This window comes from Staurois parvus, unplaced genomic scaffold (assembly GCF_062004578.1).
Source record: "Staurois parvus isolate SC_StPar_1 unplaced genomic scaffold, SC_StPar_1.0 ptg000223l, whole genome shotgun sequence".
NCBI lineage: Eukaryota > Metazoa > Chordata > Amphibia > Anura > Ranidae > Staurois > Staurois parvus.
In genome coordinates this window covers 388,938-461,026 of record NW_028318019.1, presented here as the reverse complement: position 1 = coordinate 461,026, position 72,089 = coordinate 388,938, and the positions used below count along the sequence as shown (strand labels likewise).

Below are 72,089 nucleotides of genomic sequence, written 5' to 3'. Positions count from 1 at the left end.
AGGACATGTGATCACTGACAATCCCCAGAACAAGCCATCTGCCTGGTTTACACCTAATAATTCAATCCATGGTGACCACAAATCAGCCCAACGCAGACACATGAAAACCAAGTTCTGCTCGGCATGCCATGGAGAGTAATGGGCACGGTCAGATGGGAGGGGCTTAGAAGAGGATGATGTCTCAGACCCGCCCCCTGATCACCTACCTCTAAATGAAGAAAGCAGCTGATTGGGTGAGTACACATTGCTGTGACCTCCATGCTTAGCTTCACAGTGCGGCAATTTTACCTTCACATGCCGAGTCTCACAGGTGGCACCGCCTGTCATCCATTGTGCTGAAATGTCATTGCAGCAACTCAGAATGGTCCTCAGTAGTCTGTATGGCCCCCATGTGCTTGTATTCATGCCTGACAACGTCGGGGGAGGGTCCTAATAATATATCACCAGCAAGACTCCCATCATCCATCCACTACACATCTGCATCAGAGGCTGGTCAGGAGCTCTGAGGAAAGGGATTCATCCTCGAAACGCGTCAGCCATTTGACCGCACTGATACTTGGAACACCTTGCTTGTCGTTGTGGCCATCGTCATTATGCAAATGATTTTTAGATACATGCTTCACCTGTGAGTATGTTTTTATTTTTCACTCCTTTCAATAAACCTTGGATAATGCACAAGGTGTGTGCGCACCTGTTTATTCTCTATCTAGTGGCTGATCTCCCCGTCTGAGGAGGGCTGCACCCCTGAAGCATTTCCTTTGGTTGTCGCTGTCCTGGTTCCCTTGGCTTCCCTTTTGGCTGTGCATATCCTGAGGCGCTGGAAACTACATACGATATCTGGTTTGGTTGCAACCTGGTGGCGTCGGATGGACCAAAACATGATATCCTAGAGGTGTTCTGTTGGATTTAGGTCAGGTAAGTGAAAGGATGATTTTCTTATCCCCTCAGAGACCCCCGGTCTGTGGAGAGATTCCTGGTTTATCAGCAGAATTCTGGGAACACCCCTTGAACACGGAAATAACGGCAGCTTATGTTCAGAGATGTTCAAAGTTTATTAGACATTACTAAGATTATATAGGATACAGAAATAATAAGGGAGGGGGGAGCGAGTTCTAAAACTGTAACTTGTAAGTTTCCATCATGAGCTGACTACATGAAACATGACATATACATTTCTTGGTATAAACTGATTTTGCTAGCTTTCTGAGAAATAGCCGGGCAAAGAAAACTTCAGGGTCATGTTATCTTTTGTTGATACATCCTTCAGCAAACTAAAACAGTTCCATTAAACTTCTAATATATCTGCAAAAACCTAACTTAATACTTAAAATGGCGTACATCAACACAATGGAGGTTCTCTAGATCCTTTCAATCCCCTCTTAGATCATGAACATGATCTCAATTCTTTACCTCATTCATCTTTTTGTACATAGCCAGATAACCTTCATTTGTATTTTGCGGCTTGGTAGCTCTAGCAATGCAATATAATAAGCATTTAAAACATAGATATAAAAATAAAACAAAAAACAATATCATGACTATTCTTACAGTGATACCTTTCATCCATGAAAAGACGGAACCAAATCCTGATCCTAGCCAATCAAAAGGAGTCCATCCATCTTTTCCTATAGCTCTAGCTTCTTCCATTAAACCATCTACCTGTTCCCTGTGTTGCTTTATTATTTCATAATAATCTGGAACAGTCATTGTGGTATTATATATCCAAGTACAACATTCAGAATCCTCTGTCATCTCACACAGACCTGTCAGAGCAGCACTCATGCTTTCAATAGCTAATTCTTGCATCTCCAGCTGTTCTCTAATAGCTCTGGTCTCAGTATTTAGCAACCCCATGTCCTTAGAGTTCCTCTCCAGTATATCATCAATAATGTTTGTGTAATTATTTATTTTGTTCATGAGTGTTATTCCCCATCCCGTGTAGGTAGGGAACCATGACCAAACCTTATCACCTGTAGAGAATAGATCTACCTTTTCTTGTTTGGTTTCCCTTCTCTGTCTCAGAGTTAGTTGGTGTTTTGGGTATGTACTGGCTTTTACCTGATGTTCCTTCTGGTCTATGGCTGCCATGATTGGCACTAATTGGGCTACATAGCACCAGCCCTGGACATTACTCGGTATCCAAGGGTAACAGATCTTACCACAACAGATATAGGTATTGTTTCCCAAGGAGATCGGCAATTTTTGTATTGCAGAGCAAAATTCAGGGGTGACAACAAGTGTGAAATAAAAAAGAAGTTTTCCAAACATAGTTTTCCCAACATTATCTTGTATCTCTTCTAAACTTTCATTCAGGGCTCTACCATTTACTTGCCAGAGTTTCACAGAAGAAGTTCCATCCCTCCTTCCAGGATCAGATATATTTAATATGGACTGAGAGCACATTCCCTTTCCCTTGTGGGAAGTATTCCCCAGTCTAAAACACCAATCGGGGAGTTGAGTGACTCCCAGAGTTGGAAAAGATATGGCGGCATTAGAAGTAATATTGGTCAAACCAATACTTACATTCCCTGTTATTAAAAAAATATTTTGCCTGGAGCGGCCAGAAGAGGAATTTCCTATGTGCTCGGATGTAACTTACTACAGATCCAACATTTATCAGAACCTGACTTTTGAGCATAAGCAGATTTAAACTGCATCATCAACATTTTCCTGAAAAAGGATTGTTCTCTTCAAAACTTCTTTTTTATTTTCTTTCACTTTTGGTTATCTGGGTCTCATTTAAATCTAGTCCTTGACCACAGATACCTTTTATTAGGCCCAAGTCCTCAGGGTGATAAATACAGTTAGTTAGGATCCATACTGGCAGGAAAAAGAGCAGTCAGTGTGCCCAATAGGACCCAGATCTTCAAAGCACCATGAGGGGCAGTAAGGAATGTCATCTTCAGGGTCTTTTTCACTTACTTCACCCGCTCTTTGAGGATTTTCCTCTCATACTTCACCTCCTTTTTCCGTCTTGTGTTTCTCAAGTGTTTGGTTCACCTTCTTCACTCGACTAGCATGGATCCAGGACTGGGAATTCTCCACCAGAACAGCCGTTCTGGTAACCGCTATCACCGTAGTAGGTGGTCCAAAGGGGTAGCCTTGCTTCTTGTCTTTAGCGAGTTGGCGGACCACTACGACATCTCCCACTTGGAAAAGGTGTGTTGGTTCCTGAAAAGATAAAGGAGAGGTGCGAGCAACATTTCTTTCAATCTGATCTAAAGTCTGAATCAGTTTTCTCACATATTCTTGTTGTACCAGGTCAAGGTCCCCTCTTTCTAACATAAGTGGCTGTCTAGCCCAAGGAGTGGGGAACGGTCTTCCCATTAATATTTCAAAAGGAGATAACCCTGTAGTCTTATTAGGTGTCATTCTTACCTCTGCTAGAATTGCAGGTAACATCTTCTTCCAGTGGGTATAGGTTCCTCCAGTGGCCTTCCTCAACTTATCCCTAATTGTCCTGTTCATCCTTTCTACTATACCCCAACTTTGAGGATGATAGGGAATATGACATTTCCAATCTAAGTACTTTTACCAGGTCTTGGCGTACCTTGGCCACAATGGCTGGTCCGTTATCAGAATTTATCTGCAGCGGACATCCCCATCTGGGTATTATCTCCTGTGTAAGAATTCTGACTACAGTCTGTGCATCTTCTTTATTAGTGACAAATGCTTCCACCCATCTGCTGAACATATCCACCATTACCAACAAAAACTCTTGCCTCTGTCCTGTTTTTGGCATGTGGGTAAAATCTATTTGTAAATGGGTGAAAGGTGTAGTTGGGTACACTAGATGCTGGTGTTGTGGTTTCTTTGGGTTCTGTGGATTGTTCCTTATACATGTAATGCACCTGGAAACATATTCTTTCACCAACCTAGATAAGCCTGTAATGTAAAAATCCTGCAATAATGTTTCACACGTCGTTTTCCATCCTCTATGTCCTAGACCGTGGTACTGTGCAATGAACAATGGGGCACTTGACATGGGAATGCATGGTTTCCCCTCTAAGCACACTAGACCAGAAGCTGGATCTAGTTGTGCTCCAGAACCATTCCAGTCTGCTAGATCGACTTTTATAGCAAATGTTTGTAAATCTGCTATACATCTGGTCATGTGGGGTGGTTGTGATGCCTGAAGTGGGCATAGACATCTGTTCACTGGCCACCTGTTGTAATGCAGCTTCCTTTGCTACCTTATCTGCTAATGCATTTCCTTTGGCAATATGATCTCTGTGATTTGTATGTGTCCTGCAATGTAGAATGGCTGATGTTTTTGGTAACTGTATGGCTTTGAGTAGATCAGATATCAAGGAAGAGTGAGATATGGTTTTGCCATCAGCAGCAATGAATCCTCTTCTCTCCCAAATGACCCCAAAATCATGTACAGCACCATGGGTGTACTTGGAGTCTGTGTAAATGTTGACATCCTGTCCTGCAAATAATTGACATGCTCTTGTAAGGGCAATCAGTTGGGCTGCTTGGGCTGACTGATATGGGATTGGCTTTGCCTCGAGTATTTTGTCAGGAAGTTGCACAATGCCGTATCCTGCATGGTAAGTATTATCATTTGGCCTAGAGCATGAGCCATCTACAAACACATCTGGGGCCCCATCAAGAGCCACAGCTGACATGTCGGGCCTAGGGGAAGTGTCTTGCTGTATGTGGGTTATACAATTGTGTTCTGGTGCCACTTCATCCTGTTCTCCCTTTAGCCCCAATAGGGCATTCAAAATTGGAGCAGGACCTGAATTTGCTGAAGAATATTTAATAATCAAGTTGGGATCAGATAGAAGAATCACTTCATATCCGCTCAACCTTTGTGCTGACATGTGTTGAGTGTGTATGTTTTTCAGTAGTAAGGACACTTGATGTGTGGTGTGTAGGGTAGTTTCATGTCCCAATGTGAAAGAAATAGCCATCTCCACCACCATAGCGCAGGATGCAACAGCTCTCAGACAAGCAGGCATGTCCTGAACCTGAGTTGGCACTACTTTGGAAAAAAAAAGCTACAGGGCGGAGCTTGCCTCCATGTTCCTGAGCCAGGACCCCCGCCATGGTTGTACAATTTTCCCCCGCATACAGATGAAACATTTTCTATAGTCAGGTAGTCCAAGACCAGGGGCCGTTACCATAGCATTCTTCAGGTACACAAAGGCATCAACCATTTCATTTGACCATGTGAGAATGTCAGGTGATTCTGAAAGTGTGACAGACCTCAGAGTGTGATCATAGAATGAACAATCAGGTATCCATTGGCGGCAGTAACCAATCATACCAAGAAAAGGTAGCATGTCCTTTTTTGTTTGTGGGCGGGGCAGACCCACGAGAGCCGCAGCTCTTTTGTGACTGACATTCCTCTCACCATGACTTAGAGTAACACCAAGGGATTCAACCTGTTTTTGGCACCATTGCAGTTTCTTTTTAGATGCTTTGTGACCATTCCCTGACAACCATTCTAACAGAGACCAACTATCCTCCTGACTGGCCGCCTGACTTGGACTACAAATCAATAGGTCCCACATATTGTAGGAGGACCGAACCATTGGGAGGGGTCCAGGACCTCAGTGTGGTCTGGAGGGCAAGTGAGTAGACTGCAGGCAAATCTACAAAACCCTAGGACATTCTACACCAGGTGATCTGGCAATTTCAGAATATAAATACAAATAGCGCCCTCGTCTGGTGGTCCATAGGAACCGAAAAAAATGCATTTGTTAAATCAATCACTGTAAAATACTCTGCATCGGATGGAATAGAGGTGAGGAGTGATGGGACATCAGGCACTATTGGGGCTATTGGAACCACCAAATTATTTATGGTCCTCAAATCTTGTACAAACCTGCAGGAGCCATCTGGCTTCTTAACAGGATTGATAGGTGTGTTGTAAGGAGAAACCGTTTCTTCTAAAATACCTGTCTCTAAAAATCTTTCCACTAGAGGAGCAATCCCTTCCTCCTTCTCTGGCGACAATTTGTATTGTCTCTGTTTGTAGGGCAATGCCCCTTCCTTGAGTGTGACTGTGTACGGTGTACATGAAATGAATCCTACATCCATAGAATTTGTGGCCCAAACTGGATGTGTATCAGGAGGGGGTGTAATGTGTGAGGGATGACTCTCATCATTGAAATAGGCAGGTATAATGGGTACTTTGGAGGATCTGGCAACAATACCTCCTTCTGATGTTACACTCAGAGAAATCCCTAAAATTCCCATAAGATCTCTTCCCAACAAATTTACAGGGCAATTTGGAATGATTCTGAACCTGTGACAAGTGATGGCCTCATCCCATGTGAGGGCTGAAACGGGCAAGGGGGGAGTCTTGAGGGTTTTTGTTAGTATCCCATTTATTCCCATAGAAGGTTCGGCATTTTTAGTTTCCCCATGATACATTCCTCACTCAGGCTGCTGCATGTAGCACCTGAATCAATCAAAAATGGAACTTCAGCCCCCCCTACTTGTAAAGAAATGAGGGGCTGCTGCCTGTATGATGAAGAAACCAAGGGAAATGCCGGGACACCACCTTCCAGGCATCCCTATTGTCTCTGGTTCTGCTGTGGCCCCCACTGAATTGGATATTTAATATCTTGGGGTTGTGCCTGTGGTGTTTGGGGGGTGGTGGTGGCATTAGGTGGTTGGTATCTCTGTTTGCGCTGTTGTGGCTGTCCCTGGGAGGAGGAAGGTTCATATGGACAGTTATATCTCCAGTGATCCTGTCCTCCACAGTTGAAACATCCAGTTCTTCTGGGGATTTGGTGAGGTTCAGAGTTACTTCTTCCCCTGCCAATCCTCCTTTTCCTCTACCTCTATACCATCCTCTTCCTCTTTGTCCTTGCCCTTGATTTCCCTGTTGGGGGTCACTTTGGAAATGACTACTATTAACCTTCTCTTTTCTTACAATATCTAAACATCCCGCTGCCTCCTTCTTGTGAAGGGAGGTCTGAAACTCAACAACAGTTTTAGTTGCCCAGTCAGACCTGCTGCTTCACGGCTAATCCTGCTTCTGGCTTAAGACCTGTTATGTCTGAATCATCAATGAACTTAACTCTCCAGTTAGAGCCAGTCCTGCTTCTTGTGTCCAGACATCCTTCAACCTTTTCCAGAATTCTAATACAGTTTCTCCTGCCTTCTGTTTACATGCTGTAGCAATAGGGAGGGAAGCCTTATTCTTGAAAACCCTTTTTAGTTCTGTGTCAAGCTCCCCCCACATAGTTTCTCTCCCTTCTGTGGTGTTCAGTTTATAGGCAGTAGCCTGTGTATTACTTGGTTCTATGTGACTAATGCTTTTTACATTTATCCAATCCCAAGCTGGATTATTTCCCAGAATACCATCAATGATCAATCTCATATCTTCCTGTGTGTAATTTCTTCCCAAACATGCCTTTTTTACATAAGCAAGTGTACCTCCAGGAGATACTGTAGGCTTGGGACAATGTTTAACAATCTTACTAATATCTTCTAATTCTATGGGGTTTTTTAGAATTAGTTCTCCTGCTGTGAGAAATGGTAGTGTCAATATAGCCACCTCCTTTCCTCCTACGGCCCCCTCATCTTCTCTTTTTCCCTCTTGTTTCTTATCCATGGATCTAAGCTGCATTCTAAATTCCTCCACCTCTCTGCCCTTTCTATGACTGGTGTCACTTCTTCTCCATTGACCATCCTTTTTCTGTAATTTTATTATATTTACCTGTCCCTGTTCTTCGTATTCCAACTCTCCTTCGTTGTCATTATTTTCCGTAAGGATGCCTTGAACTTGGCTACCCTCTTTGTCTGGTGATTTTATACTAATGATCTGTTTGGGTCAAGTGGAGGGGCCTGGCTGTATTAAGTTGTTTTAAAAATTGGTTGTAGATCCGGGACGGGAAATGGCGCAGGGACAGGGGCAGGGACTGGAGGGGCAGGGGCAGGAGCAGGGGCTGGAGCTGCAGAGACAGGAGCAGGGGCTGGAGGGGCATTAGGCTGGGGAGTAATAATCCCCAAACTAATCAAAAAATCATCATCAGCAGCATTTTTAAAACAACTTAATGAAGGATATATATTATACGGAGGGGGTGGGATTGGTGTCTGAACTGTTTTCAGTCCAATCTTGGGTCTGCATGTCTTTTCAGATTGATGCTTTTCCTGTCATATTTTTAATGTATCCAATTTCAACTTCCTCTTTTGTTTTAAAGAGAAAATCAAATTTAACTTTCCTTTGCTATTATCAACCCAATACGGTGACCATTTCAACCAGTTTTCTCCCCCTTTCTTCATATAAACTTGGTCCCATTGTGGGTCCCCCTCATACCAAGGAAAGGCTTGTTTGTCCCCCAAACATAATCCCTTAACCATGTCTGTATGAAAAGGATCATTTGCCCCCTTTCTTGGGAATGGGTCTGTACTCCCCATAGCTTCTGTCCAGCCTGCCATACAATCCACCCAGGGATTTATTAAATAATAGTCCGTTCCACAAACTCTAGCAACATAATCCCTACAATTTTCTCCCTTTTCTGGGGGACCTGGTGGGTAACTACCTCCTTGACCCATATTTAGACAGTGGATAAGACAATTTTACCTTCAAATCTTATTTTGTTCCACACAACAAATTATCTTATACTTCTACGCGACAGAAAGAAAAAGCAAAAGACAGACAAACCAGAATCTGCTCCACAGACTTATTAACCTTTTGATAACTTCCCAAAAGTTATCTCTTCACTGTTTTACCAAAGGACAGTGTGTTCTACCAAAGAACAATTTCTTTTATGTTCTACCAGAGAACAATCTGTGTTTTACCAAAAAGACTCTTTTTTTTTATAGTGCACTATATTGTAACTTTACCAAAGAGTTACGTCTGCTTTACCAAAAGCAGCTACAGGTTATCACGGGTCTATATAGACAATACAGAATGATTCAAGACCTTCCCTCAACACAGGGCAAGAAAGAGCTTTTAGTCATAAAAAGACAAATGGTTTACTTACCAAGTGAGGTGGGTGGTCATCCCGGACGAGCCCCCAGCTGAAAGGATGATTTTCTTTATCCCCTCAGAGACCCCCGGTCTGTGGAGAGATTCCTGGTTTATCAGCAGAATTCTGGGAACACCCCTTGAACACGGAAATAACAGCTTATGTTCAGAGATGTTGAAAGTTTATTAGACATTAATAAGATTATATAGACTACAGATAATAATAAGGGGGGGGAGCGAGTTCTAAAACTGTAATTGTAAATATCCATCATGAGCTGACTACATGAAACATGACATATACATTTCTTGGTATAAGTTATTTTGGCTAACTTTCTGAAAAACAACCAGATAAAGACATTGTCAGGGTCATGTTAGCTTCTGTTGATACAACCTTCAACAACTAAAACAGTTTCATTAAACTTCTAATATATCTGGAAAAAGCTAACTTAATACTTAAAATGGCGTACATCAACACAATGGAAGTTATCTAGATCCTTTCACATAATGCTGCCCCAAACTACCTCACCGATCTGATACCCAAATACCACCCAACCCATAATCTTCGCTCCTCACAAGACCTCCTACTTTCTAGCTCCCTGGTCTCCACCTACCACGCCCATTTGCAGGACTTCTCCAGGACTTCCCCCATCCTCTGGAACTCACTACCCCAATCCATAAGACTGTCACCTACCCTCCTCACCTTTAGTTGCACCCTGAAAACCCATCTCTTCAGGGAAGCCTACCCCACCCTCACCTAACAACCAATCTCCTCCACTCCTCCTACCTCTCCATCCCCCACAGCCACTTCCTCCTGTACCACTATCCCCTCCCTCCTAGATTGTAAGCTCCCAGGATCAGGGCCCTCACACCCCTCATGTATTGTATTGTTACTGTATTGTCTCATGTTCTGTCCCCACTATAATGTACAGCGCGGAGCAAACCTTCTGCCGCTATATAAATACTGTATAATAATAAGAATGGATGGCGAGGGGTTAATGGCTCTAACGAGCTGTTAATGACTCCCTGGTGTCGTAGTGTGCCACGATCGTACTGGCAGGTGGACGGAGCTCTCTTCCCTGAGCGTCCATCGCCGGAGCCACTGCGCATGCGCCCCTACATCACTGGACTTTGAATGGTAATACCAGGATGATGCCTACAGCATTGGAGACCAGAGTGGTGCCAATCATCTCTATAGTCTAAGAATTCGGAAGCTACAAGCATTTCATCACTTCAGTTTTGCAGGATAGAAACAGCGCCATTTGTAAATTGGGAAAGCATCTGATCACCGATGTTGGTTTGATTAGATAATGTAAGGGCAGAGGAGATATCCAGAGTCTGATAGACCCCAGATTTCTCAAAAAAGAATATATGACAATGTCCATTGAAGTTATAGGGGATATTTGTATTCCCTGTGATTGTATTAAAAGTGATAAAAAAAATGAAAGGGACAGTGTAAAAATAATAAAAAAAATCAAAATATTTAAAAAAAAAAACCAGGGCTGGCCAGCGGGTGCTCCCAGCAATCAGAGACTCAATCTTGCAGCCAGCCAAACACCTGAAACTGCTTATACTGGTGTATTTAAGGGATGGCCAGACCTGCAGACTCGGCCTTGGTGTGTGTTTTTCCTGGGCCCTGTATCCTGCTTCCTGCTTCCTGTTTCTGTTCCTATTCCTGTTCCTGTCTTGTTGCTGACCCGGCCTGATCTGTACCTCTGCTGACTTCTCCTGCTCTGACCCCGGCTCGTTCCTGACCATCCCTCTGCCTGACCCTCTGTACCACGCTGCCCGCTACCTGCTGACCCTGGCTTGTGACCCCAACCATTCTCCGCTTGCTCCCCCTGTACCTACCTGCCCGATTGATATTGACCCGGCCTGCCTGACGACGCTTGCATTGTATGTACTGTTATCTGTGGGTGGTTGGTTTGGTTTGTTTGCACTGTATTATGTTAGCATTGCACTGCGTTTATGTTTGTATTGTTAGTGTTAATAAATTATATTGTTTATAACATATCTGAAGCCTGCGTTTCCCTGCGTCAGTCACACACCTCTGGTCATACCCGGGAGCCCTGACATTACACCAAGGCCAATCCTGACCAGAAGTGGCTGCACAGGGAAGCCATCTTGGCTTGTTGATGGGAAGGATGGATCTGGATGAGGTTGAGTATTTATATCTGCTAGTGTTTGATGACAGGGAGTATGCTTATCAAACTCTGAAGGAGTATCCCCGGGATGAACTGCTAGAATGTATACGGATCGCTCATGTTCTAGTAGATCAGGGCACAGAGTTCTCTGAGGTGCAGCCATTGATTAAGGTTTGTGCTGAGTTGGTTTCATCTGGTACCCCCGAATGCAGGGATGAATTTTTGCCCCCATTTAGTGCAGACCAGGTAGAGTCCCTGGTGTGGTTATTAGAGGATGATGTGGGTTACTTTCTGGAGCGTTATTCCACATGTTCACCACAGATACTAAGAGATTGTATAAACGCAGTGCAGTCTTTGGTCAGACAGGCTTTGTGTAAGCTCAGCTTTGTTCAACCCATACTGCAGACATGGTCAGACTTGTTACACCCAGCCTCAGTCAGCTTACAAAGACCCAGTCCTGCTTCTAATCCATTTCCTCAAAGCTCTATTCCTGCATTCCCAACAGCACCTTCAGTTACAGCCCAGTATACCCTGCTACCTACCGCATGTCAGTACCCTGTTCCCACTCGCTGCACCTATCCTGCCTTTAACCCTGTAAAGAAGTCCTCTGTAGCAACTGTTCCCTCCCCTGTTCCATCCTCCAGCTCTTCTCTGTCTCCAGCTGCTCCATTCATTTGCAGACCTGCGTTTACTTGCAGTGCTCCAGTAGTTAAAACCAGAAAAAAAGCGAAAATTCTTTCCAACCAGTACCATCCTGCCAGTATCCAAACCGGTGAGCCTGCCGTCTGAGAAGCTGCCTTCCGTTGTTCAGCCTGGTGCCTCGGCACCCGCACTTCAGCCTGATGCCTGTACCCAGCCTGATGCCTGTACCCAGCCTGATGCCTCTACCCAGCCTGATGCCTCTACGCAGCCTGATGCCTCTACACAGCCTGATGCCTCTACTCAGCCTGATGCCTCTACTCAGCCTGATGAACTGATCCAGCCTGATGATCCTATTAGGCCAGTTGACCCGATGCCCGCTGTCTAGCCAAACGATCCAATGCCTGGTGACCCGGTGCCCACTGCCTTGCCAGATGACGCGGTGCCCGCTGGCAAGCCAAATGACCTGATGCCTGGTGACCCAGTGCCCACTGTCATACCTGGTGACCCGATGCCCGCTGTCGAGCCAGACGATCCAATGCCTGGTGACCCGGTGCCCACTGCCTTGCCAGATGACGCGGTGCCCGCTGGCAAGCCAAATGACCTGATGCCTGGTGACCCAGTGCCCGCTGTCATACTTGGTGACCCGATGCCCGCTGTCTAGCCAGACAATCCGGTACCTAATGACCCGGTGCCCGCTGTCATGCCAATTGACTCAGAGCCCACTGTCATGCCTGGTGACTTGGTACCCACTGCCTTGCCAGATGACGCGGTGCCCGCTGTTGAGCCAAGTGACCTGATGCCTGGTGACCCGATGCCCGCTGTCCAGCCAGACGATCCAATGTCTGACCCAGTGCCCGCGTGTCAAGGTCCTACATTTTCCCTGCGGTTATGTTACTCCATGTGCTGGCGTCCATCTTGGATTCTGCTGTGCATGATGGGAATCCTTTTATGCCTTCAGGTCTCTGTGGTCCATCCCCCAGAGGGGTGTGGCTGATGACATATAAGCCTGTGGCCCGCACATGCTCTTTGCACTTGTGTCTTGTGTCTTTGTGTTGCTATTACTCTGTTCTGACTCTCGTGACTCTCCTGGTATCTGATTCGGCTTGTGACTTGACTATTCTTTGTATTCTCCTTTGATCTGACCCTCTGTTGCTGAACCCGGCTCGTGACCTGTGATTCTCGTCTGCTGTCCTGTACTGTTTTGTCCTGTTGTTATTGACCCGGCTTGTCTGACTACTCTTTTGTCTCTTCCACCAGCTACACGCCATTGGCGGCGGCCATTACCGCAGCTGAGGTGTCTCGGGGGCCGCGACCTGGTTCCTGGCTGCGTCAAGTCCATCCCCACTATCAGGGGCCCTGGTGAAGGGCAGCCTGGGACTTAGACTCCGCGCCCTGAGGGACTTCGGTCTGTGGGTGGTGGTTGTCGTCAGCCAGTGCGTTACATTGTTAGGCCTGCCTGTCCGTTCCTCGGCCCCTGCCCTGACACCGCGGTCATGCCAGTTGACTCGGAGCCCACTGCCTTGCCAGATGACGCGGTGCCCGCTGTCGAGCCAAGTGACCTGATGCCTGGTGACCCGATGCCCGCTGTCCAGCCAGACGATCCAATGTCTGACCCAGTGCCAGCGGTCATGCCAGTTGACTCGGAGCCCACTGTCGTGCCTGGTGACTTGGTACCTGTCGCTCCACCTGGGGGTCCGGCACCCGCCGCTCTGCCTGAGGGCCCGAGACCTGTCGCTCCGCCTGGGGGTCCGGCGCCCGCCGATCCGCCTGAGGGCCCGAGACCTGTCGCTCCGCCTGGGGGTCCGGCGCCCGCCGCTCCGCCTGAGGGCCCGAGACCTGTCGCTCCGTCTGGGGGTCCGGCGCCCGCCGCTCCGCCTGAGGGCCCGAGACCTGTCGCTCCGCCTGGGGGTCCGGCGCCCGCCGCTCCGCCTGAGGGCCCGAGACCTGTCGCTCCGCCTGGGGGTCCGGCGCCCGCCGCTCCGCCTGGGGGCCCGATGCCTGTCGCCCCGCCTGGGGGCCCGATGCCTGTCGCCCCTCCTGGGGGCCCGGCACCCGCCGCTCTGCCTGGGGGCCCGATGCCTGTCGCCCCGCCTGGGGGCCCGATGCCTGTCGCCCCGCCTGGGGGCCCGATGCCTGTCGCCCCGCCTGGGGGCACGATGCCTGCCGCTCTGCCTGGGGGCCCGATGCCTGTCGCCCCGCCTGGGGGCCCGATGCCTGACGCCCTACCGCCTGCTGCTCCCCCCGGGGGCCCGGTGCCTGCTGCTCCGCCCGGGGGCCCGGTGCCTGCTGCTCCGCCTGGTGGCCCGCTGCCTGCTGCTCCGCCTGGTGGCCTGCTGCTCCGCCTGGTGGCTCGCTGCCTGCTGCTTCACCTGGTGATCCGATGTGCCTCTGCCCGGAGTCCAGCCCGATGTGCCTCTGCCCGGAGTCCAGCCCGATGTGCCTCTGCCCGGAGTCCAGCCCGATGTGCCTCTGCCCGGAGTCCAGCCCGATGTGCCTCTGCCCGGAGTCCAGCCCGATGTGCCTCTGCCCGGAGTCCAGCCCGATGTGCCTCTGCCCGGAGTCCAGCCCGATGTGCCTCTGCCCGGAGTCCAGCCCGATGTGCCTCTGCCCGGAGTCCAGCTCGATGTGCCTCTGCCCGGAGTCCAGCTCGATGTGCCTCTGCCCGGAGTCCAGCTCGATGTTCCTCTGCCCGGAGTCCAGCCCGATGTGCCTCTGCCCGGAGTTCAGCCCGATGTGCCTCTGCCCGGAGTCCAGCCCGATGTGCCTCTGCCCGGAGTCCAGCTCGATGTGCCTCTGCCCGGAGTCCAGCCCGATGTGCCTCTGCCCGGTGTGCCTCTGCCCGGAGTCCTGCCCAGAGTCCTGCCCGGTGTGCCAGTCTTTGATATCCCGCCAGTTACCAGACCCGGGCGGTGGAACATTTTGCCCAACTAGGACTGTTTGGAGCGTCCTGAGGCCGCTCCTTGAGGGGGGGGTACTGTCAGGAATGGACTGGCCAGCAATGGTGGGACTCACCTGCCTTATGGACTGCAGTACCAGGGCTGGCCAGCGGGTGCTCCCAGCAATCAGAGACTCAATCTTGCAGCCAGCCAAACACCTGAAACTGCTTATACTGGTGTATTTAAGGGATGGCCAGACCTGCAGGCTCTGCCTTGGTGTGTGTTTTTCCTGGGCCCTGTATCCTGTTCCTGCTTCCTGTTTCTGTTCCTATTCTTGTCTTGTTGCTGACCCGGCCTGATCTGTACCTCTGCTGACTTCTCCTGCTCTGACCCCGGCTCGTTCCTGACCATCCCTCTGCCTGACCCTCTGTACCACGCTGCCCGCTACCTGCTGACCCTGGCTTGTGATCCCGACCATTCTCCGCTTGCTCCCCCTGTACCTACCTGCCCGATTGATATTGACCCGGCCTGCCTGACGACACTTGCTTGTATGTACTGTTATCTGTGGGTGGTTGGTTTGGTTTGTTTGCACTGTGTTATGTTTTAGTATTGCACTGCGTTTATGTTTGTATTGTTAGTGTTAATGTTAGTGTTAATAAATTATATTGTTTATAACATACCTGAAGTCTGCGATTCCCTGCGTCAGTCACACACCTCTGGTCATACCCGGGAGCCCTGACACAGCGGTTGCACCATACATGTGAGGTATCACCACAAATATCAGATGAAGGGCAGTAATTCTAGTATTCTCTTAGTAACACTAGACCTCCTCTGTAAATCTAAAATGGTAGCTTGTAATGGTTTTTAAAGTGCTGCCTATGGATATTAAAAACGTATGCAGTTTGTCGCCATTGCACGGGGCATGCACAGTTTTAAAGCATGTCAGGTTTGGTATCTATTTACTCGGCATATCATCTTTTATATTTTACCAAATAATTGGACAATATATTGTGTTTTTGTGCATTAAAAGTAAAAAAGTGTATTTTTTTTTTTTTAAATTGCGTTTGAAAAATCTCTGCTCAAGTACTATGTGACATAAAAATTGCAGCACCCGCCATTTTATTCACTAGGGTGATTGACAAACAAATTTTTTTTTTACACAAAATTGTCACTACCTATCACAGATGCGGGGGCCCTGAAATGCCAGGATAGCACCAACCCCCCCCCCCTTTTTGGAAAGTAGACACCATGGAATTTAATAAGAAGCACGGTAAGTATTTTACAGATCTCGTCTGTTGCCACAAGTTTTTGGAAAATGAAGAAAGTAAACAAAAACTTTTTTTTCTTTTTATATATTTTAAAACCTTATAAGAAAAAAATGAGATGTGCAAGATACTCACCATGCCTTTTTTTAAATTCCTTGGAGTGTCTACTTTCCAGAAAGGGGTCATTTGGGGGGGTTTGGTGCTATCCTGGCATTTCAGGGCCTCCGAAACTGTGATAGGTAGTGAGGAAGTGTAATGAGGAAGTTACGCACCTTCAGGCTTTCAAAGTGGTCATTGGATTTCATGCTCCTGTATGTGGCTAGGCTCCCAAAAAGTCTCACACACGTGGTACCCCCATACTCAGTAGAAGTATCAGAATGTATTTTGGGGTGTAATTCCACATATACCCATGACTTGTGCAAGAAATTTATCATTTAAATGACAACTTTGTGTAAAAAAAAAAAAGGTTTTTGTAATTTTCCAGAAACTTGTGGAAAAAAAATAAATCTTCCATGGACTCAATATGCCTCTCAGCAGATAGCTTAGGGTGTCTACTTTCCGAAAAGGAGTCATTTGGGGGTGCTTGTACTATTTTTGTAATTTAGCACCTCAAGAAATGTGGTGAGCAGTCAGAAAGTAAAAGCTATGAATTCCATTATCTCTCCCATAGATTGTAGATGCTATAACTTTCACACAAAGCAATCAATATACACTTATTGGGATTTTTTTTTACCAAAAACATGGAGCAGAATACCTTTTGGCCTAAATTCATGAAGAAATTTTAGTTTTTTTGGATATTTTTTATGACAGAAATGAGAAAAAATCGTTTTTTGCAAAAAAAATATTTTTTTTCTCAAAACTTTCTTTTTATAGCGCCAAAAATAAAAAGCGCACAGGTGATCAAATACCACCAAAAGAAAGCTCTATTTGTGTGAAAAAAGGACATAAATTTAATTTATGTACCGTATTGCATGACCGCACAATTGTCAGTTAAACTAGTGCAGCGCTGTATAGCAAAGAAATGGCGTAAATTCCATGATCTCTCCCATAGTTTGTAGACGCTATAACTTTCACACAAAGCAATCAATATACACTTATTGGGATTTTTTTACCAAAAACATGGAACAGAATACATTTTGCCCTAAATTTATAACTAACTTTGAGTTTACTATATATTTTTTAGAGTCAAAAGTAAAAAATATTGTTTTTCTTCAAAATCTTTGGTCTTTTTTTGTTTATAGTGCGAAAAATAAAAAGTGCAAAGGTGATGAAATACCACCGAAAGAAAGTTCTATTTGTGTGAAAAAAAGGACGTAAATTTAATTTGGGTGCAGCGTTGCATGACCGCGCAATTATTAGTTAAATTAGTGCAGCGCCGAGTAGCAAAAAGAGGCGTGGTCATTAAGGGGGTAAATCCTCTGGAGGGGGAGGGGTTAATCAGTCCATGAAAAGGATCATCTTATCTATTGTTTGTAGAATGTAATGCTTTCAGGACCCGTGTACAGGCAAATACATAGGAATCTTTAACTGCTGCAAAGCTCGAACCTTTCATAACAGAGGAATCCTCAAACCCTTAGAAAGAAGAAGAATCTGAGCAGCAGAGAGGATCACTTTGGAAAGGTTAATGATGTAAAAGTCACTTTCATGTATTGTTTGTCCATCCTGTGTGTATCTTCTTCTATCCCCGGTCTCTTGGGGCCTCCCCACCCACTCTGTGCTGTGTGGTTACACCTCAAATGAATACCCCCATTTGTGGAGAACCTCCCTCCCCCTCCCATCCCTTCCTATTCCCCCTCCTTGACTAAGATCCCTTCCTTTACCCCCCTCCCCTCCTCAATACTCCAGATCCTACAACACCAACTTGGCCCTTATGTGCAAAAAATAGATGGAACTGGAATGAAGCTCCTTTAACCATTTGCTGACAAGCGGTGTACAGGTAGATCACTTGACTTCAAGTGGTTGTACTGGGATGGAGCCACAAGGGATTCCTTGCCACGTGAGGCGGAAAGGAGCTGTTCTTTAGAATTGTAATAGTGCTGTTTGGCAATTATGTCCCAAGGGGGGACCATTGATGAGGAGCCGGGTCCCTGTGGACCCTGTCCATTTCCAGATGCTCGGTTGGGATGGAGGGTGCCAGATCTTGAAAAGGAGCAGCTACCTTGGACTGTACATCTGTGATGGTCTCTAGCATCCTGTGGATGAGGAGGTTATAGCATCGGGACTTATTCTTGAAGTCCTCCAAGCAACACTGTAGGATGATATTTTCCTCTCTGAGGGCCTCAAGCTCATCTGTATGGTTGTGAACAAAGGGTGCCCAGATCCATGATGGTCTCTACATCCTGTGGATGAGAAGGTTAGAGCACCAGGCCCTATTCTCTAAGTCCTCCAAGCAACACTGTAAGATGAGATTTTCCTCTCTGAGGGCCTCAAGCTCATCTGTATGGCTGTGAACAAGGGTGTCCAGATCATCAACCCATATCTGGAGTTCAGCTGTGCCCTGTCCTAGCTCTCTGATTTCCAAGGATAGCCAGTCTGTAATGTGGTCTGAGGTTGCCTTCAGAGCCTTTGTGACCATCTGCACAAGTTTCTTAAGCAAGTCAGGGTGAGTGGGATCTGATTGAAAAGCCAGGGGAGAGGTTCCCAGATCAGTATCAGACTCTTGGCATAGATCTTTGTGAGAACCTCCCAGATGGATTTCAGCTTGGGTTTCTGTGTGAAGGTGGCGTACACCATCCTGGATTGTCTGACACCAGCTCTGGGGTGTGAGGAGGCAGCTGGTGAGCTGTGCCAAGACAAGCAGTAGATGTGAGTGGCTGAGTGATCACTGAGCGGTGCGGAGCCTCATGTAGACATGTCTGGTCCAGAGGGCCTTGCGCATGCGCCTCCGGATATTTAGATACTTTTATGCTTTAGGATTCATTTGGGATTTTCTTCACCAAAAAGATAAATTTAAGGGGTTATCGGTTTTATTAGGTATACCTTTGTTTGTAACATGTGTCCTATGTCTTCAAGACTTTTCTATATGTAATACATCATTTATATTAAATAGTTGGTTACATAAAAGCTACATTTATTTTTTCTAACTTTTTTTAAATTTCTTCAATCTTTCGTAGTAGCCAAAGGAATGGTTATTATAATACATTTCTCGGGCGGAAATGTGTCTAGACGCCGTCTATGTACATTAGTAAATCAGGGCCAGGGTCTCTAGGGTGATGACAGAGAGGTCAGGCATTCTCCATCTCCTGAACCCTATGGATAGCACGGCCTCCTAGGAACAAAGAGTCATAGAATCGGCTCCTGACTGTCTACAGGGATGTGTGGAGTGACTGCCTGACAGCCTGCTGGCACAGCGAACAGTGATGTCTGTGTGGTGGCTGGACAGTAACAGCCCCGCTGCAGACAAAGACTGATACAATCCCGGGGTGGTAGTCGGAGTCACAGCTATGCAGAACAGCTACCCAGAGTCCCACGTCCACAGACCCACAATCCTTTTCTTCCTGAGAAGGGCAGTCTCTGTGTGTCCAGCTCTGACTCCCGTACCAAGAAAGCCAGCCTGGAACTTGCAGTAGAATAGATCTGCTCTCCCAGAATCCTTCTGGTTTGCCTGCTCTCTGGTAGTTGTAGTTCAGTCAGCACTCAGGAATACAATATGTATTGTCTATAGGACTACAGGTCCCAAGATCCTCTGCTGTAGGAGAATTGGATCCACTCTACTAACAGGAAGTGAGGTAGCCCTCCCACCACTGGGCACTAGGGGGCAAAGGTGTCATCATAATCCCATCTGTAAGTGTCCCGGTATTGCTTAATGACATATCCGGCAGCTGGCTACACTGCTCATTGGGTATGGCTACACTATAACACACACACAGAGCATCCAGAAAGTATTCCCAGCCCCCCCATATACATAAGTATTCCCAGACCCCCATGTACATAAGTATTCCCAGCCCCTCCATGTACATAAGTATTCCCAGCCCCCCATGTACATAAGTATTCTCAGCCCCCCCATGTACATAAGTATTCCCAGCCCCCCTATCTACATAAGTATTCCCAGCCCCCTCATGTACATAAGTATTCCTAGCCCCCCCATGTACATAAGTATTCCCAGCCCCCGCCCAATCCTTTGTTGAAGCCCCTTTAGCCCCCATTCTGGCCTCGAGTAGTTTGGAGTATGATGCTACAAGCCTGGACCTGGACACCCATTTTGGGGCGATTTCTCCCATTCTTCTTTGCAGGACCTCTCCAGCTCCATCAGATTGGATGGGGGGTGTCGGTGCACAGCCATTTTCAGATCTCTCCAGAGATGTTCAATCGGGTTCAAGTCTGGGCTCTGGCTGGGCCACTCCAGGACATTCCCATCATTGGCCCGCAGCCACTCCTTTGTTATGTGGGCCGTGTGCTGAGGGTCGTTGTCCTGTTTTTGATGAACCGTCTCCCCAGTCTGAGGTCCAGAGCGCTCTGGAACAGGTTTTCATCAAGGATGTGTCTGTATATTTCTGCATTCATCTTTCCTTCCATCCTGACTAGTCTCCCTGTTCCATCTCCACAGCATGATGCTGCCACCACCATGCTTCACTGTAGGGATGGTGTGACGAACAGCAGAAATATTCTTTTTTTGTGTGTTGTCTGAAGTTCCTGGGCCTCAGAGGGGGAGGGGAAATGGGATGTATCTCCATATAGAACAAAGGCAGCATGGCTCTGTGTGGCTGGGGAAGTCCAGGCCACTTCTTAGCCGGAAGTTGGGGGTGGGGACAATTGCAGGACCATGTGGACTCGTTGTTGGGAGAGCTGGAGTCATGATGGACAGGGCTACTCCTGCCTGAGCCTTAACTAGGAGATGCTTGGAACTGTACTTTGCTATGTACACTGCTGGCTGGTGAGTCCCTGGATGGCTACCCTGTGACCTGCCCTCTGCTGAGTGCACGGACCTCCTTCCTGCCAGAGCTACCTTCTGCTGTGGGCCCTGCTTACCTTGCCTGCCTGAATTGCCCTCTGCTGTGCCTGGACCTCCTTCCTGCCAGAGCTATCTTCTGCTGTGGGCCCTTCTTACCTTGCCTGCCTAAATTGCCCTCTGCTGTGCCCGGACCTCCTTCCTGCCAGAGCTACCTTCTGCTGAGTGCCCTCTCCTGCCTGCCTGAATTGCCCTCTGCTGTGCCCGGACCTCCTTCCTGCCAGAGCTACCTTCTGCTGATTGCCCTCTCCTGCCTGCCTGAATTGCCCTCTCCTGTGCCTGGACCTCCTTCCTGCCAGAGCTACCTTCTGCTGAGTGCCCTGATTACCTTGCCTGCCTGAATTGCCCTCTGCTGTGCCCGGACCTCCTTCCTGCCAGAGCTACCTTCTGCTTAGTGCCCTCTCCTGCCTGCCTGAATTGCCCTCTGCTGTGCCCAGACCTCCTTCCTGCCAGAGCTACCTTCTGCTGTGGGCCCTGATTACCTTGCCTGCCTGAATTGCCCTCTGCTGTGCCTGGACCTCCCTCCTGCCAGAGCTACCTTCTGCTGTGGGCCCTGCTTACCTTGCCTGCCTGAATTGCCCTCTGCTGTGCCCAGACCTCCTTCCTGCCAGAGCTACCTTCTGCTGTGGGCCCTGATTACCTTGCCTGCCTGAATTGCCCTCTGCTGTGCCCGGGCTCTCTTTGCCTCAACTGCCCCTCGGCTGTGTGCTAGAACTACCCGCTGTTGCTGTGTGCTGAGCAGGGTCGCCGCTGCTGCCGTCCGCTGTGAACCAGGACATCCCTGTCAGACCCGTGAGTTTATGCTCTCCTGTTTTCCCTGAACTGTTCTTGTACTCCCACTCCACCTCCCTGTTGGATTACAACTACTACAGAGACTCACACCACCCCCCTGTTGGATTACAACTACTACAGAGACTCACACCGCCCCCCTGTTGGATTAAAAAATGCTGTAGAGACTTTAACTTTCCCTTGGGGCTGGACTACAAGTATTGTGGACTCTCTCCCTGCACTACTCCCCATTGAGTGACTGTTGTCTGTTTTAATAAAGCTTTAAGTGATTGCCGTCTGCCTTGTGTGTTCTGTCCTGCTTACCCTCACAGATGGTATTGGCCAGGTGATGAGCGGTGCCTGCTTTCCTCCAGACATGACGGTTGGCAGATAAATCAGAGTTTTCACACGGGGAGAGGCCGTATTCCTGTCCTGAGTGTGGGAAATGTTTTTCAGAGAAGTTCATTCTTTACACACATCAGACATGTCACACGAGGAAGAGGCCGTATTCCTATCTTGAGTGCGGTAAATCTTTTTCTAATAAGTCATATCTTTACATACATCAGAGATCTCACACAGGGGAGAAGGCGTATTCCTATCCTGAGTGCGGGAAATGTTTTTTATGGAAGTCAAGTTTTTACAGACATCAGAGATCTCACATGGAGAAGAAGCCACTTTCCTGTCCTGAGTGAGGGAAATGTTCCTCTCTGAAGTCCGGCCTTCCTGTACATCAGGGGTCCCACACAACCCTGGAGGTGTATTAGTGCCTTGAGTGTGGGAAATGTCTTCTAGATGAATGTTGCTGGACATCCCAGCTCTCATGTGGGGAAGAAGCACACACTGATATACACCTCAGATATACTCCATGGCTGATCTCCATCCTGGCAGAAACAGTTGATAAGGAGATGAGAGGCCCCCAAAGACATGGATGAAGTGCAGTAAATGTCAGGGTGCAGAGTGGTCAGTAGATCCTGGAAATGAAGGACACAACTTCAGCCCTTCTTGGGTGTCGGAGTTGCGTTTCCTGATAATGATATAGCGGGTTACAGAGCTAGAAGCCGGGAGAGCCCAGATCTCGTTATCGGGGAACTTTACACAGACAAAAAGAACTTCTGAAGTTGATGTCCTTCATTTCAAGGCTCTACAGAACAGTGGTGACCCCGAAGCGTCTCTCTGTCTTCAGTCCATCCTTCTCCCATCCCCCAACAGGAGGGAATGAGAACTCCGCCCCAAACTAGGGGGGAACTTTCCTCTCATTATTTCCCTTTGCTTCTGTGTGGGTTTGGGTGGTTGGAGGAGTGCAGCACGAGAGGGAACACAGCTTGTTGTTCTATGTCTACATATGGGGTCTGGGTAGAGGGGATCCACCGGAAAATATTTCTACTCTTTGATTTTGTGCAAATCGTTTCTGTCTTCACTTTGAAGGGCGATATTATGTGTGGTTTGTAAAAGGGATTGGCCCAATAGTTACCACCCCACTTAGAGAATAGATGAACTAATATGACCAGCATTCATTCAGCCATGTCACATGTTGGTCTTTTCATACAGAGATTTCCTATGATCATTGGTTCCAACTAGTGGCCATAATGTGGTATTGAACTGTTTTTCCTGACTGAGGTATTTTGGAAGTAATACCTCATTATGGCCACTAGAGGGAGCTGATGATTATAGGAAGTCACTGAGTTTATTAAAATATGGACAGATATGAATACGGTTTCTGATATGAAGGATGGGAAATTCTGAGTAGTCTGTCTCTCTCTAATATGAAGGATGGGACATTCTGGGTAGTCTGTCTCGGTCTCTGATATGAAGGATGGGACATTCTGGGTAGTCTGTCTTGGTCTCTGATATGAAGGATGGGACATTCTGGGTAGTCTGTCTTGGTCTCTGATATGAAGGATGGGACATTCTGGGTAGTCTGTCTCTGTTTCTAATATGAATGACGAGACATTCTGGGTAGTCTGTCTCTCTCTCTGATACGAAGGACGGGGCATTCTGGGTAGTCTGTCTCTCTCTGATATGAAGGACGGGGCATTCTGGGTAGTCTGTCTCTCTCTGATATGAAGGACGGGACATTCTGGGTAGTCTGTCTCTCTCTGATATGAAGGACGGGACATTCTGGGTAGTCTGTCTCTCTCTGATAGGAAGGATGGGACATTCTGGGTAGTCTGTCTCGGTTTCTAATATGAAGGACGAGACATTCTGGGTAGTCTGTTTTGGTCTTTGATATGAAGGACGGGACATTCTGGGTAGTCTGTCTCTCTCTGATATGAAGGACGGGACATTTTGGGTAGTCTGTCTCGGTCTCTGATATGAAGGATGGGACATTCTGGGTAGTCTGTCTCTCTCTGATATGAAGGACGGGACATTTTGGGTAGTCTGTCTCGGTCTCTGATATGAAGGACGGTACATTCTGGGTAGTCTGTCTCTCTCTGATATGAAGGACGGGACATTTTGGGTAGTCTGTCTTGGTCTCTGATATGAAGGATGGGACATTCTGGGTAGTCTGTCTCTGTTTCTAATATGAATGACGAGACATTCTGGGTAGTCTGTCTCTCTCTCTGATACGAAGGACGGGGCATTCTGGGTAGTCTGTCTCTCTCTGATATGAAGGATGGGAAATTCTGAGTAGTCTGTCTTTCTAATATGAAGAATAAGACATTCTGGGTAGTCTGTCTCGGTCTCTGATATGAAGGACGGGACATTCTGGGTAGTCTGTCTCTCTCTGATATGAAGGACGGGACATTCTGGGTAGTCTGTCTCTCTCTGATAGGAAGGACGGGACATTCTGGGTAGTCTGTCTCTCTCTGATATGAAGGACGGGACATTCTGGGTAGTCTGTCTCTCTCTGATATGAAGGACAGGACATTCTGGGCAGTCTGTCTCTCTCTCTGATATGAAGGACGGGACATTCTGGGTAGTCTGTCTCGGTCTCTGATATGAAGGACGGGACATTCTGGGTAGTCTTTCTCTTTGATATGAAGGACGGGACATTCTGGGTAGTCTGTCTCGGTCTCTGATATGAAGGATGGGACATTCTGGGTAGTCTGTCTCTCTTTGATATGAAGGACGGGACATTCTGGGTAGTCTCTCTCTTTGATATGAAGGATGGGACATTCTGGGTAGTCTGTCTCTGTTTCTGATATGAAGGACGGGACATTCTGGGTAGTCTGTCTGTCTCTGATATGAAGGACGGGACATTCTGGGTAGTCTGTCTCTCTCTTTGATATGAAGGACGGGACTTTCTGGGTAGTCTGTCTCTGTTTCTGATATGAAGGACGGGACATTCTGGGTAGTCTGTCTCTCTCTGATATGAAGGACGGGACATTCTGGGTAGTCTGTCTCTCTCTGATATGAAGGACGGGACTTTATGGGTAGTCTGTCTCTGTTTCTGATATGAAGGACGGGACATTCTGGGTAGTCTGACTCTCTCTGATATGAAGGACGGGACATTCTGGGTAGTCTGTCTCTCTCTGATATGAAGGATGGGACATTCTGGGTAGTCTGTCTCGGTTTCTAATATGAAGGACGAGACATTCTGGGTAGTCTGTCTTGGTCTCTGATATGAAGGATGGGACATTCTGGATAGTCTGTCTCTCTCTGATATGAAGGACGGGACATTCTGGGTAGTCTGTCTCTCTCTGATATGAAGGACGGGACATTCTGGGTAGTCTGTCTCTCTCTGATATGAAGGATGGGACATTCTGGGTAGTCTGTCTCTCTCTCTCTGATATTAAGGATGGGACATTCTGGGTAGTCTGTCTCGGTCTCTGATATGAAGGACGGGACATTCTGGGTAGTCTCTCTCTTTGATATGAAGGACAGGACATTCTGGGCAGTCTGTCTCTCTCTCTGATATGAAGGACGGGACATTCTGGGTAGTCTGTCTCTCTCTGATATGAAGGATGGGACATTCTGGGTAGTCTGTCTCTCTCTCTGATATGAAGGACGGGACATTCTGGGTAGTCTGTCTCTCTCTCTGATATGAAGGATGGGACATTCTGGGTAGTCTGTCTCTCTCTCTGATATGAAGGATGGGAAATTCTGAGTAGTCTGTCTCTCTCTAATATGAAGGATGGGACATTCTGGGTAGTCTGTCTCGGTCTCTGATATGAAGGATGGGACATTCTGGGTAGTCTGTCTTGGTCTCTGATATGAAGGATGGGACATTCTGGGTAGTCTGTCTTGGTCTCTGATATGAAGGATGGGATATTCTGGGTAGTCTGTCTCTGTTTCTAATATGAATGACGAGACATTCTGGGTAGTCTGTCTCTCTCTCTGATACGAAGGACGGGGCATTCTGGGTAGTCTGTCTCTCTCTGATATGAAGGACGGGACATTCTGGGTAGTCTGTCTCTCTCTGATATGAAGGACGGGACATTCTGGGTAGTCTGTCTCTCTCTGATAGGAAGGATGGGACATTCTGGGTAGTCTGTCTCGGTTTCTAATATGAAGGACGAGACATTCTGGGTAGTCTGTTTTGGTCTTTGATATGAAGGACGGGACATTCTGGGTAGTCTGTCTCTCTCTGATATGAAGGACGGGACATTTTGGGTAGTCTGTCTCGGTCTCTGATATGAAGGATGGGACATTCTGGGTAGTCTGTCTCTCTCTGATATGAAGGACGGGACATTTTGGGTAGTCTGTCTCGGTCTCTGATATGAAGGACGGTACATTCTGGGTAGTCTGTCTCTCTCTGATATGAAGGACGGGACATTTTGGGTAGTCTGTCTTGGTCTCTGATATGAAGGATGGGACATTCTGGGTAGTCTGTCTCTGTTTCTAATATGAATGACGAGACATTCTGGGTAGTCTGTCTCTCTCTCTGATACGAAGGACGGGGCATTCTGGGTAGTCTGTCTCTCTCTGATATGAAGGATGGGAAATTCTGAGTAGTCTGTCTTTCTAATATGAAGAATAAGACATTCTGGGTAGTCTGTCTCGGTCTCTGATATGAAGGACGGGACATTCTGGGTAGTCTGTCTCTCTCTGATATGAAGGACGGGACATTCTGGGTAGTCTGTCTCTCTCTGATAGGAAGGACGGGACATTCTGGGTAGTCTGTCTCTCTCTGATATGAAGGACGGGACATTCTGGGTAGTCTGTCTCTCTCTGATATGAAGGACAGGACATTCTGGGCAGTCTGTCTCTCTCTCTGATATGAAGGACGGGACATTCTGGGTAGTCTGTCTCGGTCTCTGATATGAAGGACGGGACATTCTGGGTAGTCTTTCTCTTTGATATGAAGGACGGGACATTCTGGGTAGTCTGTCTCGGTCTCTGATATGAAGGATGGGACATTCTGGGTAGTCTGTCTCTCTTTGATATGAAGGACGGGACATTCTGGGTAGTCTCTCTCTTTGATATGAAGGATGGGACATTCTGGGTAGTCTGTCTCTGTTTCTGATATGAAGGACGGGACATTCTGGGTAGTCTGTCTGTCTCTGATATGAAGGACGGGACATTCTGGGTAGTCTGTCTCTCTCTTTGATATGAAGGACGGGACTTTCTGGGTAGTCTGTCTCTGTTTCTGATATGAAGGACGGGACATTCTGGGTAGTCTGTCTCTCTCTGATATGAAGGACGGGACATTCTGGGTAGTCTGTCTCTCTCTGATATGAAGGACGGGACTTTATGGGTAGTCTGTCTCTGTTTCTGATATGAAGGACGGGACATTCTGGGTAGTCTGACTCTCTCTGATATGAAGGACGGGACATTCTGGGTAGTCTGTCTCTCTCTGATATGAAGGATGGGACATTCTGGGTAGTCTGTCTCGGTTTCTAATATGAAGGACGAGACATTCTGGGTAGTCTGTCTTGGTCTCTGATATGAAGGATGGGACATTCTGGATAGTCTGTCTCTCTCTGATATGAAGGACGGGACATTCTGGGTAGTCTGTCTCTCTCTGATATGAAGGACGGGACATTCTGGGTAGTCTGTCTCTCTCTGATATGAAGGATGGGACATTCTGGGTAGTCTGTCTCTCTCTCTCTGATATTAAGGATGGGACATTCTGGGTAGTCTGTCTCGGTCTCTGATATGAAGGACGGGACATTCTGGGTAGTCTCTCTCTTTGATATGAAGGACAGGACATTCTGGGCAGTCTGTCTCTCTCTCTGATATGAAGGACGGGACATTCTGGGTAGTCTGTCTCTCTCTGATATGAAGGATGGGACATTCTGGGTAGTCTGTCTCTCTCTCTGATATGAAGGACGGGACATTCTGGGTAGTCTGTCTCTCTCTCTGATATGAAGGATGGGACATTCTGGGTAGTCTGTCTCGGTCTCTGATATGAAGGATGGGACATTCTGGGTAGTCTGTCTCTCTCTGATATGAAGGATGGGACATTCTGGGTAGTCTGTCTCGGTCTCTGATATGAAGGACGGGACATTCTGGGTAGTCTGTCTCTCTCTCTGATATGAAGGACGGGACATTCTGGGTAGTCCGTCATTCTCTCTGATATGAAGGATGGGATAAGCTGGGTAGTCTGTCTCTCTGATATGAAGGACGGGAGATTCTGGGTAGTCTGTCTCGGTCTCTGATATGAAGGATGGGACATTCTGGGTAGTCTGTCTCGGTCTCTGATATGAAGGACGGGACATTATGGGTAGTCTGTCTCTCTCTCTGATATGAAGGACGGGACATTCTGGGTAGTCTGTCTCTCTCTGATATGAAGGACGGGACATTCTGGGTAGTCTTTCTCTCTCTGATATGAAGGACGGGACATTCTGGGTAGTCTGTCTCTCTCTGATATGAAGGACGGGACATTCTGAGTAGTGTGTCTCGGTCTCTGATATGAAGGACAGGACATTCTGGGTAGTCTGTCTCTCTCTGATATGAAGGATGGGACATTCTGGGTAGTCTGTCTCTCTCTCTGATATGAAGGACGGGACATTCTGGGTAGTCTGTCTCTCTCTCTGATATGAAGGATGGGACATTCTGGGTAGTCTGTCTCGGTCTCTGATATGAAGGATGGGACATTCTGGGTAGTCTGTCTCTCTCTGATATGAAGGATGGGACATTCTGGGTAGTCTGTCTCGGTCTCTGATATGAAGGACGGGACATTCTGGGTAGTCTGTCTCTCTCTCTGATATGAAGGACGGGACATGCTGGGTAGTCCGTCATTCTCTCTGATATGAAGGATGGGATAAGCTGGGTAGTCTGTCTCTCTGATATGAAGGACGGGAGATTCTGGGTAGTCTGTCTCGGTCTCTGATATGAAGGATGGGACATTCTGGGTAGTCTGTCTCGGTCTCTGATATGAAGGACGGGACATTATGGGTAGTCTGTCTCTCTCTCTGATATGAAGGACGGGACATTCTGGGTAGTCTGTCTCTCTCTGATATGAAGGACGGGACATTCTGGGTAGTCTTTCTCTCTCTGATATGAAGGACGGGACATTCTGGGTAGTCTGTCTCTCTCTGATATGAAGGACGGGACATTCTGAGTAGTGTGTCTCGGTCTCTGATATGAAGGACAGGACATTCTGGGTAGTCTGTCTCTCTCTGATATGAAGGACGGGACATTCTGGGTCGTCTGTCTCTCTCTGATATGAAGGACGGGACATTCTGGGTAGTCTGTCTCTCTCTGATATGAAGGACGGGACATTCTGGGTAGTCTGTCTCTCTCTGATATGAAGGACGGGACATTCTGGGTAGTCTCTCTCTCTCTGATATGAAGGACGGGACATTCTGGGTAGTCTGTCTCTCTCTGATATGAAGGACGGGACATTCTGGGTAGTCTGTCTCGGTCTCTGATATGAAGGACGGGACATTCTGGGTCGTCTGTCTGTCTCTCTTTGATATGAAGGACAGGACATTCTGGGTAGTCTGTCTCTGTTTCTGATATGAAGGACGGGACATTCTGGGTAGTCTGTCTGTCTCTGATATGAAGGACGGGACATTCTGGGTAGTCTGTCTCTCTCTTTGATATGAAGGACGGGACTTTCTGGGTAGTCTGTCTCTGTTTCTGATATGAAGGACGGGACATTCTGGGTAGTCTGTCTCTCTCTGATATGAAGGACGGGACATTCTGGGTAGTCTGTCTCTCTCTGATATGAAGGACGGGACATTCTGGGTAGTCTGTCTCTCTCTGATATGAAGGACGGGACATTCTGGGTAGTCTGTCTCTCTCTGATATGAAGGACGGGACATTCTGGGTAGTCTGTCTCTCTCTGATATGAAGGACGGGACTTTATGGGTAGTCTGTCTCTGTTTCTGATATGAAGGACGGGACATTCTGGGTAGTCTGTCTCAGTCTCTGATATGAAGGATGGGACATTCTGGGTAGTCTGTCTCGGTTTCTAATATGAAGGATGAGACATTCTGGGTAGTCTGTCTTGGTCTCTGATATGAAGGATGGGACATTCTGGATAGTCTGTCTCTCTCTGATATGAAGGACGGGACATTCTGGGTAGTCTGTCTCTCTCTGATATGAAGGACGGGACATTCTGGGTAGTCTGTCTCTCTCTGATATGAAGGATGGGACATTCTGGGTAGTCTGTCTCTCTCTCTCTGATATTAAGGATGGGACATTCTGGGTAGTCTGTCTCGGTCTCTGATATGAAGGACGGGACATTCTGGGTAGTCTCTCTCTTTGATATGAAGGACAGGACATTCTGGGCAGTCTGTCTCTCTCTCTGATATGAAGGACGGGACATTCTGGGTAGTCTGTCTCTCTCTGATATGAAGGATGGGACATTCTGGGTAGTCTGTCTCTCTCTCTGATATGAAGGACGGGACATTCTGGGTAGTCTGTCTCTCTCTCTGATATGAAGGATGGGACATTCTGGGTAGTCTGTCTCGGTCTCTGATATGAAGGATGGGACATTCTGGGTAGTCTGTCTCTCTCTGATATGAAGGATGGGACATTCTGGGTAGTCTGTCTCGGTCTCTGATATGAAGGACGGGACATTCTGGGTAGTCTGTCTCTCTCTCTGATATGAAGGACAGGACATTCTGGGTAGTCTGTCTCTCTGATATGAAGGACGGGACATGCTGGGTAGTCCGTCATTCTCTCTGATATGAAGGATGGGATAAGCTGGGTAGTCTGTCTCTCTGACATGAAGGACGGGAGATTCTGGGTAGTCTGTCTCGGTCTCTGATATGAAGGACGGGACATTATGGGTAGTCTGTCTCTCTCTCTGATATGAAGGACGGGACATTCTGGGTAGTCTGTCTCTCTCTGATATGAAGGACGGGACATTCTGGGTAGTCTTTCTCTCTCTGATATGAAGGACGGGACATTCTGGGTAGTCTGTCTCTCTCTGATATGAAGGACGGGACATTCTGAGTAGTGTGTCTCGGTCTCTGATATGAAGGACGGGACATTCTGGGTAGTCTGTCTCTCTCTGATATGAAGGATGGGACATTCTGGGTCGTCTGTCTCTCTCTGATATGAAGGACGGGACATTCTGGGTAGTCTGTCTCTCTTTGATATGAAGGACGGGACATTCTGGGTAGTCTGTCTCTCTCTGAAATGAAGGACGGGACATTATGGGTAGTCTGTCTCGGTCTCTGATATGAAGGACGGGACATTATGGGTAGTCTGTCTCGGTCTCTGATATGGAGGACGGGACATTCTGGGTAGTGTATCTGATTTTGGGGTCGCTGTTTTATTATGTATTCCTTTGTTTTTATCTTGTGTTCTGTGTCTTTAAGACTTTTCTATCTGTAGTAAAATATCTTTTTAAACAGTTGGTTGCATAAGAGTTAGATTTATTGTTTCTTACTTTTTTTTAGTTATTTTGGCACTTTACTGATATCCCTGTAAGGTAGATACAATGCTGGAATGGTTATTAGGGGACATTTCTCGGGGCTGCAGTTCCTCTGAACTCCACAAGATGGTGATCTCATTTGTACTACCCAGACAGGACTTCTCTATGGAATACAGAGAGGACAGACAGGAAGTGATGTCAGGTACAAACAGGAAGTGATATGGAATAAAGACACAAAGTTGCATGCGGTCTGAAGGAGATCGGAGAGGTTGCTGGACATGGCAGTAGAGGAGGTAATTATTATTATACAGGATTTATGGCGCCAACAGTTTGCTCAGCACTTTACAATATAACGGGAGACAATACAGCAACAATACAGATCAATACAAGAGGGATAGGAGGGCCCTGATCCTGGGAGCTTACAATCTCGGAGGGAGGGGCTAGTGGTACCAAACATTGTAACTGTGGGGATGGACTGGTTGGAAGAATAGAATATTCCATTATTAGCTGAGGGCAGGATAGGTTTCCCTGAAGAGAGAGGTTTTCAGAGATCGCCTAAAAGTGAGCAGAGTAGGCGATAGTCTGATAAATTGGGGTAGAGAGTTCCATAGGATGGGAAGCTCTGGAGAAGTCCTGGAGATGAGCATGGGAGGAGGAGACAAGGGAGCTAGAGAGTAGGAGGTCTTGCGAGGAGCGGAGAGGACGGTTTGGGTGACATTTAGAGACAAGATCGGTGATGTAATTTGGGGCGGATTTATAAATGGCTTTATAAGTCAGAGTTTTAAATTTTATCCGTTGAGCAACGGGAAGCCAGTGGAGGGATTGGCAGAGAGGGGTGGAGGCCAGTGGAGGGATTGGCAGAGAGGGGTGGAGGCCAGTGGAGGGATTGGCAGAGAGGGGAGGAGGACACTGAATGGAGGCCAGTGGAGGGATTGGCAGAGGGGAGGAGGACACTGAATGGAGGCCAGTGGAGGGATTGGCAGAGAGGGGTGGAGGACACTGAATGGAGGCCAGTGGAGGGATTGGCAGAGAGGGGTGGAGGACACTGAATTGAGGCCAGTAGAGGGGTGGAGGACACTGATTGGAGGCCAGTGGAGGGATTGGCAGAGAGGGGTGGAGGAAACTGAGTGGAAGCCAGTGGAGGACACTGAATGGAGGCCAGTGGAGGGATTGGTAGAGAGGGGTGGAGGCCAGTGGAGGGATTGTCAGAGAGGGGTGGAGGACACTGAATGGAGGCCGGTGGAGGGATTGACACAGAGGGGTGGAGGACACTGAGTAGAGGGATTGACAGAGAGGGATGGAGGACACTGAATGGAGGCCAGTGGGGGGGTTGGTAGAGGGGTGGAGGACACTGAATTGAGGCCAGTGGAGGGATTGGCAGAGAGGGGTGGAGGCCAGTGGAGGGATTGGCAGAGAGCGGTGAAGAGATTGGCAGAGAGGGGTGGAGGCCAGTGGAGGGATTGGCAGAGAGGGGTGGAGGCCAGTGGAGGGATTGGCAGAGAGGGGTGGAGGCCAGTGGAGGGATTGGCAGAGAGGGGTGGGGGCCAGTGGAGGGATTGGCAGAGAGGGGTGGAGGCCAGTGGAGGGATTGGCAGAGAGGGGAGGAGGACACTGAATAGAGGCCAGTGGATGGATTGGCAGAGAGGGGTGGAGGACACTGAATGGAGGCCAGTGGAGGGATTGGCAGAGAGGGGTGGAGGACACTGAATTGAGGCCAGTAGAGGGGTGGAGGACACTGATTGGAGGCCAGTGGAGGGATTGGCAGAGAGGGGTGGAGGAAACTGAGTGGAAGCCAGTGGAGGACACTGAATGGAGGCCAGTGGAGGGATTGGTAGAGAGGGGTGGAGGCCAGTGGAGGGATTGTCAGAGAGGGGTGGAGGACACTGAATGGAGGCCGGTGGAGGGATTGACACAGAGGGGTGGAGGACACTGAGTAGAGGGATTGACAGAGAGGGATGGAGGACACTGAATGGAGGCCAGTGGGGGGGTTGGTAGAGGGGTGGAGGACACTGAATTGAGGCCAGTGGAGGGATTGGCAGAGAGGGGTGGAGGCCAGTGGAGGGATTGGCAGAGAGCGGTGAAGAGATTGGCAGAGAGGGGTGGAGGCCAGTGGAGGGATTGGCAGAGAGGGGTGGAGGCCAGTGGAGGGATTGGCAGAGAGGGGTGGAGGCCAGTGGAGGGATTGGCAGAGAGGGGTGGAGGCCAGTGGAGGGATTGGCAGAGAGGGGTGGGGGCCAGTGGAGGGATTGGCAGAGAGGGGTGGAGGCCAGTGGAGGGATTGGCAGAGAGGGGAGGAGGACACTGAATAGAGGCCAGTGGATGGATTGGCAGAGAGGGGTGGAGGACACTGAATGGAGGCCAGTGGAGGGATTGGCAGAGAGGGGTGGAGGACACTGAATTGAGGCCAGTGGAGGGATTGGTAGAGGGGTGGAGGACACTGAATTAAGGCCAGTGGAGGGATTGGCAGAGAGGGGTGGAGGCCAGTGGAGGACACTGAATGGAGGCCAGTGGAGGGATTGGTAGAGAGGGGTGGAGGGATTGGCAGAGAGGGGTGGAGGACACTGAATGGAGGCCGGTGGAGGGATTGGCAGAGAGGGGTGGAGGACACTGAATGGAGGCCGGTGGAGGGATTGACAGAGAGGGGTGGAGGACACTGAATGGAGGCCAGTATAGGGATTGGCAGAGGGGGTGGAGGGATTTCCAGAGAGGGGTGGAGGCCAGTGGAGGGATTTCCAGAGAGGGGTGGAGGCCAGTGGAGGGATTGGCAGAGAGGGGTGGAGGACACTGATTGGAGGCCAGTGGACGGATTGGCAGAGAGGGGTGGAGGATACTGAGTGGAGGCCAGTGGAGGACACTGAATGGAAGCCAGTGGAGGGATTGGTAGAGAGGGGTAAAGGCCAGTGGAGGGATTGGCAGAGGGGGGTGGAGGGATTGGCAGAGGGGGGTGGAGGGATTGGCAGAGAGGGGTGGAGGCCAGTGGAGGGATTGGCAGAGAGGGGTGGAGGCCAGTGGAGGGATTGGCAGAGAGGGGTGGAGGCCAGTGGAGGGATTGGCAGAGAGGGGAGGAGGACACTGAATGGAGGCCAGTGGAGGGATTGGCAGAGAGGGGAGGAGGACACTGAATAGAGGCCAGTGGAGGGATTGGCAGAGGGGAGGAGGACACTGAATGGAGGCCAGTGGAGGGATTGGCAGAGAGGCGTGGAGGACACTGAATGGAGGCCAGTATAGGGATTGGCAGAGGGGGGTGGAGGGATTTCCAGAGAGGGGTGGAGGCCAGTGGAGGGATTTCCAGAGAGGGGTGGAGGCCAGTGGAGGGATTGGCAGAGAGGGGTGGAGGACACTGATTGGAGGCCAGTGGACGGATTGGCAGAGAGGGGTGGAGGATACTGAGTGGAGGCCAGTGGAGGACACTGAATGGAAGCCAGTGGAGGAATTGGTAGAGAGGGGTAAAGGCCAGTGGAGGGATTGGCAGAGAGGGGTGGAGGCCAGTGGAGGGATTGGCAGAGAGGGGTGGAGGCCAGTGGAGGGATTGGCAGAGAGGGGTGGAGGCCAGTGGAGGGATTGGCAGAGAGGGGAGGAGGACACTGAATGGCGGCCAGTGGAGGGATTGGCAGAGGGGAGGAGGACACTGAATGGAGGCCAGTGGAGGGATTGGCAGAGAGGGGTGGAGGACACTGAATGGAGGCCAGTGGAGGGATTGGCAGAGAGGGGTGGAGGACACTGAATTGAGGCCAGTAGAGGGGTGGAGGACACTGAATGGAGGCTAGTGGAGGGATTGGCAGAGAGGGGTGGAGGACACTGAATGGAGGCCGGTGGAGGGATTGACACAGAGGGGTGGAGGACACTGAGTAGGGGGATTGACAGAGAGGGATGGAGGACACTGAATGGAGGCCAGTGGGGGGGTTGGTAGAGGGGTGGAGGACACTGAATTGAGGCCAGTGGAGGGATTGGCAGAGAGGGGTGGAGGCCAGTGGAGGGATTGGCAGAGAGGGGTGGAGGACACTGAATGGAGGCCAGTGGAGGGATTGGCAGAGGGGCGGAGGACACTGAATTGAGGCCAGTGGAGGGATTGGTAGAGAGGGGTGGAGGACACTGATTGGAGGCCAGTGGAGGGATTGGCAGAGAGGGGTGGAGGCCAGTGGAGGACACTGAATGGAGGCCAGTGGAGGGATTGGTAGAGAGGGGTGGAGGATACTGAGTGGAGGCCAGTGGATGGATTGTCAGAGAGGGGTGGAGGACACTGAATGGAGGCCAGTGGAGGGATTGGCAGAGAGGGGTGGAGGATACTGAATGGAGGTCGGTGGAGGGATTGACAGAGAGGGGTGGAGGACACTGATTGGAGGCCAGTGGAGGGATTGGTAGAGAGGGGTGGAGGATACTGAGTGGAGGCCAGTGGAGGGATTGTCAGAGGTGGGTGGAGGACACTGATTGGAGGGATTGGCAGAGAGGGGTGGAGGATACTGAGTGGAGGCCACCTCCTGCTGATACTTCACTCTCCTGCTGACCCAAACACCAGCACTGGAAGGCATGTGCACTCATGTACATCCTGCTCCCATCTTACTTTCCTCACCCTCCTCCTCCTAATCTCTGGGAATATCTCCCCAAACCCTGGACCTCCACTATCTCACCCCCACACCAGGCACCCTCCTTCTCCTAACCTCTTCTACTAGCAATTATAGGAACCTGACTCCAAGCAGCAGATTCTGCTTCTCCCGCAGCACTTTCCTATGGAGGCTTCCTCTGGACCCACTCACCCAGACCCAGTGGTCAGAAAGGTGGTGGGGTTGGTTTGCTTCTATCCTCACTGAGCACCTTTCAAGTCCCCCCTAACCCTCCCTCTCTATCCTTCTCTTCTTTCCAGACTCACTGCATCCGGCTGTTTTCTCCCATTTCTCTGAGGATTGCAGTGATCTATCGGCCTCCTGGACCCGTGTCCCGCTTTCTTGATGATTTCTCCGCCTGGCTACCCTACTTTCTCTCCTCTGAACTACCCGCTATCATTCTCAGAGATTTTACCATCCCTATTAATGTCAACAACCCGGCTACATCCCAACTCTTCAACATAACCTCATCTCTTGCATTAGCACAATGTATACCGTCCTCCACTCACTCTGATGGGAATACATTAGACCTTGTTTTCTCCCATCTTTGCACTCCCTACAACCTCACAAACACCCCCTTTCCTCTCTCTGATCACAATCTCATCTCCTTCACAGTCTCCTCGTCTTCAAACACCTATCCCTCCAAGCAGCCAACAATTACCTGCAGAAACCTTCACAACTTGAACCCGGCTCCTTTCCACTCTGCAACTGACCAACTCTATGACAGAATCTCTCCCCTGTCCTGCCCTGACCTGCCCTCTGCTGTCTACAACAGTTCACTGTCATCAACATTAGACTCCCTTGCTCCCCTAACAACACGAAGCATCAGGCCCCGACCATTACATCCCTGGTAGACTGACCACACCAGACATCTTAAGAGACAGTCGTGCGCTGGAGCGATTGTGGTGTAAATCCAAATCTCAGCAAGCGTTCACCCGATATAAATCTGCTTTCTTCACATACAATTCCTCCCTTCATGCTGCCAAACAAGACGACTTTGTCACTCTCATCAATACCTTGTCATCCAGTCCTTATCATCTCTTCTCTGCTTTTAACTCTCTACTTTCTCCACCTCCACCCAGTACCTCACCCACTGCTTATGAGATTGCAAAATATTTCAAAAACAAGATTGATGCAATTTGTAGGGGCATCTCCACTGCACAGACATCCATCCCACTTAGCATACCTTATACTAAACCTCCCTCAACATTTCCTCTTCTGACCTCGCTACTACTGAAGAGGTCACTAAGGTCTTCTCAGAAGTCCATCTCACTACCTGCCCCCTGGATCCTGTCCCCTCACAACTACTACAGTCACCCTCTTCTTCCATCCTATGCTCCCTCACTCACATCTTCAATCTCTCCCTCTCTACTGGTGCCTTCCCCTCCCCTCTAAAGCATGCGCACATCACTCCCATACTTAACAAGCCCACCCTGGACCCCACCAACCTGAACAACTTAAGACCCATCTCCCTGCTGCCATTTACCTCTAAACTCCTAGAACTCTTAGTCTACAATCGCCTGAGCTCCCACCTCACCGACAACAACCTTCTTCACCCTTTACAGTCTGGCTTTCACTCACTACACTCCACTAACACCGCCCTCCTAAAACTCACTAATGATCTACTAACTGCTAAAACCAATGGCCACTACTCCGCACCAATCCCAACCAATGACCACTACTCCGTACTCATCCCAACCAATGGCCACTACTCCGGACTCACCCCAACCAATGGCCACTACTCCGGACTCACCCCAACCAATGGCCACTACTCCGGACTCACCCCAACCAATGGCCACTACTCCGGACTCACCCCAACCAATGGCCACTACTCCGGACTCACCCCAACCAATGGCCACTACTCCGGACTCACCCCAACCAATGGCCACTACTCCGGACTCACCCCAACCAATGGCCACTACTCCGGACTCACCCCAACCAATGGCCTCTACTCCGGACTCACCCCAACCAATGGCCACTACTCCGGACTCACCCCAACCAATGGCCACTACTCTGGACTCACCCCAACCAATGGCCACTACTCTGGACTCACCCCAACCAATGGCCACTACTCTGGACTCACCCCAACCAATGGCCACTACTCTGGACTCACCCCAACCAATGGCCACTACTCTGGACTCACCCCAACCAATGGCCACTACTCTGGACTCACCCCAACCAATGGCCACTACTCTGGACTCACCCCAACCAATGGCCACTACTCTGGACTCACCCCAACCAATGGCCACTACTCTGGACTCACCCCAACCAATGGCCACTACTCTGGACTCACCCCAACCAATGGCCACTACTCTGGACTCACCCCAACCAATGGCCACTACTCTGGACTCACCCCAACCAATGGCCACTACTCTGGACTCACCCCAACCAATGGCCACTACTCTGGACTCACCCCAACCAATGGCCACTACTCCGGACTCACCCCAACCAATGGCCACTACTCCGGACTCACCCCAACCAATGGCCACTACTCCGGACTCACCCCAACCAATGGCCACTACTCCGGACTCACCCCAACCAATGGCCACTACTCCGGACTCACCCCAACCAATGGCCACTACTCCGGACTCACCCCAACCAATGGCCACTACTCCGGACTCACCCCAACCAATGGCCACTACTCCGGACTCACCCCAACCAATGGCCACTACTCCGGACTCACCCCAACCAATGGCCACTACTCCGGACTCACCCCAACCAATGGCCACTACTCCGGACTCACCCCAACCAATGACCAGTACTCCGGACTCACCCCAACCAATGGCCACCACTCCGTACCAAGGGCCACCACTCCGTACTCATCCCAACCAAGGGCCACCACTCCGTACTCATCCCAACCAAGGGCCACCACTCCGTACTCACCCCAACCAAGGGCCACCACTCCGTGCTCATCCCAGCCAATGGCCACCACTCCGTGCTCACCCCAGCCAATGGCCACCACTCCGTGCTCATCCCAGCCAATGGCCACCACTCCGTGCTCATCCCAGCCAATGGCCACCACTCCGTGCTCATCCCAGCCAATGGCCACCACTCCGTACTCATCCCAGCCAATGGCCACCACTCCGTACTCATCCCAGCCAATGGCCACCACTCCGTACTCATCCCAGCCAATGGCCACCACTCCGTACTCATCCCAGCCAATGGCCACCACTCCGTACTCATCCCAGCCAATGGCCACCACTCCGTACTCATCCCAGCCAATGGCCACCACTCCGTACTCATCCCAGCCAATGGCCACCACTCCGTACTCATCCCAGCCAATGGCCACCACTCCGTACTCATCCCAGCCAATGGCCACCACTCCGTACTCATCCCAGCCAAGGGCCACCACTCCGTACTCATCCCAGCCAAGGGCCACCACTCCGTACTCATCCCAGCCAAGGGCCACCACTCCGTACTCATCCCAGCCAAGGGCCACCACTCCGTACTCATCCCAGCCAAGGGCCACCACTCCGTACTCATCCCAGCCAAGGGCCACCACTCCGTACTCATCCCAGCCAAGGGCCACCACTCCGTACTCATCCCAGCCAAGGGCCACCACTCCGTACTCATCCCAGCCAAGGGCCACCACTCCGTACTCATCCCAGCCAAGGGCCACCACTCCGTACTCATCCCAGCCAAGGGCCACCACTCCGTACTCATCCCAGCCAAGGGCCACCACTCCGTACTCATCCCAGCCAAGGGCCACCACTCCGTACTCATCCCAGCCAAGGGCCACCACTCCGTACTCATCCCAGCCAAGGGCCACCACTCCGTACTCATCCCAGCCAAGGGCCACCACTCCGTACTCATCCCAGCCAATGGCCACCACTCCGTACTCATCCCAGCCAATGGCCACCACTCCGTACTCATCCCAGCCAATGGCCACCACTCCGTACTCATCCCAGCCAATGGCCACCACTCCGTACTCATCCCAGCCAATGGCCACCACTCCGTACTCATCCCAGCCAATGGCCACCACTCCGTACTCATCCCAGCCAATGGCCACCACTCCGTACTCATCCCAGCCAAGGGCCACCACTCCGTACTCATCCCAGCCAAGGGCCACCACTCCGTACTCATCCCAGCCAATGGCCACCACTCCGTACTCATCCCAGCCAATGGCCACCACTCCGTACTCATCCCAGCCAATGGCCACCACTCCGTACTCATCCCAGCCAATGGCCACCACTCCGTACTCATCCCAGCCAAGGGCCACCACTCCGTACTCATCCCAGCCAAGGGCCACCACTCTGTACTCTTACTACTTGACCTCTCTACGGCTTTTGATACGGTTGACCACCCCCTCCTCCTTAAAAAACTCCACTCTCTTGGCCTCCTAGACTCTGCTCTCTCCTAGTTCTCCTCCTTCCTATCGCAGCGCTCCTTCAGTGTTACCTATAACTCTGCCTCCTCCTCTTTACTCCCTCTCTCTGTAGGGGTCTCTCAAGGTTCTGTCCTTGGACCCTATCCTCCATCTACACCTCCTCCCTTGGTCACTTGATAAACTCCCATGGCTTTAAGTAACATCTCTATGCTGATGACACACAAATCTATCTTTCTACCCCTCACCTCACCCCTTCAGTCTCCTCCTCACCTCACCCCTTCAGTCTCCTCCTCACCTCACCCCTTCAGTCTCCTCCTCACCTCACCCCTTCAGTCTCCTCCTCACCTCACCCCTTCAGTCTCCTCCTCACCTCAACCCTTCAGTCTTCTCCTCACCTCACCCCTTCAGTCTCCTCTCACATTACTAACCTACTAAGTGACATATCGGCATGGATGTCACTCCACTTCCTCAAACTCAATCTTTCCAAAACTGAGCTCTTAGTATTCCCTCCAGCCCATGCCCCCCCCCCGACTTCTCCATCAAGATCAATAACACAATCATCAGTCCCTTCCCTCATGCCAGTGTGGGGGAGATGTACATGTTTTGGGGTGGAGCAGAGGGGTTAAGAAGTGAGATTTTGGGAATGCAGGAAAGTAATATGAAAAGGAGGAGTAGAGGGGACATATGAAAGGTACACGGAGTGGGACTCAGACTTGTAAGAGATGTTTTCTGGGGTGTTTGCTTGCAGTCTGTCCAGCATGCAGGAGAGTTACTTGTATCTTCCTTCTGCTTGAGTTCTCCTGCTTTAGTTCAACTGCTTCTTAGCACTCCATCAACGCAGCACTCACTGAAAAGCAGCACCCCCATCAGTGACTGTGCCCCCCCCCCATCAGTGATCTCCCCCCATCAGTGACTGTGCCCCCCCATCCGTGATCTCCCCCAACAGCTGATTTAAATTTATAGGGAGATGGCCAAATGAGCACTCATCTCCTCCCCAATTAGGAACTGATAAGGATCAGATGAATATGGGGGATGATTCTCAAACAGACCAGACACAGGCTACAGTCATAAAACGGTAATAAGATGTTATGTTCTATTTACACCCAGTAACCCCCCATCATGTCCGTCCTCTGCCTCCATAGTCCTCTCCATCCTCTGCCTCCATAGTCATGTCCGTCCTCTTCCTCCATGGTCACTGTGACGTCTTTTATCTCCAGCAGATGATGATACTCAATATTTAGAAGGACACAAGGACCTCTACAAGGACGTCATGATGGACAATCAGCCGCCCCTCACATCACCGGGTAAGAGGAGACTTTATTGTAAAGGAGAGAGCAGTACGGAGGATCCACCTAGATCCCCCATCATCTGATAAACACATAGAAACAATGGATTCAGTCAGTGTGTGTGTTTCCTACAGATGGATCCAGTCATGGGAACCTACCAGAGAGATGTCCCTTTCCTCTGTATTCCCGAAATTCCACACAGGAAGATCACAACTATGCAGAACATCATCAGGTAGATGTGTATAAATCATAACTATTAGTGATTGTTCCTCAAGGGTGTTTGTTACATTGAATTTACTTTTGAATGTTCAGAGTGGAATCCTCGGGGATGATAATATTGATGTTAAAGAAGAGTATAAAGAGGAGGATGAGGAGTATGGAGTGATGGAGGAGTTTTCAGAAGGACACAAGGATATGATGGAGCCACCTAATACCAGGAACCCACCAGAGAGATGTCCCCGTCCTCTGTATTCCTGGGATTCCACACAGGAAGGTCACACCATCCCTCAGTATTACAAGGTTGGTGGGGCGGAGCATCTAGAACATGGACTTGTAGAGATGATGTGTGGATTTTTTAGCTGATATTTTCTCTCATTTCCTTGATTTAGAGTGGAGATCCAATCGATATAGAATTTGAGGTGAAAGCAGAAGAAGAAGAGGCGTATGTGAGGGATGATCAGCAGTCTATGGAGGAGGATGGAATAACGGGGACATTTATAGAGGAGGACACTCCTACAGAGATCAGCACAGGTGGGTCATGAACACTAAATCCATTCCTCCACCCATACTGCTCACTGATTGGTCCAGAGTAGGGCGGGGGCTGGGTGATATCAGCCTGTAATCCCCTGGTCACTTTCCTGAGCTGTGTTCCCCGTCCTGTATTCCTGGATTTCTCTCGGATAATCTTCCTTTGTGCTGCAGACACAATTTATGTATCTAGACTGGATTTATGGAGGTTCTGGGGTTCAGCTGGCAGCAAAATGTTCATTTTCACCATAGACATTACTAGACCTAGGTGCCCTGGACATGTGCTTTTGATCTTATTCCTCATGGTGGTGACATAGCAATTCTCCCAGTATTTGTCACCTGTGCCGGGTGGAGGGATATGTCTGTAGTGTCTCAGACCCAAGTCACTGAGTGCAGTCTCAGGAGATGGGAGGCAGCGGTGTGGGACCTACATAGTTACATAGTTAGTCTGGCTGAAAAAAGACATTCCATCTAGTTGTACCATTAAAAATAAAAGTTATAATCCGACACCGACAGCTGATCCACCAGAAGGCAAAAACCCAGCAAAGCACAATCCAATCTGCTCCTGCAGGGGAAAAAATTCCTTCCTGATCCCCCGAGAGGCAATCGGATATTCCCTGGATCAACTTTCCCTATAAATGTTATATCCAGTTATATTCTGTGTATCCAAGAAAGAATCCAGGACTTTCCTACAGCAACCCCCCCTTAGGTATTATACATGGAGATCATATCCCCCCCCTTTTGTATTATACATGGAGCTCATATCCCCCTTATGTATTATACATGGTGATCATATCCCCCTTATGTATTATACATGGAGATCATATCCCCCCTTATGTATTATACATGGAGATCATATCCCCCCTTATGTATTATACATGGAGATCATATCCCCCCTTATGTATTATACATGGAGATCATATCCCCCCTTATGTATTATACATGGAGATCATATCCCCCCTTATGTATTATACATGGAGAGCATACCCCCCCTTATGTATTATACATGGAGATCATATCCCCCCTTATGTATTATACATGGAGAGCATATCCCCCCCTTATGTATTATACATGGAGATCATATCCCCCCCTTATGTATTATACATGGAGATCATATCCCCCTTATGTATTATACATGGAGATCATATCCCCCTTATGTATTATACATGGAGATCATATCCCCCTTATGTATTATACATGGAGATCATATCCCCCTTATGTATTATACATGGAGATCATATCCCCCCTTATGTATTATACATGGAGATCATATCCCCCTTATGTATTATACATGGAGATCATATCCCCCTTATGTATTATACATGGACTTCATATCCCCCCTTATGTATTATACATGGTGATCCTATCCCCCCTTATGTATTATACATGGAGATCATATCCCCCCTTATGTATTATACATGGAGATCATATCCCCCCTTATGTATTATACATGGAGATCATATCCCCCCTTATGTATTATACATGGAGATCATATCCCCCCCTTATGTATTATACATGGAGATCATATCCCCCCCTTATGTATTATACATGGAGATCATATCCCCCCTTATGTATTATACATGGAGATCATATCCCCCCTTATGTATTATACATGGAGATCATATCCCCCCTTATGTATTATACATGGAGATCATATCCCCCCTTATGTATTATACATGGAGATCATATCCCCCCCCCTTATGTATTATACGTGGAGATCATATCCCCCCTTAATCTCCTCTTCTCAGTAGAGAATACATTCAGTTCCTCTAATCTCTCCTCATAGCTGATCTCCTCCATGCCTCGTATCAGTTTGGTTGCCCTTCTCTGTACCTTCTCTAGTTCCCCAATGTTCTTTTTGTGAATTGGAGCCCAAAACTGAACTGCATATTCCAGATGAGGTCTTACTAATGATTTGTACTCGGGGGGGGGGGGGGGGATATCTCTCTCTCTGGAGTCTATACCTCTCCTAATACAAGAGAGGATTTTGCTTGCTTTAGAACCCGTAGATTTGCATTGCATGTAATCTACCAGAACCCCCCCGATTCTCCACCATTGATCCTCCCAGATCCTTCACCATTGATTCCCCCAGATCCTTCTCCACCATTGACCCCCCCCCCGATCCTTCTCCACCATTGACCCCCCCCGATCCTTCTCCAATATTGACCCCCCCCCCATCCTTCTCCACCATTGACCCCCCCCCATCCTTCTCCACCATTGACCCCCCCCGATCCTTCTCCACCATTGACCCCCCCCCCCCCGATCCTTCTCCACCATTGACCCCCCCCCCCGATCCCTCTCCACCATTGACCCCCCCCCCCCGATCCTTCTCCACCATTGACCCCCCCCCCCCAGATCCTTCTCCACCATTTACCCCCCCAGATCCTTCTCCACCATTTACCCCCCCAGATCCTTCTCCACCATTGACCCCGCCCTGATCCTTCACCACCATTGATTCTTCACAGATCCTTCTCCACCATTGATTCCTCACAGATCCTTCTCCACCATTGATTCCTCACAGATTCTTCTCCACCATTGACCCTCATCAGATTCTTCTCCACCACTGTCCCTGTCAAACACCTCCTGGCGGTATTTCTAGCAATCCACAGGACAGGATTCCCAGGAGCGTGGAGTCTAAGTCCCAGTCTGCTTGTTCACCAGGGCCCCTGATGGTGGGGATGGACTTGGAGCAGACAGTGACTAGGTTGCGGCCCCTGAGTACACCTGCCCGTGGTAGAGGGATCTGCCAGAGGTATATGCAGGTAGAGAGCCTGACGCGAAGAGGCGGAAGGCTGGAGCCGTGATGACTGGATCTGTGCAGGATGGATGGCAGAAGTAGTGAGCGTGGTCAGATGGGCCAGATCGGTAACAGTGGGGTCAACGTAGTACAAGGCAGCAGGCAAAGAGTTGTCGGGTCACTCGCCGGGTTCAGTAACCGGAGGTCAGATCAAATAGGGATATCCAGGAGAGAAGTCAAATGAGCCAGAGGTCAGAGCAGGAGAAGTCAGCAGAGGTCAGGATCAGGAGAAGTCAGCAGAGGTCAGGATCAGGAGAAGTCAGCAGAGGTCAGGATCAGGAGAAGTCAGCAGAGGTCAGGATCAGGAGAAGTCAGCAGAGGTCAAGATCAGGCAGGGTTGGTAACAAGTCAATCAGCAGATACACAGGAACACAGGATATAAGACCATACGGCAATGAGAGTCTGTGCAGGGCAGGTTTAAATACTGTGCCCTGTCATTGGTGCCAGGCGAGCATCCGCGATCGCGAGTGTACATGCGCGGCCACCACTGCCCAGGTCCTAGTGCCCGCCGGATAGAATGAATCGGCGTTCTGCACATGCGCACACCCGCATGCTGCCGCAATCCCTGACATTGCTCCCCCCCACGGGCATCCTCCGGATGCCCAACCAATCTCTCCTCCAAGGGTGGCTACGATAGAACTCCCGGACAATTCTAGGGGCGTGAACATTCTGGGCCGGCTCCCACGAATTCTCCTCAGGACCATAGTCCTTCCACTTAATCAGGAACTGTGTCTGGCCGCCTCTTTTCCTGCAATCTATGATTGCTTCAACCTCAAATTCTTCTTGTTCATTAATGGTTATGGCCTCCGGAGGTCTGGACCTTCGGTCCGGGAAGGGATCTGGCACTGCTGGCTTCAGTAGCAACACATGGAAAACTGGGTGAATCTTAAAAGTTCCTGGAAGTGCCAGTTCATACGCCACTACATTGATTTTCCGCTTCACCCGGAATGGACCCTTAAATTTCGGCCCCAGTTTTTTCAAAGGAGAAGACATCCTCATATTGGTAGAGTCTAGCGAGACCTGGTCCCCCGATTGCAGGCTTAGTTCAGCTCTTCTTCTGTCGAAAGCCCTTTTGCTGTCCTCCTGGGCCTTTGCAACAGCTTCTTGAAGCACCTTGTTATTGGCAGAAAAAAAAACAGCATATTTTGCGTAGCAGGGACTGGGCTTTCAGGAATCGGGTCAGGTAAAAACGTGGGGTGAAACCCGTAATTGGCAAAAAATGGGGATTGCCCTGTAGCAGAATGATTTGTGTTATTGTACGCAAATTCAGCCAATGGCAAGAGCGCCAGCCAGTCATCCTGGAGGAAAGATGTGTAGCATCTCAGGTACTGTTCCAACGTCTGGTTCGTCCTTTCCGTCTGCCCATTTGTCTGTGGGTGGTAGGCAGACGAGAAGGACAGTTTGATTCCCAAAACCTCGCATAATGCTTTCCAGACTTTAGATGTAAACTGGACCACTCGGTCTGAGACAATATCTTCTGGAATTCCATGGAGCCTTACCACTTCTTTCACAAAGATTTGTGCCGTTTCCAGAGCCGAGGGTGGGTTCTTTAGCGGCAGGAAATGGGCCATCTTTGACAAGCGATCCACAATTACGAAAATCGCTGAATGGTCTTGAGATGGTGGAAGCTCCACTATAAAATCCATGGAGATCATCTGCCATGGCCAGTCAGGTATAGGCACAATCTTTAGCCATGCTTGGCCACCAGAACGTATGCTAGAGTAACTCTAGGATCTTTGCAATTCCAAAATGGCCTGCCAGTGTATGGTGATGGCAGTGCCCCAGAACTAAGGTTTGGACCTCCTCGGGTACCACAATTTGCCCTTCTTTCCAAAAGAGACCTTCCTTGCTCTGTAGAGAGAGCATCGGGCTTTGTATTCTTGGACCTGGGTCTATATGTAATGTGGAACACAAATCGGGAGAAGAAAAGTACCCATCTTGCTTGGTGTGGTCTCAGGCATTTGGCTGTCCTCAAGTACTCCAGATTCTTGTGGTCTGTGAAAATCAAGATTGGATGTGTGGACCCCTCCAGCAGATACCTCCACTCTTCCAGTGCCGTTTTTGATAGCCAGGAGTTCCCGGTCTCCAATGTCATAATTCCTTTCTGCTGATGTGAGTTTTCTTGAGAAGAATGCCACTGGGTGCATGAGTTCTCTGGGACAGAATGTCCCCCACTGCGTTCTCAGAAGCATCATCTTCCAGAATCTATGGCAGAGAGGAATCAGGGTGACTAAGGATGGGGGCAGTAGTGAACAGCTCCTTCAAGGTCTCAAATGCTGCTTGAGCCTCAGGTGTCCACCAGAAACGGGCCCCCTGCTTGGTTCTTGATGAACTTTCTGTAAAAGTTTGCAAACCCTATGAAGCGTTGCACGCCCTTCTTGTCCGTGGGTACTGGCCATTCTAAAATTGCCAAGACCTTTTGGGGATCCATCGCAACCCCCGTGGTGGAGATGATCAGCCCCAAGAATGCAATGCTGTTCTGCTCGAAGCTGCATTTATCAGCTTTGGCATACAACCCGTGTTGGCGTAAATGTTCCAACACCCGTTTGACATGACCCCTATGGGTTTCCAAAGAAGAGGAGAAGATCAAAATATCGTCCAAGTAAACGACCACAAAAATGTCCAGTTAGTCTCTAAATACGTCCTTAATGAAATGTTGGAATGTAGCTGGGGCATTGCAAAGTCTGAAGGGCATGACAAGGTACTCAAAGTGCCCAAATCTAGTGCGAAATGTGGTCTTCCACTTGTCCCCCTCCCGTATGCGGACCAGGTTATACGCGCCCCACAAATCTAATTTAGTAAACACGGCTGCTGTCTTTAACCTTTGGAATAGTTCTGGAACCAAGGGAAGGGGATAATGATTCTTTATCGTAATCTTATTTAAGTCACGATAATCGATACAGGGCCTTAGGGATTTGTCCTTTTTCTTGATAAAAAAAAAAAGATTCCTGCTCCGGCTGGTGATGTGGAGGGGCAGATAAACCCTTTCTGGAGGTTATCATCAATGTATTCCTTGAGTATCCCCAATTCCCGCTCCGATAGGGGGAATATCCGTCTGAAAGGAATCTCAGATCCGGGTAGGAGGTCGATGGGACAGTCGTAGGTTCGGTGTGGAGGAAGAATGTCTGCCTCCGTTTACTAAACATGTCTAGATAGTCGTGGTAGGCCGGGGAAATGAGCTTGGCGTCCCCATGAATACATAGGAGAGACTGGGGAGTCAAGGAGGTCGGGGCGTGACAATGTTCCTGGCAATAAGGTGATAGGAACTGGATAGACCCAGTTTTCCAATCAATCTGGGGATTGTGCCCACAACCAAGGGAGTACTAGGATAACTGGGAACAGAGGGGATGCAATGGCATCTAGACGGAGGAACTCTCGATGATGGTTAGCCACCGTAGTACAGATAGGTGGGGTCTCGCGGTCTACTAATCCTGACTTAATGCGTGACCCATCAGCCAAAAAGATATTAAGCCCACATTCCTTGATCTGGAGGGGGATCCTCTGTCGGTTGGCAAAATCTAAATCGGCAAAGCAACTACATGCCCCGGAGTCAATAATTGCTGTTGCTGACACGGTTCTTCCTGGAAGCTGAAAAGAAATGGGTATGGCTAAGTAATTGGAATGGTTAGAACATTTGGAGGATACGTTGGAAAAAACAGAAGCACACTTGCCCAGTTTTGCTGGGAAAGAACGCACCACATGACCTGCTTCCCCGCAGTAAAGACAGAGGTTGTTCACCCGGCGCCTCTGGCGTTCCTCCACTGACAACGATGGTCGTGCCAATCCGAGCTGCATAGGTTCTGGCATCTCCTCAGACTCCAAGTTCCGGCTTCCTCCTGGCAGGGATTGGACTGCAGCACGGGGAAGTACCCACGTGGGTCTCTGCCCTGAGTTGGACCTCTCTAACCTGCGTTCCCGCAGTCTGCGGTCAATCTGTATGGCCAGGGTGATGAGATCTTCCAAAGAGTCAGGTAGGCCCACCCTGGCTAACTCGTCCTTAAGGGACTCGGACAAGCCCATGCAAAACTGGTGATGTAGTGCGGCATCATTCCACCGGGTGTCCCCCATCCAGCGTCTGAACTCAGATGCGTACTCTTCCGCTGCCCGGCGGCCCTGTCTGTGGGAGTACAGGGCCGTCTCTGCGGATGCTGCCTGCTGCGGATCGTCATATAGGACTGCCATCGCATTGAAGAAGTCTGTCACGGTCTCCAGATGGGGATCGTGGGTCTCCATTAGTCAGTGAGCCCAGGCCTGGGGCTCGCCCTGGAGTAAAGAGACGATGAACCCCACCTTCACCGATTCAGAAGGAAATGTCCGTGGCTGCAGGCTGAAATACAGCTGACTTCTCCTGATCCGGAAGGCCCTGAATTTAGCTCGGTCCCCGCTGATACGTTCCAGCAATGGTACGCGGGGTTCCGGTGGAGGCAACGTGACTAATGATCGGGCAGGAGGTTCTGAAGGCTCTATGGCTGCAGAAGGAGAACTCGTGCTCTGGGATGGAGCAGCTGGTGCGGCTAACATCTGAATCCGGTTCTCGAGGTGTGTGTAACCCTCCTGCAGCATTTTGATGGCTTGAGTTAGTGCCGCCAGATGCTGACATATGTTCTCCAGTGGGGATGGCCCTCTTCCAGGCTCAGTCATGGCCGTATGGTTCTGTCAGACACCGCCTGGCAGTACCTCTAGCAGTCCACAGGACAGGATTCCCAGGAGCGTGGAGTCTAAGTCCCAGTCTGCTTGTTCACCAGGGCCCCTGATGGTGGGGATGGACTTGGAGCAGACAGTGACCAGGTTGCGGCCCCTGAGTACACCGTGGTAGAGGGATCCGCCAGAGGTATATGCAGGTAGAGAGCCTGACGTGAAGAGGTTGGAAGGCTGGAGCCGTGATGACTGGATCTGTGCAGGATGGATGGATGGCAGAGTAGTGAGCGTGGTCAGATGGGCCGGATCGGTAACAGTGGGGTCAGCGTAGTACAAGGCAGCAGGCGAAGAGTAATCAGGTCACTCACCGGGTTCAGTAACAGGAGTTAAGATCAGTAGGAGTATCCAGGAGAGAAGTCAAATGAGCCAGGGGTCAGAGCAGGAGAAGTCGGCAGAGGTCAGGATCAGGAGAAGTCGGCAGAGGTCAGGATCAGGAGAAGTCGGCAGAGGTCAGGATCAGGAGAAGTCGGCAGAGGTCAGGATCAGGAGAAGTCGGCAGAGGTCAGGATCAGGAGAAGTCGGCAGAGGTCAGGATCAGGAGAAGTCGGCAGAGGTCAGGATCAGGAGAAGTCGGCAGAGGTCAGGATCAGGAGAAGTCGGCAGAGGTCAGGATCAGGAGAAGTCGGCAGAGGTCAGGATCAGGAGAAGTCGGCAGAGGTCAGGATCAGGAGAAGTCGGCAGAGGTCAGGATCAGGAGAAGTCGGCAGAGGTCAGGATCAGGAGAAGTCGGCAGAGGTCAGGGCAGGAGAAGTCGGCAGAGGTCAGGGCAGGAGAAGTCAGCAGAGGTCAGGATCAGGCAGGGTCGGTAACAAGTTAATCAGCAGATACACAGGATACAAGACCATACGGCAATGAGAGTCTGTGCTGGGCAGGTTTAAATAGTGCGCCCTGTCATTGGTGCCAGGCGAGCATCCTCGATCGGGAGTGCACATGTGCGGCCGCCCAGGTCCTAGTGCCCGCCGGCTAGAATGAATCGGCGTTCTGCGCTTGCGCAGACCAGCTTGCCGCCGCGATCCCTGACAGTCCCTCATATCCTTTTCCACCATTGACCCCCAACAGATCCTTCTCCACCATTGACTCCTCCAGATCCTTCTCCCCTATTGACCCCCCCACAGATCCTTCTCCCCCATTGACCCCCCACAGATCCTTCTCCACCATTGACCCCCCACAGATCCTTCTCCACCATTGACCCCCCACATATCCTTCTCCACCATTGACCCCCCACATATCCTTCTCCACCATTGACTCCCACAGATCCTTCTCCCCCATTGGCCCCCCACAGATCCTTCTCCACCATTGACCCCCCCACAGATTCTTCTCCAGCATTGATCCCCCAAAGATCCTTCTCCAGCATTGTCTCCTAGATCCTTTTCCACAATTGACTTCTCCAGATCCTTCTCCACCATTGACTTCTCCAGATCCTTCTCCCCCATTGGCCCCCCACAGATCCTTCTCCCCCATTGGCCCCCCACAGATCCTTCTCCACCATTGGCCCCCCACAGATCCTTCTCCACCATTGGCCCCCCACAGATCCTTCTCCACCATTGGCCCCCCACAGATCCTTCTCCAACATTGTCCCCCCAAAGATCCTTCTCCAGCATTGTCCCCCCAAAGATCCTTCTCCAGCATTGTCTCCTAGATCCTTCTCCACAATTGACTTCTCCAGATCCTTCTCCAACATTGACCCCCCACAGATCCTTCTCCAGCATTGTCCCCCCACAGATCCTTCTCCAGCATTGTCCCCCCAAAGATCCTTCTCCAGCATTGTCTCCTAGATCCTTCTCCACAATTGACTTCTCCAGATCCTTCTCCACCATTGACCCCTTCAGATCCATCACCATTGACTGCCCAGATCCTTCTCCACCATTGCACCCCCAGTTGTACCCCCCTAGTATGTATGATGCATATTCTTAGCCCCCAAGTGCAGAACCTTACATTTATCACCATTAGCCCTCATTGGCCCCATAGTCCCCCAATTACACAGAGCATTGAGGTCGGCTTGTAAGTTGGAGACATCCTGTAAGGACGTTATTCCCCGGCACAGCTTGGTGTCATCTGCAAAGACTGGAATGGGATTTATAATCTCACACCCCATATTGTTTATATATATTAATAAGTAAGGGTCCCAACACTGAACCCTGGGGTACCCCACTAATAACACTGAACCCTGGGGTACCCCACTAATAACACTGAACCTTGGGGTACCCCACTAATAACACTGAACCCTTGGGGTACCCCACTAATAACACTGAACCTTGGGGTACCCCACTAATGCTGAACCTTGGGGTACCCCACTAATGCTGAACCTTGGGGTACCCCACTAATAACACTGAACCTTGGGGTACCCCACTAATAACACTGAACCTTGGGGTACCCCACTAATAACACTGAACTTTCGGGTACCCCACGAATAACCCTGAACCTTGGGGAACCCCACGAATAACCCTGAACCTTGGGGAACCCCACGAATAACCCTGAACCTTGGGGAACCTCACGAATAACACTGAACCTTGGGGGCCCCCACGAATAACACTGAACCTTGGGGTACCCCACGAATAACACTGAACCTTGGGGTACCCCACTGACACCCCCAGACCATTCACAGTATGAATCATTAACCACTACTCTCTGAATACAATCTGTTAGCCAGTTTTCTATCCATTTACATTCAGATTTTTCCATCCCGTAGACTTTACCTTACACATTAGCCGTGTGTGCGGAACTGTGTCCAAGTATACCACGTCCACCACCACCCCTCTGTCCAAGTATACCACGTCCACCGCCACCCCACTGTCCAAGTATACCACGTCGTCCACCGCCCCCCCCCCCCCGTCCTAGTATACAACCCCCACCACCACCCTTCTGTCCAAGTATACCAAGTCCACAGCCACCCTTCTGTCCAAGTGTACCACATCCGCAGCCACCCCTCTGTCCAAGTGTACCACGTCCATTTGCATTCAGATTTTTCCATCCCATAGACTTTACCTTACACATTAGCCATTGGGGGAACTGTGTCCAAGTATACCACGTCCACCGCCAACCCCTCTGTCCAAGTATACCACGTCCACCGCCAACCCCTCTGTCCAAGTGTACCACGTCCACCGCCAACCCCTCTGTCCAAGTGTACCACGTCCACCGCCAACCCCTCTGTCCAAGTGTACCACGTCCACCGCCAACCCCTCTGTCCAAGTGTACCACGTCCACCGCCAACCCCTCTGTCCAAGTGTACCACGTCCACCGCCAACCCCTCTGTCCAAGTGTACCACGTCCACCGCCAACCCCTCTGTCCAAGTGTACCACGTCCCCCGCCACCCCTCTGTCCAAGTGTACCACGTCCCCCGCCACCCCTCTGTCCAAGTGTACCACGTCCCCCGCCACCCCTCTGTCCAAGGATTTGCTCACCTCCAATCTAACCTGTTTCATGATAGTTTAATCCCAGCTCACCTCTACATGTTGTCTACAGTAAACATTTAAACTTCCACTGATTACAGAATACTAATACTGTGAGTCCTGACCCTTATACTATATAACTTGTACATTACATACTCCTGACCCCTGCACTATATACTCTATGTTGTACATTACATACTCCTGACCCCTGCATTATACTCTGTTGTACATTACATGCTCCTGATCCCTGCACTATATACTCTATGTTGTACATTACATACTCCTGACCCCTGCACTATATACTCTATGTTGTACATTACATACTCCTGACCCCTGCACTATATACTCTATGTTGTACATTACATAGTCCTGACCCCTGCACTATATACTCTGTTGTACATTACATACACCTGACCCCTGCACTATATACTCTGTTGTACATTACATACACCTGACCCCTGCACTATATACTCCATGTTGTACATTACATACTCCTGACCCCTGCACTATATACTCCATGTTGTACATTACATACTCCTGACCCCTGCACTATATACTCCATGTTGTACATTACATACTCCTGACCCCTGCACTATATACTCCATGTTGTACATTACATACTCCTGACCCCTGCACTATATACTCTATGCTGTACATTATATACTCCTGACTTCTGCTCTCCCCCTCCCCCCACTGCTATATATACACATAATATGGATTCTCTTTTGTTCTCCCCATTTCATCCCAGCTGAACATTTTATATTGGATGATATGATTGGAGCACAGATTTTACATGGTGATAATAATGTGATAACATCCTCCAGCTTTGGACCCTTAAACAGAAAGTGATAATGAGGGAGGAGTCAATACCCCAATGATGGTGGTCTTCAGGATCAGTCCAGTCTTCATCTTGGTTGTTCTCCCCCCATCCTCACTCTCTGACCTCTGGTGGGGCTCAGCCCCGCTGTTCTTCATGACTAAATCATGGAGTAAATAAGGAAGTGCAGTACTTCTTGTGTTGGGAAGATGGCGATGAGTGATAGAGGGGGTGGGGCCCCTCGTCCTATAATCCCCTCATCACTGTCCCTCCTATAAAAGACAGTTCTGGTTGTTTCCTCACTCTCTGACTAAGGTCCATGAATAAAGAAATGACCTGGTAGGAGGTCAGAGGAGCCATTTCCTAGTTCCCTTGAGGGTGGAATTGTAAGCTCCTCAGAGACCGAGTTGCCTGATGTGAGCGGAGTCCTGGTTTGGGGGAACCAATCAGCTCCTGTCTAGTAATCCTCTTTGTCTTTGTATTTTAGTCCAGGGCTGGGAGATGAGGAAAACCTCCGAGGATTGTCTCACTTTGTCTCCAGACTGGAAAGTAGAAGATGAGGACATCACACAGTATAGTCCAGGAGAAAACCCGGCTCCCTCCAATGTCCATCCGGCACCACCCAGTGTAGATGGACCATCGGATTCCTCGTATCCTGAGGAACCTCAGACTGTGCGGGACTGGGCCGGCCTTCCAACAGAGAAGAGCTTCTCCTGTACTGAGTGCGGGAAATGTTTTTCAACTAAGTACTATCTTTACACACATCAGAGATCTCACACGGGCGAGAAGCCGTATTCCTGTCTTGAGTGCGGAAAATGTTTTTCAGCTAAGTACTATCTTTACATACATCAGAGATCTCACACGGGGGAGAAACCGTATTCCTGTATTGAGTGCGGGAAATGTTTTCAACTAAGTCCTATCTTTCCATACATCAGAGATCTCACAGGGGGGAGAAGCCGTATTCCTGTCCTGAGTGTGGGAAATGTTTTTCAACTAAGAACCATCTTTACTCACATCAGAGATCTCACACGGGAGAGAAGCCGTATTCCTGTCCTGAGTGTGGGAAATGTTTTTCAACTAAGTCCTATCTTTCCATACATCAGAGATCTCACACGGGGGAGAAGCCTTATTCCTGTCCTGAGTGTGGGAAATGTTTTTCACGTAAGTCCTATCTTTCCAAACATCAGAGATCTCACACGGGGGAGAAGCCGTATTCCTGTCCTGAATGCGGGAAATGTTTTTCAGAGAAGTCCAATCTTTACACACATCAGAGATCTCACACGGGGGAGAAGCCACATTCCTGTCCTGAATGCGGGAAATGTTTTTCAGGGAAGTCCAGTCTTTACACACATCAGAGATCTCACACGGGGGTGAAGCCACATTCCTGTCCTGAATGCGGGAAATGTTTTTCAGAGAAGTCCAGTCTTTACAAACATCAGAGATCTCACACGGGGGAGAAGCCATATTCCTGTCCTGAATGCGGGAAATGTTTTTCAGAGAAGTCCCATCTTTACAGACATCAGAGATTTCACACGGGGGAGAAGCCATATTCCTGTCCTGAATGTGGGAAATGTTTTTCAGCTAAGTCCAGTCTTTACAGACATCAAAGGTCTCATACAGGGGAGAAGCCGTATTCCTGTCCTGAGTGTGGGAAATGTTTTTCACGGAAGTCCAATCTTTACACACATCAGAGATCTCACACAGGGGAGAAGCCGTATTCCTGTCCTGAGTGCGGAAAATGTTTTTCACAGAATTCCGATCTTTACATACATCAGAGATCTCACACGGGGGAGAAGCCATATTCCTGTCCTGAGTGTGGAAAATGTTTTTCACGGAAGTTCCATCTTTCCAAACATCAGAGATCTCACACGGGGCAGAAGCCACTTTCCTGTCCTGAGTGAGGGAAATGTTCCTCGCTGAAGTCCTGTCTTCCTGTACATCAGGGGTCCCACACAACCCTGGAGGTGTATTAGTGCCTTGCATGCGGGAAATGTCTTCTAGATGAATGTTGCTGGACATCCCAGCTCTCATGTGGGGAAGAAGCACACCCTGATATACACCTCAGATATACTCCATGGCTGATCTTCATCATGGAAGAAACAGTTGATAAGGAGATGAGAGGCCCCCAAAGACATGGATGAAGTGGAGTAAATGTCGGGGTGCAGAGTGGTCAGTAGATCCTGGAAATGAAGGACACAACTTCAGCCCTTCTTGGGTGTCGGAGTTGCGTTTCCTGATAATGATATAGCGGGTTACAGAGCTAGAAGCCGGGAGAGCCCAGATCTCGTTATCGGGGAACTTTACACAGACAACAAGAACTTCTGAAGTTGATGTCCTTCATTTCAAGGCTCTACAGAACAGTGGTGACCCCGAAGCATCTCTCTGTCTTCAGTCCATCCTTCTCCCATCCCCCAACAGGAGGGAAGGAGAACTCCGCCCCAAACTAGGAGGGAACATTCTTCTCATTATTTCCCTTGGCTTCTGTGTGGGTTTGGGTGGTTGGAGGAGTGCGGCACGAGAGGGAACACAGCTTGTTGTTCTATGTCTACATATGGGGTCTGGGTAGATGGGATCCACCGGAAAATATTGCTACTCTTTGATTTTGTGCAAATCGTTTCTGTTTTCACTTTGAAGGGCGATATTATGTGTGGTTTGTAAAAGGGATTGGCCCAATAGATACCGCCCCACTTAGAGAATAGATGAACTAATATGACCAGCATTCATTCAGCCATGTCACATGTTGGGATCTTTTCATACAGGGATTTCCTATGATCATTGGCTCCATCTAGTGGCCATAATGTGGTATTAAACTGTTTTTCCTGAGTGAGGTATTTTGGAAGTAATACATCATTATGGCCACTAGAGGGAGCTGATGATTATAGGAAGTCACTGAATTTATTAAAATATGGCCAGAATTTGTCACAGCTGGACACATGCTTGTCACACTCCCCCAATATATTTTTTGCATAGACCCCTTAGTTTACTATGTTAGGGGTAATTTCATACAAATACCTGAGATCATACATTTTCAAACATTGAAGATATAAATTACATAAAACCACAGAATTAAACCAACCATTGATTTAAAACCAAACATACCTCATTTGGCCTTTAGATGATACTACGTATCCTAGCAATTAGCACATCTAGTGTCCAAATTCTCAGGGAACACCTGAACAATTGATTTAGCTGACTAAATCAATTGTTCAGGTGTTCCCTGACACTTTGGACACTAGATGGTGCTAATTGCTAGGATACTTAGCGTCATCTAAAGGCCAAATGAGGTATTTTTGGTTTTAATCACAGTGTCTGCAATACAAAAAATGATTTATAAAAATAACTTAATCTGAAAAATTCTTTAAGAACTCAAACAAGATCTGTGTAGGTATAGATTGCAGAGTATGAAAATCAATATTTGTTTACATAAGTCACTTACAAACACCATAAACAATAGTCAGATTGTGATTTACACTGACACTAAGATGTTTCTGTAAAAGCTCTAAAATAGAGTGAATTAAATTCAATAATCAGTTTCTCCCTGTAAACATCATAACCAATAAAAACAGACAATAATCTGTCTCCTGCAGAAGGAATAAACTATGCAGAATAGTCCACCACTATGGCCTAAGAACAGGAACATTTTTATAAATGACTTAACTTGAAATGATGTTATCATGGGGAGAGTTATTAGGTTACACAAAGGAATGTGGCAATTGGCTTACTAGTCTAAGCAAGCAAAATCAACAGAAAATATATAATTACCCTCCAAGTATCAGGTAATCTTTTTGGAGAACTGATGATCAGACTCAAAGATGGCTGCCAATTAACGGTTGGGATTGAGCTTCCACAAAATGGCATCTCTTCTTCAGTTGATAAGTGTCTTTAGATGATCTGAGTGTGAGATGATGTCTACCTTCCAGATGGCTGTGTAGATGGTCCTCCCTCTGTGAGTGTTCCTGCCAGTTTTATCTAGTTATGACTAATAGACTCATCAAATCTGAAAAAACCTGGCCAGAAGGCGGAACCTTCTCTGTGATTGGGGAATCTGATTCTCTAACCCATGTTTACTCAAGCATTACCTCCCATGGCCACTGGGTGTCATCCTTGGATAAGAATTGTCTGGTCTGAGTTTTTTTGGGGTCAGAAGTAACTAATCTGTGATCAGAAAAAATGAATATTTCACTATAACAAATTGTTCCTTGTGAAATCTATAGAATGCCTGGGAGAGTAGATATTATTCCTCATTTACAATCATTACGTTTTGGTGTAACAGTGATTAAATGGAGAATTGTAACTATCAGGAGGTTGGATTACATAAAGCAATTAGAATAATAGTTGTACACACAGAGGAGAGATAATAAAAGAATAATTTGTATACTGATCTACTGATTGATTACGGCTTTGGTAGCATGCATACAATATTCCTGACAATACCGATAAACTCCAACACACTAAATATATATCATGGGATTACCAATCAACAAACATACCATAATATACGTCCTACATTCTTATGAGACAATCTGGTATTTTATCCCCATCACGTCTTTTCATATAGCATGAATTATATGGAAACAGGGAGGTTCCTTTTTGTACCTTTTCATGAAAATGAAATGAGTCTCAGCAGTGTTACTGGAGTCACCTTGTTACATAGTTACAGAGTTCATCTGGATGGAAAAAAGACACCAATCCATCCAGTCCAACCAACAGAAAAAGCAAAAATGTATGCAGTAAGTAGTACAAGTGCCTAAGTATATAGGTAACAAGCTGCTATGCACAAAAAAGGTACCAATATCACCCTAGGAAATAGCAATGTATATATAAAGTGCAGCGCTCGATGTTAAAACCAATGTGTGTAAAGAAATGAAAATAAATCCTTATTAAATTGTAAATATATATAAATAAAAGTTCAAAAGCCGAAGAAGATAGTCCAGCAAATCAATATAAAGATATAAGTGCTCGGGTGACTTAGAGATCCGGTACCTGTGTGGTAATGATAAGGCAATGCGCACTCACCGGACGCGCATAATAAATGCGGTTTTGTGTATAAATAATCCCGATGTCATCTGATTGTGGGTGGTCCTCCCTCTGTTGGGTATGAGGCTGATGGTCCTCTTCCACTAGGGGTCCCCCTATGAGCTCCTGGTAGGTGGTATCCCTCTGGTTAGGCTGGGTAGCAGTAATCCATCCCGGGAGTGTGTCTGTGGACTAAAGTACTCCCCCTTCTCGCCAGAGATTCTGGGCAGCAGCACGCAAATGTCATCACAGCTGGCTTTCCACTCTAATGCAAGGTGGATCCGTTTACCCTGAGTTTATTCTTGATCCAGTGCTGTGCTCTGCTGCATCTCTTCTTTCTTTTCCCTGGTCCCACTAGAGCAGTGGTCTCCAAACTTATTGGTTGATGGGTGGAGGGAAGTGAAACATAAAAAACAAAACACACAAATAGAACATTACATGAGGAAATGCACATCTTACCGTAAAGGTCTCAGTAATCTATAAACAGAAGAATCCAGAAAAGAACTCTCACAGATCTGCAGCTTTGTAGAGTTAGCATTCATAATACACGGCTCAAAAAATGAAAGAAAGACTTATTAATCAGGGTCTAGCATCAAGTCAATGAGACTCCTGAGATATTGATCTGGTCAGTGAAGTCGCAGAGGGGGCTGTTCATCAGTTTCAGCTGCTTTGGTGTTAATGAAATTATGAACAGGTGCACTAGATGGGCAACAATTAGTCAACCCTCGAAACAGGAATTTACAGGTGGAGGCCACTGACATTTTTTTCCTTACTCATCTTTTCTGACTGTTCTTCACTAGTTTTTCTTTTGGCTCGGGTCAGTGTCACTACTGGTAGCATGAGGTCATACCTGGACCATACAGAGGTTGCACAGGTAGTCCAACTCCTCCACGATGGCACTTCAATACTTGCCATTGCAAGAAGGTTTGCTGTGTCTCCCAGCAAGAGCATGGAGGAGATTCCAGGAGACAAGAGCATGGAGGAGATTCCAGGAGACAAGAGCATGGAGGTGATTCCAGGAGACAAGAGCATGGAAGTGATTCCAGGAGACAGGCAGTTACTCTAGGAGAGCTGGAAAGGGCCGTAGAAGTTCCTTAACCCACCAGCAGAACCGTAATCTGCTCCTTTGTGCAAGGAGGAACTTCATGAGGGTGGCCTGAGGGCCCAACATCCTCTAGTGGGCCTGTGCTCACTACCCGGCACCATAGAGCTGGATTGACATTTGCCATTGAACACCAGAATTGGCAGGTCCACCACTGGTGCCCTGTGCTTTTCACAGATGAGAGCAGGTTCCCCCCTGAGCACATGTGACAGACATGAAAGGGTCTGGAGAAGCCGTGGAGAACATTCTGCTGCCTTTAACATCATTCAGCATGAAAGTTTTGGTGGTGGGTCAGTGATGGTCTGGGGAGGCATATTCATGGAGGGACGCACAGAGCTCTACAGGCTAGACCAGGGGTGGGCAAACTTTTTGACTTGAGGGCCGCAATGGGTTCATATATTGGACCCGGGGGCCGGACCAAGAGTAGATGAATGATGTGTATGTGTCATCCATAGTAAGTATAGTAATATTCCCCCATAGTAAGCATAGTAATTCATCCCCCATAGTAATTCATCCCCCATATAGTAATTCGTCCCCCATATAGTAATTCATCCCCCACATAGTAATTCATCCCCCATATTAATTCATCCCCCATATAGTAATTCATCCCCCATATAGTAAGTCCCCCATATAGTAATTCATTCCCATATAGTAAGTCCCCCATATAGTAAGTCCCCCATATAGTAATTCATTCCCCATATAGTAAGTCCCCCATATAGTAATTCATTCCCCATATAGTAAGTCCCCCATATAGTAAGTCCTCCATATAGTAATTCATTCCCCATATAGTAAGTCCTCCATATAGTAATTCATTCCCCATATAGTAAGTCCTTCCATATAGTAATTCATTCCCCATATAGTAAGTCCTCCATATAGTAATTCATTCCCCATATAGTAAGTCCTCCATATAGTAATTCATCCCCCATATAGTAAGTCCCCATATAGTAAGTCCCCCCTGTGTCAATTCACTTACCTTTGCTCCGCGCGTTCCTCTCGTATTCCCGCGCCGTTCTGGTCTTCAGGGAGGACTGTGAGAGAAGAGTTCGTCACGCTGCCCCGCCTACATCCAGGCTGCCCCGCCTACATCGTGACAGCTGCAGAGTCCTGACGCCCGAGAGGAGGGAGGGGGCGGCCATCCGAGAGGGGGGCGGCCATCCGAGAGGAGGAGAGGAGGCCGCCCGCCCGCCCGAGAGGAGGGAGGGGAGCGGGCGCCCGGCACGCATCTAAGTTTGTAAAGAGCCGCGGCTTGCCGACCACTGGCCTTGCGGGAGCCTAGCTCCCGGGCCGTAGTTTGCCCATTGCTGGGCTAGACAATGGCACCCTGACTGCCATTAGGTATTGGGATGAAATCTTTGGACCCATTTCAGACCCTACACTGGTGCAGTGGGTCCTGGGTTCCTCCTGGTGCATTGGGTCCTTGGTTCCTCCTGGTGCACGACAATACCCGGCCTCATGTGGCAAAAGTGTGCAGGCAATTTCTGAAGGATGAAGGAATTAATACCACTGAATGGCCCCCATGCTGTCCTGACCTAAATCCAATAGAACACCTCTGGGATGTCATGTTTAGATTCATCCAAGCCGCCAAGTTGCACTTTAGACTGTCCAGGAGCACAGTGATGAAATCCCCCAGGACACCATCCATGGTCTCATTAGGAGCATGCGTCCAGGAGCACAGTGATGAAATCCCCCAGGACACCATCCATGGTCTCATTAGGAGCATGCCTCAACATAGTCAGGCATGCATGCAAGCATATGGGGGCCATACAATCTACCGAGGACCATTCTGAGTTGCTGCAATTAAATTTCGGTAAAATGGACTCGCCTGCTGCATCATTTTTCTTGATTTTTGGGGTGCCTTTGAATTCAGTTTTCTGTAGGTCGATCATTTTCATTTCCATTAAACAATGGGGCATCCTTACATTCCTAACACATTACCCAGCCCATGTCAGTATAAAGATCCAGCAGGAGATTGTTCCTCATTGAGATCTGATGGGTTTTCAAAGTGTTCCTTTCATTTTTTGGAGCAATGCGTAACATAAATGTAAGGGTCGGGTAGCTGAGATGTGAGGTGATCAGTAGAAATATGTAATTGTGAATCTAGTTTCATTCCATGTTATTACAGATAAGTGTTCAGTATTCGGTCAGAGACATATGTTCACCAATTAGCATCTGAAAGGACAGAGCAGCTTCTAGGCTAGAGGTGTCACCTGGATGCCAATACAATGTTGTCACCTATGTAGCCAGAGTTTGCCACCTTCTTGAACCTAGAAGAAGAATCCTAGTCATTTCTGCTACAAGAGTCAGCAGGAGACCTTGAGAAGGCTCCGAAGTTTCTGTCAGCTTTGATTTATATCCACAAATCAAAGGAATGTATTTCATCTCTCATAAAAGCTAAAATATTTGTTGCAGAGAGATGAAAATACTTCCTTCTGATTGGACACACTGTAGGCTACATCTGCATGTAAAACTGTATTTGTAGCCCCTGTGGAATCCCAGAGAAACACAGGAAACGGTTATATGGTGCCTGATTGCAACAGCTGAACAGCGATTGGTTCTGTTGTGTTCGGACTAACACACTGGTGTCGGAAATTCTATCCCTGACCAAGTGATCTAAACCATTCAGCTCTGGGCACTTCAGAACCCAGAACATCCTATGGGCTGCTACAGGAACACCCCCCAGGGTTGATTGGCCAAGCGCTAATGTGCAGTCCACATCCATATTTCAATAAATTGAGTACCCTGAGATATGGACGGGGTGATTTGTACGGAGCCGGTTCCATGTGACTGGTGAATCGTGGACTTTCTCTGACTTGCTCCAGTCACAGGATAAATCTTGGTAAAAGTTTTATTTCTGTTTTTATTCCCTTTTATTTTATAATGAATAGCCAATTGTGTGTCTTTTTGTATTTTCTGCAACTTTTTTTTCTTTGTACATATTTAATACATTGCCCACTTTTGGGATATTAAATCATAAAATGAATAAGTGACTTCTGTGTACTAAGCTCGGGCTCATATCTCCGGAGAGATTGTTGTATTGTAGAGTCTATGTGCTCAGTCTAAGTTCATTGCCAATCTGTATGCAATTGTACTGTGTGTTGGCAGATTGCCTGCAGATTGTAACATAGATCTGCCAGACGGGGATCTGTGTGTGTGTGGTGGCCCAGTAGACCAGTCTGTGGACAAACTGTTGGGTGGTGGCAAGCTACCGTGTGTTGTGTGTCTAATGTGGGGGTCTGTGGACAGTGGAAGAGTGATTAACACCGGGGTTCTAGCTTGTAGGATAGCTGGAGGAATCCTAGAAGGGTGTGCCAATTTCTAGACTGCTCCTCAATCCTTAGCGTGCACCAGATTGTATATAAGATTCATATCTGCCTGTGTGTGGTCAGCCAGCTGGATTGGAGTGGAGTCTCCCTCTAGTGATTGCCAGAGGTAATGCGGGCTGTGAAAGGGTATCCTGACCAGTCTTATATGCTCAAAGTCCCCCTCATTCCCTCTTTACCCCAAGTCACGGGCGGACCATGCCTTGGTTAGCTAGTCGTCATGGGCATGCATTTTATCCGTGACACAGTGTATAATCCATGATGTGGGACTTCTCTTGTCCTCATTACATTGGAGTACAGAAACTCTTCCATTGTGACGTTTATTCCCAAGCTCTCCCAGAATCCCTCAGCTTGGAATAATGGCCGCTGTGTCTGCAGAAACGTAGAGAATACTTCCATATACCGCGTCTCTTCATCTTGTTCATCCTTCTCGTTGGCAGAACAATGACATCTCAGCTAGACTAGAGGATGTGGGGACCACCACGGGATTATTTGGTGTTTGTAATCACCTCCCCCTTGTTCCTGCACTGAGGGGTCCCGGCTTCCATTCCTTCTCTATACACAGAACTAAATACTTCAGTTGGGGAGAAGTTTGTCCCTTGTGGGACTTGAGACCTGAAAATGACCCTTGTCTATTATTTGGTATAATAACTCCCATGGTTCAACCCGGGGAAACGATGAAAATATGATCTTCCTCATAGAAATTCTAACAAAAGGCAACATTTTCCATTTTAAGTCAAAATTCATTTTAAATTGTTCCCCATTCACACAGAAGGAATGTACATGCTTTGTCACTGAGCGCACTGCTAGACAAATGTTTTTATGAATAGACCCCTAAATGTCAGGAGATATAATATATTCTATTATATTGTATTATGTTATGTTAAATTATATAAAGACGGGAAGTATGGAGCAGATAAATGAACAGACCTCCTAGTAATGTTGTCAAGGATTCACTTAAACGATCACCCTGTCACGTGTCCGCCACACACCACGCCCACAGCGACTAGCTAACCGTGACGCACGCGTGCGGCCGCGACAGGGTGGTAAAGAGGGGGAATAAAGGGATTTACACTTAAATATCTCAAACCGTATATAAGATCAGCCGTGATACCTTTTCACAGCCTGCACTACCTCTGGCCACCACCAGATGGAGACTCCACTCCAATCCAGCTGGTTGACCACACACTGGCAGATACAATCTTACATACAACCTGGTGCCCTGATTAGAGTTGAGGACCAGCTTAGTAATCACACACCCTTCTAAAGGTCCCTTCAGCTATCCTAGCTCGAACCCCGGTGTTGATAACCCTTCCACTGTCCACACACCCCCACACCAGACGCACCACAAAGGTAGCCTGCCACCACCCAACAGTTTATCCGCAGAATGGTCTGTTGAGACACCACACCCACACAGATCTCCGTCTGGCAGATCTGTTACCTTTGCAATCTGCGTGCAATCTGCCCACTCACAGTGCAGTTGCATACAGATTGGCAATGAGCTTAACCGAGCGTTTTAAAGGCACTAAAATACAATACAATATAACCCAATCTAATCTCTCCGATCTAGTCTCACCGATCCAATCTCTCCGAAGATATGAGCACGTGCTTAAATACACAGAAGTTCACTAATTAATTTTAAGATTTAATTTCCCAAAGTGGGCAGTGCATAAAACATGTACAAAAGATAAAAGGTTACAGCAAATACAACAGATATAAGAAGACACACAAATGACTGATTACTATAAAATAAAAGGGAATAAAAAGACAGAATAACACTTTACCCTGCGGCTGGAGCAAGCCAGAAACTTGGCAATCCGCTAGTCAATCGAACCAGCTCCGTACGAATCACCCTGTCCAGATGTCCATGCGTTCAATTTATGGCGATTTGGACATGGGCGGGACATTAGTCTTCGGCCAATTGACTCTGGGGGAGGTGGTCCTGACCTGCCCACAAGAGGTACTGTGTATGGACCTGCCCAAGTTCAATTGGGCCGAGACTGGCCTGAACACCAAGTTGGGGATTGGATTTCTGACACCAGCGCGTCAGCCCGATCGCAACAGTACCAAACACCATCCGACTGTCGCGCCCCCGCGCCATCTAATCATTCCATGCATTTCCCTGGCTTCCTCCCCAAGCCCCAAATATGATTCTTATATGTAAATGTAGTGTACAGAATGGTCTGCACAAAGGAAGCATTTCCATCTCTCTCCAATTAATATTTCATCTTTTATAAGAGATTAAACATACTTCTTTGATGTGAATATTGCCTATAGAGCTTCCACATAAGGCACACAGTCTGTCTGCTGTCACTGGTTTTCCTCAGAAGGTGATAACCTGATTGACACACAAAAGTTGTCACCTCCAGGAACCTGGCTTTAGACTAATTAATGCTAAATGATGATTGGGTCTGTAAGGCCTATTGAGGAATTGTGTATACATACACATCTGTATCCCAGATCAATTGTTTGTACCTTCTATTCATTTCCCTACTGCCCAGGGGGCTCAATGTACATCCTTAATGACCAGTCTGTTCCTGCACACACCTTTGTAATGAAAGGGCCTGACATAATCTAATCTACTCAACCTGTCATGGCAATGATTCCATATTTCCACTCAAATCTTACATGTCCGTTACAATAAATTTTACATGTCCGTTACATCTCCCCTCTTCCAGATGACACATAGCTGAGCCTAAACGGGTCGGCTAACGCGTCTACATGGAAGGTTCCCTAGGTTGGGGGGGGAAGTTCTCCCAACTAAAGTTTGACACCGCTGACAGCTCAGCCCATCCCCCTACCGATGGGGAAGGGCTTCTGCCCAGCTCTCTGACTGATCCCAAAGGGTCTGGGTCACCACTGGCCAGCAGATCCCCCCACGGATCCATTTCATCTGCTGGCCACCGACTATCGACTGGACGGGTACAGGTAAACCTGTCATTGTGTGCTGTCAACATTTTCAGCCACTGGCCAGGGTCATCTGGTGGTTCGCCATTGGCTGCGACACCCAGATGCCTGAGCCTGACATAAGGTTGTTCCTGGGTGATCTGGACCTGGTTCCATGGCTTGGATACCAGAACCTCCACCCTTGGACCTGTCTCCCACACTTCTGCTCTTTCTGCCTCAGCCAGAGACTGGTCAGCACAAACCCTGACTTCCTCCGGGCTGACATCAAACCTATCAGCCAGCAAGAATACAGGGCTGTTAGCTCCAACCTCTGAGAAAGCAGATTCAGAGGGGGTCAGTGTTCCCCCATCATCCTGTGATCCTTCCCTTGCTGTGCACAGCAATGAGTCCTCAATCATGATACTCATAGCTGTGGGGACAAAGGATAAATCCACAGACTTTACTCCACTAGGGGTCATCCTCTGACCCGTGCCACACCCTTCTACTCTGTCCTCCTCAGCAGAACATCTGTCAGCACCACACCTGAGCTCCTCCAGGCCAACCTCAAACCTATCAGCCTGGAAGGACTCAGTGATGTCAGCTGCAGCTGCTGAGGTGGAAGACACTGATTGGGCTGAATTCGCTCCAACATCCTGCAGACTTCCCTCTGCAACACACAGAAATGGGTCTGCACTGGCAGTACCCGCGACTGGGGTGACAGAGGGGAAGGTAACAGGAGGAAGGATTCCACTAGGGGTTGTCCTCTGACCCACATCACACACTTCTACCCCGTCCTCAGCAGAGCGTCTGTCAGCACACCCGAGTTCCTCTGGGCTGGCATCAAATGTAACAGCCTCTGGAAACTCGGTGCCGTCAGCCACAGCTACTGAGGGGGTAGAGTCAGAATGAATCAGACTTAAACCCTCACCCTGTGGTCCCTCCTCTGTGCTCCACAGTCCAGGATCCAAAATGGCTTTACTGGTATCTGTGGTGTCAGGGGAGCAGACAACAGAGAACTTCATCCCACAAGGGGAGAGGGGCACACAACACTGGTCTACTGAAACCCAATGTGCCTTTTCCCCGGGGACTTCAGAAGAACATCCTGTTGCTTTACATAGGGGTAAACAACCAAATTCCTTTTGCCCACGCACCCCCATCCTGCTATCCACCGCTGGCGGTCCTTCAGCCAGACCCCTGAGATCCTCTGGGCTGCCGTCAATTCTCACAGCTCCAGGGGACTCAGAGCTATCTGCCACAGGTGCCAGGTAGACAACAGTCTGAGGAGACCTTAGGCCCTCTGGGCCAGGTTCACAAGGGTCCAACCCAGCTAGATTGGGCCCTTCCACAGACAGTTCCTCTGTAGCAGTGGGCAATGACTGGTCCGGGGCCACCTGGCGGGCACCCCTAGTCACCACTGCAGCAGAGGGAAGGTCTGCCTTGCACATGTCATTACATTTATCATCACATAAAACATTATCAGTTGCAGAGTCCTCTGCGATTTTAAACTCTTCTCCAGGCCTTGACCCCAGACATCCACTAGAGCCAGGCCCTGGTGCACAATCCTTCACACCCTGACCCTCCCCAGAATTCCCAGTGTGCATTGAGTCACTCAACAGTACATTACGTGAATCCGAGGCCTCGGGTGTAAATATAGACTTCAGGGGTGTTGACTAGAGATGAGCGAAGAAATGAAAAATTCGATTCGACTGATTCGGCGAATTCGTGGACAATATTCGATTCGAGTCGAATAAATTCGCTGTGAATTTAACTTAAAAAAGGGTGTTTCTAGGCTTCAGAGAGACTTAATATTAGTGCAGAACACTGTACCTTTAATTTAAATGCCCTTGGAGTCTGCTGGGGAAGAGAAATAATACTGTCTGTCAGTATGACATGCAGATGAGTGCCGTCGATCTTAGAATCACTGCACACTTCACTCCTTTGGCCAGTCACGGGGCCAAAACCAGTGTTTGGAGCCACAGTGTGGCGGTGGAGGCAGCAGCAATGGGAGGCCATACAGCAACCTATGACAAAATGGAAACCAGCAGGAGCGTGAGGAGACCTGAAAGTGGCACATGGCAGAGTGGGAGCAATGGGAGGCGGTACAGGGACCCAGGTCACACTATGGGCCCAGCAGCAGCGTGACCAGGCGGTACGGGGGCCCATGGCCGATATGGGGCTTGGTGGCACCTATGGAAGGCCTGTAATCTGCCAGCAACCTATGACAAAATGGACAACCGCAGGAGTGTGAGGAGATTTCAAAGTGGCACATGGCAGAGTGGAAGCAATGGAAGGCCGTACAGGGACCCAGGTCACACTGTGGGACCAGCATCAGCGTGAACAGGCGGTACGGGGGCCCATGGCCGATTTGACCTCATTCATCCCATAGTCCTGCCGACTCACGAATAGCGTGGCCTCCTCAAAGGGCCTGAGCAAGCGCAGGTGTCACACATGAGCTGCCAATGGCTGACATCTAAGTTACACAGGGAGTACCTTTATCCGCTTTTAACATCAGGAAATCTGTGATGGCCTTTAGCTGTTCGTAAAGGCGGTCTAACATATGTAGGGTTGAATTCCACCTTGTTGCAACGTCACAGCATGAGGAGTCGGTACGGGGGCCCATGGCAGATTACATGTCTGGCAGCAGCTATGTGAGGCCCGTAATCTGCCTGCACCCTATGTCAAAAAATTTAACACACCAGCAGTGTGAAGAGACCTGAAAGTGGCACATGGCAGCAGAGTGTGGCGATGGAGACAGCAGCAATGGGAGGCCGTACAGGGACCCATGAGAGACTCTAGACTTGGCAGCAGCATGAGGAGGCGGTATATAGGGGCCCATGGCAGATTAGGGGCCTGGCAGCAGCTATGTGAGGCCCGTAATCTGCCTGCACCCTATGTCAAAAAATTTAACACACCAGCAGTGTGAAGAGACCTGAAAGTGGCACATGGCAGCAGAGTGTGGCGATGGAGACAGCAGCAATGGGAGGCCATACAGGGACCCATGACAGACTCTGGACTTGGCAGCAGCATGAGGAGGCGGTATATAGGGGCCCATGGCAGATTAGGGGCCTGGCAGCAGCTATGTGAGGCCCGTAATCTGCCTGCACCCTATGTCAAAAAATTTAACACACCAGCAGTGTGAAGAGACCTGAAAGTGGCACATGGCAGCAGAGTGTGGCGATGGAGACAGCAGCAATGGGAGGCCATACAGGGACCCATGAGAGACTCTAGACTTGGCAGCAGCATGAGGAGGCGGTATATAGGGGCCCATGGCAGATTAGGGGCCTGGCAGCAGCTATGTGAGGCCCGTAATCTGCCTGCACCCTATGTCAAAAAATGTAACACACCAGCAGTGTGTGAGGAGACCTGAAAGTGGCACATGGCAGAGTGTGGCGATGGAGACAGCAGCAATGGGAGGCCGTACAGGGACCCATGAGAGACTCTGGACCTGGCAGCAGCATGAGGAAGCGGTATATAGGGGCCTATGGCAGATTAGGGGCCTGGCAGCAGCTATAGGAGGCCCATAATCTGCCAGCACCCTATGTCAAAAAATTCTACACACCAGCAGTGTGTGAGGAGACCTGAAAGTGGCACATGGCAGAGTGTGGCGATGGAGACAGCAGCAATGGGAGGCCGTACAGGGACCCATGAGAGACTCTGGACCTGGCAGCAGCATGAGGAGGCGGTATATAGGGGCCTATGGCAGATTAGGGGCCTGGCAGCAGCTATAGGAGGCCCATAATCTGCCAGCACCCTATGTCAAAAAATTCTACACACCAGCAGTGTGAGGAGACCTGAAAGTGGCACATGGCAGCAGAGTGTGGCGATGGAGACAGCAGCAATGGGAGGCCGTACAGGGACCCATGACAGACTCTAGACTTGGCAGCAGCATGAGGAGGCGGTATATAGGGGCCCATGGCAGATTAGGGGCCTGGCAGCAGCTATGTGAGGCCCGTAATCTGCCTGCACCCTATGTCAAAAAATTTAACACACCAGCAGTGTGAAGAGACCTGAAAGTGGCACATGGCAGCAGAGTGTGGCGATGGAGACAGCAGCAATGGGAGGCCATACAGGGACCCATGACAGACTCTGGACTTGGCAGCAGCATGAGGAGGCGGTATATAGGGGCCCATGGCAGATTAGGGGCCTGGCAGCAGCTATGTGAGGCCCGTAATCTGCCTGCACCCTATGTCAAAAAATTTAACACACCAGCAGTGTGAAGAGACCTGAAAGTGGCACATGGCAGCAGAGTGTGGCGATGGAGACAGCAGCAATGGGAGGCCATACAGGGACCCATGAGAGACTCTAGACTTGGCAGCAGCATGAGGAGGCGGTATATAGGGGCCCATGGCAGATTAGGGGCCTGGCAGCAGCTATGTGAGGCCCGTAATCTGCCTGCACCCTATGTCAAAAAATGTAACACACCAGCAGTGTGTGAGGAGACCTGAAAGTGGCACATGGCAGAGTGTGGCGATGGAGACAGCAGCAATGGGAGGCCGTACAGGGACCCATGAGAGACTCTGGACCTGGCAGCAGCATGAGGAAGCGGTATATAGGGGCCTATGGCAGATTAGGGGCCTGGCAGCAGCTATAGGAGGCCCATAATCTGCCAGCACCCTATGTCAAAAAATTCTACACACCAGCAGTGTGTGAGGAGACCTGAAAGTGGCACATGGCAGAGTGTGGCGATGGAGACAGCAGCAATGGGAGGCCGTACAGGGACCCATGAGAGACTCTGGACCTGGCAGCAGCATGAGGAGGCGGTATATAGGGGCCTATGGCAGATTAGGGGCCTGGCAGCAGCTATAGGAGGCCCATAATCTGCCAGCACCCTATGTCAAAAAATTCTACACACCAGCAGTGTGAGGAGACCTGAAAGTGGCACATGGCAGCAGAGTGTGGCGATGGAGACAGCAGCAATGGGAGGCCGTACAGGGACCCATGACAGACTCTAGACTTGGCAGCAGCATGAGGAGGCGGTATATAGGGGCCCATGGCAGATTAGGGGCCTGGCAGCAGCTATGTGAGGCCCGTAATCTGCCTGCACCCTATGTCAAAAAATTTAACACACCAGCAGTGTGAAGAGACCTGAAAGTGGCACATGGCAGCAGAGTGTGGCGATGGAGACAGCAGCAATGGGAGGCCATACAGGGACCCATGACAGACTCTGGACTTGGCAGCAGCATGAGGAGGCGGTATATAGGGGCCCATGGCAGATTAGGGGCCTGGCAGCAGCTATGTGAGGCCCGTAATCTGCCTGCACCCTATGTCAAAAAATTTAACACACCAGCAGTGTGAAGAGACCTGAAAGTGGCACATGGCAGCAGAGTGTGGCGATGGAGACAGCAGCAATGGGAGGCCGTACAGGGACCCATGAGAGACTCTAGACTTGGCAGCAGCATGAGGAGGCGGTATATAGGGGCCCATGGCAGATTAGGGGCCTGGCAGCAGCTATGTGAGGCCCGTAATCTGCCTGCACCCTATGTCAAAAAATTTAACACACCAGCAGTGTGAAGAGACCTGAAAGTGGCACATGGCAGCAGAGTGTGGCGATGGAGACAGCAGCAATGGGAGGCCGTACAGGGACCCATGAGAGACTCTGGACTTGGCAGCAGCATGAGGAGGCGGTATATAGGGGCCCATGGCAGATTAGGGGCCTGGCAGCAGCTATGTGAGGCCCGTAATCTGCCTGCACCCTATGTCAAAAAATTTAACACACCAGCAGTGTGAAGAGACCTGAAAGTGGCACATGGCAGCAGAGTGTGGCGATGGAGACAGCAGCAATGGGAGGCCGTACAGGGACCCATGAGAGACT

The 72,089-nt window shown here is 49.0% G+C and overlaps 1 protein-coding gene across 1 annotated transcript; it reads left to right on the top strand.

Moving 5' to 3' along the window:
• Positions 1-54,717: 54,717 nt before the first annotated feature.
• Positions 54,718-57,091, top strand: LOC149460638 (uncharacterized). Its single transcript, XM_089679386.1, has one exon. It carries the CDS (start codon positions 54,853-54,855, stop codon positions 55,852-55,854), a length of 1,002 nt encoding a protein of 333 aa, XP_089535512.1. The 5' UTR covers positions 54,718-54,852; the 3' UTR covers positions 55,855-57,091.
• Positions 57,092-72,089: the final 14,998 nt, after the last annotated feature.

What these genes read in the sequence shown, in the direction of transcription:
- LOC149460638 (XM_089679386.1), top strand. Translation starts at nt 54,853, where the DNA reads ATGTTTTCAACTAAGTCCTATCTTTCCATACATCAGAGATCTCACAGG.